At 37.4% G+C, this 72,089-nt stretch overlaps 1 protein-coding gene and 1 long non-coding RNA gene across 2 annotated transcripts; one reads left to right on the top strand and one right to left on the bottom strand.

The window, feature by feature from the left end:
• Window positions 1–11,652: 11,652 nt before the first annotated feature.
• Window positions 11,653–71,608, top strand: LOC113092635 (serine/threonine-protein kinase pim-2-like). The gene is made up of 8 exons (XM_026258301.1): window positions 11,653–12,182; window positions 12,473–12,685; window positions 12,951–13,045; window positions 13,183–13,233; window positions 13,314–13,695; window positions 13,773–13,952; window positions 14,082–14,229; window positions 71,456–71,608. Exons 1-7 carry the CDS (start codon window positions 11,975–11,977, stop codon window positions 14,180–14,182), a joined length of 1,230 nt encoding a protein of 409 aa, XP_026114086.1. The 5' UTR covers window positions 11,653–11,974; the 3' UTR covers window positions 14,183–14,229; window positions 71,456–71,608.
• On the bottom strand, window positions 45,567–45,835 carry LOC113092636 (uncharacterized). Its single transcript, XR_003287613.1, has 2 exons — window positions 45,766–45,835; window positions 45,567–45,615 (listed from the first exon to the last, which is right to left on the bottom strand). It is a non-coding gene; the product is annotated as an uncharacterized LOC113092636 (long non-coding RNA).
• Window positions 71,609–72,089: the final 481 nt, after the last annotated feature.

Genomic DNA, 72,089 nt, shown 5'->3' with positions numbered 1-72,089 from the left:
TTTGACAAATTGCAAAGCTTTATTTATACATGTTAGTACTTCGTTCGTTGGTTTGGAGTGCACACTTACTGGCTTGCGTTGTACTATTTCTGTTTCCTTATCTTTGTTTCTATTTGAGTTTAAGTTACCGTGGCATGGAGGTTGGATGAATGGCATTGACTCAGGTGTGCGTCTTTCCGTCATCGCGGTCTTGACTGACAAAAGGCTGAGGCGCGTGCGGTAGTCAATATTTATGGCCTGAGCATTCCACTGGACGATACCAACTGGATGCTATGTCATGGGGGGGGTGAAGAAATGAAGTTATATTTCTGATTGGTTCCAATTTATTTTTATTATTAATATTTGTTGTTTTGTATTATTAGATTGTTTTGTTTGTTACTCTATTTACTTTGATTAGATAACTTGTAACTAATTTTTTGGTTTATAAAGTGTTGATTGTATGTTTTCCCCTGTCTTGTTTAAGTGAGCTCACCGTCTGTGATAAATACCTGTCTGTTGTCTCATTTAGGGGGTTAGTTTTGTTTTGTTCAGTTCTTCTTAAGTTTCGTTATATATTGAATTAAAAATTGTTTTGTTTACTTTATTAAAGTCTAGCTAGATTATTTGTTAGAACAAGTTGATTTATTTTGTAACTGAGACCTTTTTCTTATTTTTGGGTAAAATAAAACCTTTTTTTGTTGGCAATCCTGTGTCCTCGTGCCTTACTACTTGGCGATATCCGACAATCTGTTAGCTTAGTTTGCATTTTTTGTTGAATGTCAAGGGTTTGTAGAAGCACGTCCCTAGCCTCGGTACTCCACTCTTCCAAATCCGCAACTCTGTGTTCGGCTTCCTCCACTCTATTCACCGTGTCTTTCAAATCTTTGGCAATTTCGTCCAGTTTAAGATTAATGTCAGTTTTCAGGCTTCCCAAGTCAGTTTTCCAATCTCTGGTTAAAGTCTCTTGAAAGTTGTTTAGTTCTATCTTTACGTCAGATCGCATAACCTTAATTTCAGAATATATACAGTATTGTTCAAAATAATAGCAGTACAATGTGACTAACCAGAATAATCAAGGTTTTTCGTATATTTTTTTTATTGCTACGTGGCAAACAAGTTACCAGTAGGTTCAGTAGATTCTCAGAAAACAAATGAGACCCAGCATTCATGATATGCATGCTCTTAAGGCTGTGCAATTGGGCAATTAGTTGAATTAGTTGAAAGGGGTGTGTTCAAAAAAATAGCAGTGTGGCATTCAATCACTGAGGTCATCAATTTTGTGAAGAAACAGGTGTGAATCAGGTGGCCCCTATTTAAGGATGAAGCCAACACTTGTTGAACATGCATTTGAAAGCTGAGGAAAATGGGTCGTTCAAGACATTGTTCAGAAGAACAGCGTACTTTGATTAAAAAGTTGATTAGAGAGGGGAAAACCTATAAAGAGGTGCAAAAAATGATAGGCTGTTCAGCTAAAATGATCTCCAATGCCTTAAAATGGAGAGCAAAACCAGAGAGACGTGGAAGAAAACGGAAGACAACCATCAAAATGGATAGAAGAATAACCAGAATGGCAAAGGCTCAGCCAATGATCACCTCCAGGATGATCAAAGACAGTCTGGAGTTACCTGTAAGTACTGTGACAGTTAGAAGACGTCTGTGTGAAGCTAATCTATTTTCAAGAATCCCCCGCAAAGTCCCTCTGTTAAAAAAAAAGGCATGTGCAGAAGAGGTTACAATTTGCCAAAGAACACATCAACTGGCCTAAAGAGAAATGGAGGAAAATTTTGTGGACTGATGAGAGTAAAATTGTTCTTTTTGGGTCCAAGGGCCACAGGCAGTTTGTGAGACGACCCCCAAACTCTGAATTCAAGCCACAGTACACAGTGAAGACAGTGAAGCATGGAGGTGCAAGCATCATGATATGGGCATGTTTCTCCTACTATGGTGTTGGGCCTATTTATCGCATACCAGGGATCATGGATCAGTTTGCATATGTTAAAATACTTGAAGAGGTCATGTTGCCCTATGCTGAAGAGGACATGCCCTTGAAATGGTTGTTTCAACAAGACAATGACCCAAAACACACTAGTAAACGGGCAAAGTCTTGGTTCCAAACCAACAAAATTAATGTTATGGAGTGGCCAGCCCAATCTCCAGACCTTAATCCAATTGAGAACTTGTGGGGTGATATCAAAAATGCTGTTTCTGAAGCAAAACCAAGAAATGTGAATGAATTGTGGAATGTTGTTAAAGAATCATGGAGTGGAATAACAGCTGAGAGGTGCCACAAGTTGGTTGACTCCATGCCACACAGATATCAAGCAGTTTTAAAAAACTGTGGTCATACAACTAAATATTAGTTTAGTGATTCACAGGATTGCTAAATCCCAGAAAAAAAAAATGTTTGTACAAAATAGTTTTGAGTTTGTACAGTCAAAGGTAGACACTGCTATTTTTTTGAACACACCCCTTTCAACTAATTGCCCAATTGCACAGCCTTAAGAGCGTGCATATCATGAATGCTGGGTCTTGTTTGTTTTCTGAGAATCTACTGAACCTACTGGTAACTTGTTTGCCACGTAGCAATAAAAAATATACTAAAAACCTTGATTATTCTGGTTAGTCACATTGTACTGCTATTATTTTGAACAATACTGTAGCACTGACGCAAACTTGTATTTTATCTGCGGCCTCTTGTTCGCCAGCATTGCACTCGTCGTCATTTTCCGTAATTTGTCTCTCATTTTTCTCAGGTCTTTGGGATGATTTGATGATTCCAGCTTTTCGTTGTTTCTCCCCCTCCATCTTTGTTAATCAATTACACAGTGTAAAATTAATTTAAACTGGGGAGTATAACCGACTTGTCTGGGAGCTCTCAATTTACGCTGCCACTCTCCACGACGCCATACCGGAAGTCAAGTGTTTATTCTTTAACAAAATAAGGGGAAAAATAAGGGACGATCAAAATATTTGTTTCGCTTCACCTATTTATGTAGGCTACAATTATTCAAAAATAAATAAATTAACAAATAAAGAATAAAATGTCATTAAAAAATACCATTGGCCTGAGTAAATTTGAACACTATAGAATTGTTACTTTACAGGTTAGTGATATAGGTCGTGAAAATACTGTGAAATTACAAATGGCATTGGATTTTCGAGCAGTGGTTCCCAACCTTTTTTAATTTGTGGCCCACTGCAAAAAAATTCAACTGATCCTGCTATTGTTGGGTTAATAACTCAGAAACTAGATTGTAAACTGTATTTATTGATTGAACTAGGGCTGAAAAAAATAAAAAACTTGCGATTTCTTTGATCAATTTTGCTATTTCGATTTTAATCACAATTTTTAAACACACCGATATGCTTTACAGTCATAAATCCATTCAGGATGAATTTGAAACATATTTCCAAAAGAAAACCAATTACAGCCTTATCAAAAAGTTGAAAAGTCTTTAAAACAGACATAAGTCAAAATAATCACTATAGTAAAAGTGTAACAACATTTCTAGACCCAAAAAATATCAATAAATAAATTATTGTGTCCAGGGACTTTTTTTTTCCTTTTTTGTCCTGCATTTTTCATAGAGCTCATTAATTGTAGCAGTGCCTCAGGTGTTGAAATAAATTTGTTATACATTACACAGGTTCACATGTACTCCGTTTGCAGTGTGTATACAGTATGTGTGAGCGGTGCAGAAGTAGCAGCGAGAGTGCGTTATTGTAACATTAAAGCACATTAAAATAATGCACGAGCGCGAATCTCTCTGTTCTCACGCAGATTTCCTTCACTCTGTCACAAAACCAGACGTGCTTCCTCAGATACACGCTGCTCTCGCCCGGAGATTGTACACACTTAAAACGTGTATCCTCTCACTTAAACTGCGTCCTGTGCACTCAACTCTCTCTATGCTCATGTGCTAGATATTTATTTCTAGCCTTTTACCGCATGCAGTGTGAACGCTCTGATCTGTTAACATGGGCTCAGGAAAAAGGCGCATCACAGACAGTGTGTGAACCTGGAGTTAGGCATATGCACAGTCTGTTCTGTTCTCACGCTATGTTGCATTCTGTTTGAATTGGATAGCATACTACAGGAGATCAGGGCCGCAGAAAATCGTGCACACACAAATCGTGATTTTATGGCGATTTATATTAATCGCACAGCCCTAGAATGAACTGGCAATGAACAGAAAGTAACTTGGTCTGGCACCCCTCAGAACTTCGCAGTGGGTAGACAGTCAGCGGAGCAAGCAGTCAGGAGGGAACTTGTTGACAGCCATTTATGCATGTTTGAATTTGTTGTTCTGTAGCATATGAAGCAAAAATATAAATTGGTGGTTTATTCTTAAACCAATCAGCGAGCTCGAATTGTGGAATCATAGTTAGAGTTTAATATTTATTTTTTGTTATTTAATTATATATATAAAATGATGTTATTATGTTATGACTTAGAAATTTTTACATAGCTATATTAACAATATTATTCTTTCTTTTAATAGTAATTGGCGGCCCACCTGCAATACCACAGGTTGAAAACCACTGTTTTAGAGCATAACAACTGAAGGTTTATGAAACATTAGCCAATAAAGCATTTTTTAAACAATGGAACTTAAAGTTGTGAAGTAAAATATAATTTCAACCATACAGCATGTGAATAAATAAAATGCATACTTTTCATGACATTATATTATTCATAAAATGCATAATGTTTCTGGTGTTTGGATTTGTACTTCAATATAATGAGCTCCAAGTTTAAGATTAGACCTAGACTGGTTCTCTCTCTCTCTCTCTCTCTCTGTTTTCCTGCCTTGCTAAATGTTGAGCTCATGATCAAGTTGTATTCGCCTCAATCTGATTTAGTAAAGTCAAACCGCAGACAGTGAAGCTGCATCACTGAGCGGCAGAGGTGGGTAGAGTACCCAAAAACTGTACTCAAGTAAAAGTACTTCTAGAAATATTTACTCAAGTAAAAGTTAAAAGTACTAGTCTGAGTAGTTACTTGAGTAAGAGTAAAAAAGTATTGGATAAAAAAATCTATTCAAGTAGTACTAGTTACTTTCGGTCATATATACACTGAGTCTATTTTTATTTAGATATATAGATAAAATGTATGTTATGTGTGTGTGTATAAATATATATATATTTCATCAGCCTTTACTCCAGTCTTCAGTGTCACATAAACCTTCATAAGTCATTCCAATATGTTGATTTACTATCAGTGGTGTTCTTTTTATCTTTCTATACATCAAATAATCTTAAACAAAATGTCACAGGTTCCAAAAACATATTAAGCAGCAAAACGGTTTCCAGCACTGGTAATAAATCAATATATTAGAATTATATTTTGAAGTATCATAACTCTGAAAACTGGAGTAACAGCGGGTTAAAATTCGGATTGGAATCACAAAGTAAACTATATTTTAAAGTATGTATTATATATGTATAAATAACCTCTGACACAGAGAAGAGTGAAAACTCCTCACATGACCGCTAAGTTACTGAACTTCTGAACATAACAAACCAAATGCACATTGACAGATCTTCTTCTGTCTGCACGCAGAAGTATATTTCTGCAAGCGTAAATATTGTGGAAATATCATAATTAATTGTGTCTAGGCATATGGCCCAGATAGCATACATATCCGGGCCTCATCTGGGCCAACTATGGCACATCTGGCTCAGTTCTGGCAGCGGCAGAGGTTATATGGGCCATCTCTGGCCCACACACATCAAGCCGGTTTTAGTTTGAGTTGTGGCATGCTGTTTATGGGCCAGATCTGGCCCATGTGCAACAAACCGGCTTTAGTTTGAGTCGTAGCTTGCTGTGTGTGGGCCAGATCTGGCCCGTGTGCAACAAACCGGCTTTAATTTGAGTCGTGGCTTGCTGTGTGTGGGCCAGATCTGGCCCGTGTGCAACAAACCAGCTTTAGTTTGAGTCGTGGCTTGCTGTGTGTGGGCCAGATCTGGCCCGTGTGTGACAAACCGGCTTTAATTTGAGTCCTGGCTTGCTGTGTGTGGGCCAGATCTGGCCCGTGTGTGACAAACCGGTTTTAGCTTGAGTTCTGGCTTGTTGTATGTGGGCCAGATCTGGCCCGTGTGTGACAAACCGGTTTTAGCTTGAGTTCTGGCTTGTTGTATGTGGGCCAGATATGGCCTATACCAGGTGACCAGATGTGCCATTTTCTGAAGACACGTCCTGGCAGATCACCTTACTTTACCAGTCAGTGGTTCTAAAACTATTTTGAGTACTGGACGCCCATAATATTTCAGGACACGTAATATAAATACATACACACATTTATTTGACCTACACGGACCTGTTATGAAGCTGCAATGTTATTCGATTTTTTTTACATTTTTGTACCATGTCCTCTGGTGTGACACCATGTCCTTTGAACTTTTTCGGAACCACTACAAATTTTTTATGCTTTGTTGTGCATTAATATGACACCCCTAAATTATATATTTTTTTTTATTATTAAAAAGTGCATTTTAAGCTACATAATCCAAGAAAATTTTGCAAATGTGTCTTGCTTGCCACTAATGACAGGTTAGCTTGGAATAGCAAGGTCATTAATTGACAGAAAAGGCTGAAACGTCCTTAGGTGTGATAAAAATAAAAAAAAGTCCTCCATTGTGACACCTGTACTGTCACACCACAGGACAAAGTTTCTTTAAAAATCATTTTAAATAATTAAATAATATTTGTTTAACTCCTTTTTATACTTTTAAATGCAATAATTACATTCATTAAATTAAGCTCTAATCATCATCATCAAAAAAAAAAAATTAATCTTTAGAATATATGAAACTTTCACTTTTTAATAAAAGAAGTTACAAAAAATGAACTTTTTTAATGATATTCACCTTTTTTCAAGATGCACCTTACACACACACACACACACACATATATATATATATATATATATATATATATATATATATATATATATATATATATATATATATATATGAGTGTTCGTAAAAGCAACAATACAAAATCTTCAACTATAAAAGTGCCACTTTGTCCCACTATTATGTGCAGGCCTGGCATTTTGCACTGGGCTATAGAATTACAAAATGAATTTTAAATTAGCAATATCATAACTGAATGACATTTTGAATTATGTAGTGATCTAATTCTATCCACCAAACAATTGTATGTGAATGTGTGAGACTTATGGTCATGGTTATAGGGAAATAACAAGAAGAACAGAGTGCAGTAAACGGTAAAACTGTTTGCACTACAAACCAGTACGTTCATAATTAAGACAATACATTAAAAATAACATGGTAATACAGCAGTTTGCAACAGTAAACAGCAAAACAAGCTGTTTGTACAGCTAATATAGCTGGAATGACACCAAAAGACAGACACATTAAATTTACAAAAATAAGGGGCATATGTTTATTCATATATTTATTTATGTAACGTATGCGTGTGACTTTTAATTCGTGACGTGCTTTCATGGGCGTGCGCGCCGACCGGATGGAGTTGCCATGGAAACGGAGCACAACACTGCAAATGTCCCGAGAAAACACCCTGTTTCTCGCTGATTTCACTGTTTTCAGGTGAGTTAAGTCCATAAAATCACACAAATATTACTTATAACTGTTGTTGACACTTCTCTTACTTGTATTTGACTCGCTTCTGTTGTTTATTGACTTTATAGGAATGGTTTACTGTCTTCGAAAAAGTCCGTTAGCATTTCTACCGTTTTCAGACGACGTATCGTCGGGTATGATAACTCTATTGTGCTCTTATTTATGAAAGTTTGTGCTTTTAATCAAATCTTCATCTGTAGATGATAGCTTTTGACTGTTTTGTTGGTAATCTTTCAATGGATGATTGGAAATTGCTTAATTTATTTAACCTTAACATTTACACTTTACTGTTTATCGATGACGTCACGTTATCAAGGAGCGCTAAAATTGGCAGAAAACTAAAGTTGTTTTGATCTTTTATGGTAAACATAAAACTGTTCTGTGATTTCAAGAATAACAAAATAATCCTTCTACAACAGAAGGGAGTTTTCAAGATTTCAATATTTCTGAAGGGAGCTGCTGACAGAGATGTAGGAAGCGCTGAAAAGGTTAAGTAACATAATATGCATTTTTTTCACAACATATATCGCAATGAATCTGTTATTTTATTTATTTATTTTTTGCATTTCACCTGCTCTAGCTGTTTCCATCTAATAAACCTGGAACTGCAGACTAAATATCGTTGGCTCTGTGTCAAATAGCTTGTTTTGTTCCTAGATTCTTCAGTGCTGATGGCCTGCTGCATCCAGCAGAGTCGGAGTGAACCTACTGTAAGACAACATCTCCAAGATGCTATTGACCACAAGACTAGTACAGTAAGTCAAACCTCAAATATACTGTACACTAGTGTTCAAAAGCTTGAAGTTGATACAATTTGTAATGATCTTCTGCTCACCTCTGTAGTAATTATTTGATTAAAATATGTAAAAAGAGTAATATTGTGAAATAATATTACAATTTAAAATAACTCTTTTCTATGTGAATACATTATAAACTAATTTATTCCTGTGATGTGCGGCTGTATTTTCAGCATCATTCCTCCAGTCTTCAGTGTCACATGGATCCCTCAGAAATGCTGATTTGCTGCTCAAGAAACTTATTATCAGCGTTGAAACAGTTGTGCTGCTTCATTTTTTTTGTGGAAACCGTGATGCATTTTATTTTTCAGGATTCACAGATGAATACAAAGTTCAAAAGACCTGCATTTATTTATGCATTTATCAGACGCTTTTATCCAAAGCGACTTACAGTGCATTCAGGCTATCAATTTTTACATATCATGTGTTCCCAGGGAATCGAACCCCCAACCTTGCGCTTGCTTGCTAGTGCAGTGCTCTACCAGTTGAGCTACAGGAACACTATTTGAAAAAGATGATTTTGAACAATTTGATACATGTAACACTAACATTAAAATGTTTAGAGTCTATGTAACAATGAATCCAACAAAAAACAATTTCAGCACATCTGTATTTTAACATTGATCATAATCAGAAATGTTTCTTGAGCAGTAAATCATCATATTAGAATGATTTCTGAAGATTTGTCACTGAAGACTGGAGTAATGATGCTGAAAATTCAGCTTTGATCAAAGGAATAAATGACATTTTAACATAATATTCACATAGAAAAGAGTTGTTTTGAATTGTAATAGTCACAGTGTTACTATTTTACTGTAATTTGATTCAATAAATGGAGCCGTGGTGAGCATAAGAGATTTTTTATAAAAGCATAAGATATCTTACAGACCCCAAACTCTTGAATGGTTGTGTAAATTACAGTTATAATGTTCCTCCCAGTTAAATTTTATTAAAATGTATTAAATGTTACTTTGGCATATGCAGTCCATTCTATAGAGACTGTGTCTGTTCCCCAAAAACAGACAACAAATAATATGTTTATTAAGGGATCTAGAAAAATTATTTCAGTTTAAAACTACTAGATTAAAAATAGTACTCAATGTACTCCATTGATGAAATAGTAAAAAGTGCACATTGCCTGAAATGATATGAACAGCAGCTATGCTAATCTGTCTCCCTTTGCCTTCCTGTTTCTGCAAATGTCCATCCCAAGGTTATTAGAAACTGCACAGCACAGGACTTGCAGGACTTGTGAGGACTTCAGATGATACCAGTACTCAAAAGACCTTAGATGATGGCAACTATAGATGGACATACAAACTACCGCCACTGCAAAAAAGGTAATGTTAATTTGAAAGAGCTGTGTCACAGTATCAAGGGCTCCCTTATCAGTTCTGCTTTCAGTACTGGAGAGTAAAAGATACATTTTTTTTTGTTTGACGTTTTTTTTGTTTGATGTTTTTATTAGTACATATACGTTATCTTGCACATTTTATCTCCCCAACAGATTCTAATTTGAAAGAAGTTTATAATGCATGTTCACTACTCCCAATTCAGAAGACTGAATCAGCCTGTGTATATGAATGTTTCTCATACTCACTCCTCTCTGCCGCGTCTGAATTTGGGATTTTCCTTAGCTGTCAGTTATAAACGTCAAAATTAAAAGAAATAAACATTTGAAATATATCAGTGTGTGTGTAAAGAATAAATATAATATACAAGTTTCACTTTTTGAATGGAATTAGTGAAATAAATCAACTTTTTGATGATATTCTAATTATATGACCAGCACCTGTATATCATTGCTCTTTTGTTGATTTTGATTGCTTCCATTGTCCTCATTTGTAAGTTGCTTTGGATAAAAGTGTCTGCTAAATGTAAATTTAATGTTAATGTGTATTTAACTATATTTATAAATATTTATCTGTATTTTTTATTTTGTAATAATGTAAATGTATTTGTTTTATATCTATACATGCAGTTGTATTCATGTATGTATATTTATTTGTCTAATTTTTATTTGTCTAATTTTTATATTTTAATAAAGCAGTTTAGACTACATGAGTGTTTTCTTTATTCTGGATTAATTACATATTCTTTTGTGTCTAGAAAGGGTAAATATGGGCCATATCTAACCCAGAAGTCAGCCACAACTGGGACGGATCTGGGCCACATGTCAGAAATGGCGTGGTTGACATCTGGGCCAGGTGTCACCCATGCCATTTGTGAGATTCGGCATGGATCTGGTACAGTTGTGGCTGACTTCTGTCAGACAAAACTGGGCCAGATCTGGCCCAGATGTCACCCACACCATTTCTGAGATGTGGCCCAGATCTGGTTCAGTTGTGGCTGACATATGTCAGCCAGACTCAGGTTGAGTCATCGCCGTCATTCCGCACGGTATGTGGGCCAGAAGAATATGGGAGATGTGGGCCAGAACTGGGCCACATGTCATTTGCTATCTGGGTCCTCTGTTGTTGTCTGGACAGGCTTTATCTCAGCGGTCAGCTCTGCAGATGTGAAGCTGATCTCCTGCAGACTATCCTCCTCTGTCAGACATCTGGGTCGAGCATTTTAGAAATGTGGCCTCACCTGTGTGTGCTGCGTTTAGGTCTCTATATCCAGGCTGCGATTTGCCTCTGCCTCTGCTGAAAAATCCCGCGAACCCGCTCTGACGTCCCGAGCTGAATCAAATGATTCGTGATTCGCGATCCGATTGGAGCGCTTCGAAACTGTGAATCATTTTGCGACGCAATGGTTTCACTGATAGCCTACTCGGAGTTTCAAAAAGCTTGTTGTGTTCTTTGCTCGCTTTCTCTATACTCTATATGTTTACTCTGTGCAAAGATCGGAAATTGCAGAGCATCTACGGAAATACACAAGACGTTCTCCATTAACTTTAACCAATTATAAATTCTAATTAAAATATTCTGCATCGTGTCACACCGTAATACACACAAATCCCATCTGAATCCATCTTATGTGTGGATTGGTTTTATTTAAAAAAAAAACTGAAGCTTGTTGAATGAACTTTCAACAGATCTGAAAAAACAACAAATGCTTCTGCCAATTGTTAACGTTATTATAAGATGCACACACACAACAGGTAAAATACACCGCTAGTTTCTGAAGGACGACCTTTACACATTTTATGGATGGAATTTAATTAATTAATTAATTGTATTAATTTTTATGACTGCGGATGTCCAACAACTTGACTACACACCTTATAAATAGACCACTCATATATTAATCTCTTACATTCTGGCCTTGAATAAACAAGCATATGTTTAGGTTTGAGTTGTACGATTTTTAAGTTGTTGAAAAACTTGCTCACGTTTTTAAAAAATGCGCTCGAGACTCGCGCTCTGCTGCGTTCTATTTTGGAACGTTTGTGCATTGTGACATCACTCGACAGTCCCTTATAACCGCGCGCTCGCAGACTGTCTTCAGTCAGAGACAGTGAGAATCTGAGCGAGTTTGAGTGCTAGAGAAGATCTACATACGAAAGTCTGCACACAACACACACAGTGTACAGACTAAAGTCTACTAAACACTCAAGAGTTTGTCCACTCACTCTCAGCGTCACGATGTGTCCAGCATCTGAGTCCGTGTCTAATGAGACAGAAGCGGCTGCGTGGCTGGATAACATCAGCTTCTGCAGCGGCTTCTGTCAGTGGATCGACGAAAAGTTGATCGATTCACTGCCAGCTGACTCCCAGCAGCCTGTCGAGTCAACAAGGGCTTCAGAAGCAGAAGCAGTGAGTGCACAGCCTTCTGCTGAGAAAAGCCCCACAGGTCAGATTATGAAAAAATAAACCCTTTCATCTCATTATATAATAACACACTTCATATAGTCAACAAATACTTGCATAACTTTTTTTTGTGAGAAATATTGTAGTAAAAAATATAGCCTCAGTTTTTATTAGTGGTTTTTGTAAGAGGTCGTTCACACAGAAATAGATTTAGAAATCCACTGCTCTACTTGTTCATTGTTTTCTAAGCAAGACATCTTTAATAATCACTGATGTTTAATTTGTGGTCAGACATGTTTCTAATGTTTCTTGTTGTTTTTCTTCAATGAAAAGAGATTCGTGCTGGAGGCAACAGGAGGAGCAGAATCCATGCGTTCTTCAAGAGAGCCTGGAAGGCCGTGAAGAAGCCGTTCCTCCGCTGCAGACGGTCACGAGTGGAGTCTGATCCCGAGCCGGTGTCTGTCCCGGGACCCTCTGAGCTCCAGAACGAGCCTGACACCGAGCCCACATCTGCTCCAGATCTCCCCGACTGGAGGCCAACTACCAGTGAGTCTGCTGTCAGATGCACACTTACTTTATCAGTTTTGAAGTGCTCTTACTTTGTCATCCTAGTATCACCTACTTTAACACACTTATAAACCTTTGCTTGTTTAACAAATATTAATAACACATTTCATTTTTAAAGAAACATTTGTCACATGGATCTTATTTCGTCTGTTTTTGATACAGACAGCAGTAGCTACTATTATATCAAACATGTAATGTAATATAAAATAACTAAACATATTCAACAACCTCTTGTGTTTTTCAGAATCTTTGCACAAATTGTACACAATGCAAGATTTGATAGGAACAGGAAGCTTCGGCAAGGTGTATAAGGCAATCCGAAAATTCGACGGTCGAGAGGTAACACACTTTTACTGAACATTTGGCTCCTTGTGTAGAAATCCATGTCCACTTGATCTGAACGTGTTTAAAATAAAAGACAGATTGGAGAATGTGAGAAATATTAATAATATATGTGTTTTTGTCTCTCTTTGCAGGTTGCCATCAAAACAACACGGAAATGGAACAACAGCTGTTCTCTTCAAATAGTGAGTTGTCAAAGAGTAAAGAACACATGTTTAGTTGTTGAAAGCTGTCTAACGGTTGTTGGTCTTGTGCTGTTCTCTAGCCTCGTTGTTCCAGACGTCTGGCTACAGAAGTGGGGCTGATGCTGATGTTGAGACGTCCTCCAGTGTGCCCCTACATCATAGAAATGTACGAGTGGTTCGATCGGCCCCTGGTCTTCTCGCTCGTTCTGGAGTTCCCTCAACCCTGCGTGACCTTGCGAGAGTTCATCATGGATTCGTCAGGACTGAGTAAACCGGTCGCGCGTGGCTTCATGCGTCAGTTAGTCCTGGCGGTGCAGCACTGCATAAACCACGGCGTGTTTCATAATGACGTCCATGCTGACAACGTCCTGGTGAACACCGACACTCTGGAGCTGAAGCTGATTGACTTCGGCTCCGGTCACCTGCTTGACAGCGCTGGCTATGACAGCGTCAAATATATAGGTGAACTGCCTTTTCTATTGCACTGTGATTTATTTTGTTTTCTGAAAAATATTAATTTTACAATATCTTTCTTAAAGGAGCATTCCTGTTCTGCCCACCAGAGGTCTTCTCCAAACCCAAATACTACGCCGTCCCAACAAACGTCTGGACTCTAGGTGTGACGCTGTACATGATGGTCAACATAAAACTGCCTTTTTCAAGTGTCAAGCAAATATTGAAAGCCTGTCCTTTCCCTTGGAAAGCTGAGCTATCCAGCGGTGAGAAACTGATAAACATTTATCTCTCACTCTAGCTTTTATCAGATATTTGAGAAGGTGTTTACACACGTCAGCTCTGGTGTGTTACGTGCTCTTGACTGACCGTCTCTCTCCTCCAAACTTTTACAGCATGCAGTGATCTGATCCACCAGTGTCTGGAGCGCAGTCCAGCGAAGCGGCCCACGTTAGAGCAGATCTTACAGCACCAATGGTTTGAAAGTCAGCTCTAGGATGAAGGCAGGCGTGGGATCCTTCTGTCCTCTGGGTCAGACGAAGGGTAGATCTTTTTTTTTTCAGTTTGGCACTAGAGCTCCATACTGCCTGCTGAACCAACAAGTGCCTGTCCTCAGGTTGTACCTGGATGGGAGAAGGGACCTGAGGCCAGACTTTCGGCTTAACAGGCAAACACTGACCTACCTCATTAACATCCTCCGTGAGGATCGTGAACATGGTTGGCAAGTGCTACTTCTTACCGGGTTGTTTGCAGAGCATTTGATATGCACCGTTCAACAGTCCACATGATTGTCTACAAAGTCTCGAAAATGCTTCTCTGTATCAAACGCAAAGTGATCCACTTCCCATCTTTGCAAGAGCTTGAGGAAATCTGCACAGGCTTTTCAAACCTGGCTGGCAATCCTGTCTTTAATTCAATTTCTGGTAGCATTGATGGCTGTCACAATAGAATCAAGCCTCCATCTGCTGATTCTATGTGCTACTTAAATAGAAAGTTATTTCATTCCATCCAGCTACAAGCACTCTGTGACCACCAAGGTTAACACCTGGACATTTTTTTCCAGAGTGCTCAGGAACAGCCCAATCTACCTGAAAGCACTGTACCCACCAGACCGATACCACATTTTAGGAGATGGAGGTTTCCCCTGTCTTAGCCACCCAGTCTCTCTTATCATTCATATAGTTTACCAATGTATGGTTAGTATGTAGTTAAAATTAAATAAAAGTGTAATTATTTTAGGTTGAACTTGACATTTTGTCCTGTTACTCACCTTCATGTTATTCAAACCTGTATGACTATTTCCCATACATTAAAAGTGAATGGTGACTAAATCTGTCAGTCCTTAAAATTCTAGCTTATGATATTGGTTTGAGATTGAGAGTATTTTATTTAGTGGAGAACTTTGCAGCAGTATTTTATGTCTTAGTCTATTTTCTTATTTTATATATATATATATATATATATATATATATATATATATATATATATATATATATATGTTATTAAAAAGTATTTTTTTTAAGTGTATAGTAATAAAAAACCTGCAGTTTAATGTTTGCATTTCTTTCCCTTACTGTACTGAAAATGAACTGAACCGTGACTTTAAAACCGAGGTACATACCGAACCGTGATTTTTGCGTACCATTACACCCCTAATGTATACACAATCACACAAATTAAACCTCAACTGTATTAATTTACAAGAAAAAATATACTTGAAACTCACTCCCATCCATGCTTAGCAGCATTTCTCCGGCCAGAAAAGAGATGGCCGTGAACGTTTCTTTTTAGTTAAAGACTGCTAACATCCTCATCTGTCCCTAAAGCAAATACAAATTAATTAATAATTTTTTTTAAAGACGTAACGTTAGATGAAAACTGTACATATATACATTCACTTTCATAACTGAAAAATTTACCAAATTAACATCTGTTGTATAAAGTGTTGTAAATTTAAAAGTTACCACACTAAAAATGTATTACTTTGACAACAAATCACCCCCGTCTAATTTCAATTCAGAATCTCTTTATAAAGACTTATTTTAAACAATAAAAAGTTGCTTACATTTTTAAAAGTTGCCGCCTCCAGCATTGCCGTCCGCCATTTTCCTTTTTCTATCACCACCTCGCATTGGATTGTGGGAAATAGTGCTTCAGCGAGTGTACATCGGTTGTACACCTTAAAATCAGAATGCATTGTGGGTAAAAAGTAGTGGACGAATGTAGGGAATGAAGTCGTTCACTCAGAATTCGGACAGCACTTCTAAATGGCTGACACCCAATATAGTGCACTATATAGTGGATAGGGAGCGGTTTCGGACACAGCATGTGTATGCTCTCCTGTATCAGCCGTGCCACAAGGATGCGCTGTTTTCTTTCAAATCAAAGCTAAATACATGTAGAAACAGCACAGTTTTGTGGCGTGGATGACACAGAAGAACATACACAGCAAAGATGACCTACGCAAAACCTTGTGTAAAACATGAATGAAAGTTATTCATGCTTAAATTGTTTTAACTATAAGTAAATAATGAAATAAATTAAAGTCTTCTACAGTGTTGCCAGATCCATCGATTATAGGCATTTTTGGACTTGTCTTTTCCGCTTAATTTGACACTTCAGAAAATTAAAGACTGGGAATTTGCAATTTAGTGTCAGCGATATCGCTTTATATATATATATATATATATATATATATATATATATATATATATATATATATATATATCTGTTTTATTTTTTTTTAATAGCAATATCTTGTAACACTGCATCGCCGGCACTTAAACTGACATTTATTAAAAGAGCTCATGGACATGTCATTACTGACAGAATAGCACATTCTGTAAGGGAAACACAAATAATATCATGATATTATCTATTAGAAACGTTATCAAAAATGGTAGCGTTTAACACTAGTACACAGATATGTACAACAAGTAGGTTACAGAACGAAATACACAAACACTAGCCATGAAATAGCCATTTTATTCAGTAGTCATTACATTTTCATAAAGTAATGCTAAAAACATCCATAAGAGCACTAGACAGTTATCAAAGAGCAATGATTATTGATGAAAACTATAGTAACATGGATAATTGCATCCATAACTGGTAAAATTATCCACCCCTAATCTATAGTTAAAATTAACAATGCTATAAACAGATTAAGGTGTAATTTTACAGTGTTTTATCCTTTTAAAACAGAAAACATCTTTCACAAACATCTTCATCTCTGTCTCAACTCACTAATTTTCAAACCCTGGCTACGGCCATGATAGTAAGTTTTGAATTGCAACCAAATGAGCATCCTCTGATGATTGGTCCCATGTGTGCTAAGCAGAGCTGGGTAGATTACTTATGAATTGTAATCAGTTACTGATTACAGATTACATGAAAAAAATTGTAATCAGTAATATAATCTCTTAGATTACACATTTTTGGTAACCTAATCTGATTACTTTTGGATTACATTTAGATTACATTTGTGCTTACCCTTATTTGATATCACATATATTCAGTTAGCCTAATCTTGTACTTAAAAAAAAAAAGAAAGAATTGTGTATATGTATGTATGTATGTATATATATATATATATATATATATATGTATATATATATATATACATATATATATATATACACGTATATATACATACATACACACAAACACACATATATATATATATATATATATATATATATATATATATATATATATATATATATATATATATATAAAATTCAGCAAAAAGATCCACAATAGCTTCTTTTTCAAGTGCAATATATTGACAGTTAATACTTACAAAATAGTAATTTATAATTAAGTAAATTTAGAAAACCAATATTGAAAAACATGAAATTCACAGCAATATCACTACAAGGTAAAATATTTCATCTAAAAAAAAACACTAGAAGTGAATAAGACTGTATCAATGAAAAACATCAAACAATAGCTACATTGCGAACATGAATTTTGAAAAAGACTAAAGTCACACAGTGATGACATTTCTATCCATCTCAAACCATTTTAAGTGCAAAGTAACAATGAGGAAAAAACAAACAATAACAACATAACAAAAAAGAATATTAAAGAGGATGGAACTCACAGCAATAACATTGCTAATACAAGGCTCGACATTAAGCTTTTACATGAGCTTGTCGTTCTGAGAAGTAAATCAATCATTCATTTGTCAGAGTAAAAAAGTTACTTGTCCGGGGGACATTTTTTTTTTTTGGCACAAATGTAATTTATTCTGAAGCTGTCTAATCAGTGCTCTATCAGGTATTACTTAAATCAGTATATTTTTATATTACCCTTAAATTGATTGCTGTTACACTTTTTAACGTGATAAAGGAACATATTTTGTAGATGTCTACATTTAAGTTGAATTCTTACATGTTATCCTTATATTAAATTAGAAAAATAAGACATTATGGTTGTTATTATTATTAAACTGAAATCAGTATCAACAAACTCCATCTGTCCAAATGAATAAATTATGTTATTAGATTAATGTTTTACTTTTTTGACATACCAAATATGAAATGTTGGAAAAATGCAATGATACTTTTAAATATGATATTAAATGTCTTAATGAGTGAACCATTGAGTCAACCGATTCGTTCAAACGGCTGATTCAGTCAATAAGTGAAGCAAGTAACTGTTTTTATAAATGGCTCACTGAAGAATTGACTTATTTAAAAATGAATCATTCAGTAACTGTTGCTCGCAGATGGCGACTGTTCTGCTGTGACTTTTCGCTTTTGTTTGAAATGGAACAAAAGCGACATATAATGTGTCTAAAATGTAAGTCAGTAAATATTGTTTATTTAACTGAAGATGTATAAAATCAAGATTACATTTGCAATCGAGCTGAAATTCAGAAAAACATCACTCCTGGTCGTGTGATGTTGCAAATATTATACAGAATATTTATATTTTTTTCTACCGCAATATGTTTGTTTCTTTGTGTATTTCATCTTTAAACACTTGAAGTGCATAAGGTAGTAACAATGAAAAAAAAATCTACATTACAAAAATATATTAAAGGACATGAAATTCCCAGTAATAACGTTGCTAGGTCAAAGCATTCCATTGACAGCAAATTGATCCGTGGTAGACAGAGTTTACACTGAATAGTGACATTTTCCCATGTCTTTCTTTTAAATTGAAATTATGTCTGTACATCCAGTGATTACAGGCCGCATTATTTTGTTGATGATTTCTTCTGTTCGCGATTCTTACACCCCTCCCCCTCTCCGCTAGAAAAACTCAAAGAATGACGAATGTATATAAGTGGCATGTTTAATAGGAAAAAATATAAACGTAAAAAAAAAGAAACTTAGGAGAATCAATGAATTGTGAACAACCATTGTGTAAATAATATGTAATCATGTAATCCATAAAAAAGTAACAGTAGTCTGATTACGAGTATTTTAAAAAGTAGTTTACTCTAATTACAAGTACTTGCGTTTTGGAATCTGATTACGTAATCCAGATTACATGTAATCCGTTACTACCCAGCTCTGGTGCTAAGTAGACCAAACAGTTATCTCTTATTTCATGCTAAATAAAGTCATTGACACAGACTGCTATGATGTTGAGCCACCCAATAAAACACTCAAATCTGCAAAGCAAGCCACATCACAGGACAGTGAATGCTGTTGAGCACTGTTGGGGATGGCACTACCTCACTGAAATTAGTTTTTGAAGGGTGGGATGTCTGAGTTTATTATAGTAAAAAATAGAAAAGAAAGGTCTCATTACAATACAGTCATCTATGCAACACAAGTCTATCTAAATTACCAGTTTAACAAACTCTTCAGATTGCAATGCAATTTTCTAGTGCTGCTTAATATTTGACACTTCATAAGCTCTAACATCCTTTTCTTTAATAATACATTTGATGTAAAAGCTTAGCTCCACTGGTCATAATCAGACATAAACCTTTTCTCCATCATATGATTAATTACTGATAGTACACAAAGATGGCAGAATCAGAAACACAAAATAGGCTTTTCTTGTTCTTTCTTCTTAATAAAATTCTGTTTACTAACTGTTTTTGAAATAAATAAACCTCAATTTGTCTTAAAATGAAGAGTGTTTGCGATGTAAGATGGACCTTTACTTTGTTTAAATAGACTGTAGTGCAGTGCTCTTCATTTAGCAGCGGGTTAAACTGAGCTGCAGGTGTACATTGAATGAGATTCAGGCTTTTGAGCTGAAATACAGCACTCTACAGTAATGCAGCTGTTGTGTGGATTCACTAGTGTTCATCTTGATTGTGTTTCGAACTCTGACATCTACAACAGCAGTGAACAGACTTCATTAAATCACCAACATCAGGCCTCATCAACAGTCAGCAAGAGGATTCACCAAAACGAACAATACTGCCAAGTTTGACAATTTCCAAGGTGAATGAATGGAATCGGGAAAAAAAGCATAAATAAATTGCATAATCCCAAAAGGGAGAATGAGAAATGTGTAAGTCAACAGCACCAGAAACAAACTGCCCAAAATTAATTTGCGTTTGAGAGCAGTCAGTGATATTGAGTGAGAAAGACCTCGCCAAGTGCCAACAAAACAGAGAATGATTATGGGGTAGGGAATTAAACATGCTATTGATCGTGGAAGAGGGTTAAAATTAATATGAGGGGGCTTTATTTCTGCAAAGATCAGAGGCACAAACCAGATGATCACAGAAATAAAACAGGAGAGTTTGAGTGAATGGTGAGATTTGTACCAGATAGGATGAGAAACCAGAAGATATCGTTGACAAGCTACACATGCCATAAAATACAGACCCACAATCAGAGAATAGTGATATGCACTAACCAGACCACTTGTCCATGAGTTTGCTGTTATTGTTAACATAAAAATAACCTGTAAGAGATCTGAGAGTATCAACTGACTAACAAAAACTGAAGCAGCAGGTCGAGATTTGACGAGGAAACACAAGGCAATCAGAGTTAAGATCATGATTGGGATCTGAACGACTGAAAGGACAATGACAAATACTAAGTATGCATAATCATAATCTTCTTCATTAGAGAATACATCAGAATCTGCTCCAGTTGAGTTATTGATGCTGATGTTATGTTGTTCCATTGTTTCTCAAATTCCTGAGAGGAAGCACTAAATAACAAACAAGTCATTGGTTTTATGTAAGAAATACTTCAAATTCTCAATGTAAAAAGTTTGTATTTGTAAAAACAGATATCCAGACATGTTTCTTCTGTCTAAATGTTTCCATTCAATGGTTGATGTTTAATGTTACTGGGATAGTTCACCCAAAAATGAATGTTGTGCCATTTCCTCACTCTCATGTCTTCCAAACCTGAAAATCATTAATCTTCTGAACACAAATGCAGATATTTTAATGAATTCTGAGATATTTCTGTCCCTCCACTAACACTGAGTGTTTCACTAGTTCACGCTTACATATAATTAGCTGAGGTATGGTATGCGTATTTGCCGTGCTGTCCGGGGAAGGGCTCCGAGCTCGGGAATGGCCGGAACCTAGAGTACCCCCCCTTCCCCGTATATTGTAAAGTGAACTTGAAGTGAGGAGATGGGGTGGAGGAGGGATGCTGATAAACTGTCAATGGATAGAGGTAAGTCAGAGATATTTATACTGTGTGATTTATTACTTGATTGTGGTCCACCTGTGTTGATTAGGCTAAGTATCTGACGCGCTCCTCCCGAATCTTATTGATAATTACATTTCACTAGTTCACGCTTACATATAATTAGCTGAGGTTTGATATGCGTATTTAACGTGCTGTCCGGGGAAGGGCTCCGAGCTCGGGAATGGCCCGAACCTAGAGTACCCCCCAAAAAGGCAAATGTACAAGAGGACAGCCGCCAGTTTAAAGAATGCCCCCCCAAAAGCAGAGTACTGGCGGGGGCTGATTTGGTTTCTGAGAAGTCATCTCGTTGGCAGGCTGGAAGGGCCTACGTACTCCGGAGGGAGCGACTTGGGCGTTGGGAGAGTAGGCCCTACCGGCTGCAGCTAGTGAACTACGTGGTTGTTGGCGCCCATTCGGTAGGGCTCGAGCCGATGCTCAACTGGAGCTTTTTGGCGTTGGAACGGTGAGCCCTACCGGCAGATGAGGAGTAGCAGCGTGGTTGTGGTGCCCGACCGGGAGGACCCGAGTTGCCTCGACCGAAATAGGTCACGGTGTCGGCGTACGGGCCCTACTGGCTGATAGCCCCTGCTATTCAGTGGGTGAAGGGCCTAACGCTGACCGAGAGGGCCCACGAAGCCTCCGACAGGAGATTGAGACTCAGGATAACGGACGTCTGGGTCCTCTCGGTTTGGCAGATAAAAAGCTTTTGGGCTGGCCGACAAGGAAGACTCTGGCAACATCCGAAGGGAGATCCCGACTCACAGCATCAGATGGATGAGACTCGCTTGCGTCCGGCAAGCATAGGCCCGTCCGGGAGACTCTCGCCAGACGTCTGAAGGGAGCACACGTGACAGACGGGTAAGCCTCGGCGGGCGGGGAGGGTTGGAAAGGAAAACCCGACTGGGAGGACTCTCGCAGCATCCGATGGGGCCTCTAACTCAGAACATCGAATGGGTAAGCCTCGCCAGACGGGGTTAAAAGATGTGAGAGTAGCTGAGGGTAGCTTTTTTTTTTTTTTTTTGCAGGATTTGGCGAGAGGACGAGACTCGTAGCGTCGGACAGTTAAGCCTCGCCTACCGTCAAATGGAAAGGTAAGTTACGTGACTGAGAGACTGTTACCGACGTCTGAAGGGAGCACACACATCAAACGGGTAAGCCTCGCCGACTGTAGAGTGGAAACGTAAAGCAAGTCTGTCCAGGAGGCTCTCGCCAGCGTCCGAAGGGAGCACACACATCGAACGGGTAAGCCTCGCTGACCATAGAAAAGGAAAAGGTAAGGTTGTCTAACCATGAGGCTCTCGCCGGCGTCCGAAGGGAGCACACGCATCGAACGGGTAAGCCTCTCCGGATGGCGGACAGAAAAGGTAACGATAGGTGGCCAGGAGGCTCTTGCCAGCGTCCAGCGGGGACAAAACTGGGTTAGCCTCGCGTTTTATGGGAGTTTGCTAGTCCCGGCAAGAGACAGGTAAGCTTTGGTGACCGTAGGAAGGAAGGAGGGTTAATTTGTGTGTTTGGTACTTGCAGCATTGAACAGCTTGCTTGTAGGTTTGTAACCTGAACCACGTGGTAAGGTCGTGGTTGGCTGGCTAGGAGGCTCTCGCCAGCATCCGATGGGAGCACTCACATCGAACGGGTGAGCCTCGCTGGCCAAGGGTGGGAAAGGTCAGGTTGTCTAGCCGGGAGGCTCGGACCGACGTCCGATAGGAGCTTAGCTCCAGGAATCGAACGGGTAAACCTCTCTGGCTGAAGGACGGAAAAGGTTGTCCGGCCGGGAGGCTCTTACCTTCAATCCAATGAAGAAAAAGAATAACCTGTTTTTAGCGTCTTCGCCTGGAAATGTATTGGTCTGCGCTGCTAGAGGAAGCGGCCTCAAACTGCCACTCGGCCGAAACGCCGTGGTGAAAGACTAAATAAAATAAAAAGAAAATAGAATAAAAGAAAATAAGAGCAAGCTAGTGTTGGAGGCCGTTTTTTGCTTTTGTTAATTGTATAATAAATAAAAGGGGGTTGCCGAACCAAATTTAATATTAACAGTAATAGTATTAGTTAGATGCCACATATATAAGAATATATATATATTTTTATATATATATATATATATATATATATATATATATATATATATATATATATATATATATATATATAAAGGCTATGATTGTCCCATGATTCTGAAAACAAAGGGGATGAGTAGAAGCGGCTCATACGCAGAAGAGTATTTTCTTCAAGTATGTAGGAGTGAAGATTTATTTAAGATCGTTTTCAAAAAATCTCAACTAAATACATGATTTAGTTTCAGTGATTCTTAGGGCTGTAGTACTCGAGTCCGGTCTTGGACTCGAGTCTGGACTCGAGACATTTTTCTGTCGTCTCGGACTTGTCTCAGACTCGTTGCATTTGCACTCGGACTTGTCTTGGACTTGGCCATTGGACTCACCGAGTCTTCTAGTTGGTCTCGACCGAGCCTAGCAAAAAAAAATTTAATAAAAAATGTCTCCTTCATAACAAAACCACATTTGCATGTTGTCGCGACTGAAAATGTGTGGAAAACGTTAGGTGCGCCACTCTCCTGATTTCCAAAGCACTCTGTATCCTGCGCTCTATGCTAGCGCTCCAGTGGTGTTTGCTGTTGCTAGGCAACCATGACCCGCGATCCATGAAGACGCAGAAGTTTTAGCAAAGAATAAATGGATTTCCAGCACTAAACATCCCTTGTAGTAGCTCTGCTAATTTCTCCATCTTAGCTTTAAGTAGCTGCATTTCCCCTGTCGGGCCAGTCCGAGCCAAGGCTTAAAGCGGGCCGGGCGGGGCTTATAGCCCCGGGCCAGTAGCACCGAGGCCAGAATAGCGCAGGGTTTCCACAGTGGAGCTTGAAGCACCACTGCACGTCACTAAAAGATGCCTTTTAGACACCTCTCAGAACAACGTCATGCAACCTCAAAATTTCACCATCAAGGAAAAGTTATCAGAAAACTACGAAATAAGTCACTGGAGCATGTGTGATCACAAAGCGAACATGATAAAAGCGGCAGTTTGTTTGCATGCTTTATATATTCAAATTCAAAAGCATTGATGTTTTAACTATAGAATAAGTGATACATTGATCATATTGATTTAAATTATCAGAACTCAAAATTAATCAAACATAAATACACTTATTTCTATTTTATTTATTTATTTTTAACGCTCATGAAAATAGCCTGCTTATTCAGTCGAGTCTGTTTCTGTTTATTAGCCACAGTAGCCGTCACATTTAGAATGAATGATAATATCTCTATTTTTGTAAGCTCCCAAACAAAAAACATTATTAGGCTATATTCTTTTATGATAGACAATGTGAGATAAACTCTCGAGACAAGGCTTGTGACAGATAATACAAGTTAATTAATAAATACACGTGATAGAGAATAAGAACCTGACGTCTCATTTCTTCAAGCGGTCATATTTTACCATGTTTACTATGGTAACATGTTTAGCGTGCATATGTTTTTCATCACTTATAAATATTTCTGCCTTGTATGGTGATTATAATCCACATTGGATCAAGTTATTTCAAACACTCGCTGCTGACTGAAAGACAGTTTTGAGCTCAACTTATTTTAAAACGTCTTTAATACTGGTGTTAAAGCTGTTATCTTTCTGAAATGATACGCGCTGATGCTGTCTAGACGCTGAGAAACTCTGCCTTTTTATTCATGACCCCTCCTCTAGCACCAGCTTACCCGCTTTGGCCCAAGGTTTTTGTCGGGCCAAAAAACCCTGGCCGTTGGCCCCGAGGAAGCCCCGGCGAGGCACGATCAAGCCCCGGAAGTGACAGTGGAAACGCGACTGGCCCTGGCACGCACTAGCACGCCCGGTCTTAGCTCAATAGTGGAAATATGGCTAGTATTGTTCCTGGAAAGTATGTGCATGACCAGCGGTGCACTTACTGCGATCTGAAAAGTTTAGATGTTTCTAATTTAATTTTTTAACTTTATCTGTTAGATTGTGTTTTTTTTACGTCTACACGTAGATAGCCTTAAACATACCCTTTACAATAATGAAATACTAATTATTGTTGTACACATTAGAGGTTGCAAGACTACTGATTACTAATCGATTTTTTTTTTTATAAAAATGCTTGAGTTACTCGACTACTCGTGGTTCATGCTATTAATGAAAACACAATAAATAGTTTTTTTTATATCAGTAAACACTTATTAATGTATAGCCATACATTTTTTAAACTTTATAATTATGACATTACATATTTAATATTTCATGTAACAGCCAGTATTTGTATCCGCATTCGGATACAACGTTGTACAGTTACTTAAGACCGTTATGACTTTTATATATTTTTTAAAAAATATATTAATTTCTAATAATAATAACAACATTTATCATGCAAGCAGAGAGATGTCATTTAGTGATCATCTGAACACCACTGAATCAATTCAATGCGCACATTTTCATTACGCAGAACACTTTAAGCGAGTCCTTAGTTTTAATAAACTTCACTAAACAGATGTGTGTGTGCCGTGCAAACCAGCAAAAGGTAAAGATGCAAACATGTAGGACAAGTAGACAATGTATCCGTATCTAAGCTGATTATTAGCCTACTCTTGAGAGAGAACTGGTTTGCCTTTGCCTTTTAAATATATACAAATACTATAACGTGTACGATGTATTATTATAGGTAAAATTACTCTTGCAACGCTCTGATTTCTGAGAGATGCACAGAGAGGAGACAACAGTGCGGTGTTTGATTTGCGCTCTTTTCACTCATAAAGTTTACATTCATTCACTTCTGGCACTGATCCCCTGGCTCACCTGTTATCTAGCAAACACCAGACTGTGTCAGCTTTAGCTGAGTATTCAGGCAGACAGGACATGTTGTAGAGTAGGGTACGCTGACGTGTTCTGGCTGCCGCTCCTCTCTCTCTCTCTCTCCATTGTGATGCAGCGTGCTTTCTTCATGTTTGCCAGGAAATTGTTTTTCTTGGTGTTGGCCTGGTTGCTTTCTATCGGCTCTGTGGACTCACAGATAGGCTTATTGGGAGCTGGTGCAGACGAGGCTTTAATGAACATGGCCTTACAGAACACCTCTTGCCAGCTCTTATCCCTGAAGCGGAATTACTACCTGTCGGGGGACACCTATGACCGCTGTGGCAGGGCTGGATTCCTGCGGCCCAAGCGGTATATTCATCGGAGCACAGGACGAAGCTACATCTCTTCCCCGTCATCCTCCATCCCAGTTTTGAAATGCCGACGACGATGGACTACAAGACTGTCATCCTCCAGGGCTGATCTTACTAACTTTTCTGCTCTGCCGTATGAGCGGCAGTTCTGTGATGCGGCGTCTACAAGCCCTTTAAAAGAGAATTTTGATTCTGGGTGATTTTAACTTGCATGTAGATCAGAAAGCCTGTCTCTTGGCCAAGGATTTTCTATCACTCTTGGACTGTTTTAATTTTTCTCAGTTTGTAAATGTCCCCACTCACTGTAAAGGACACACGTTAGATTTAATTATTGCAAATGAATCATCTCTTTCTAATCTCTCTGTTGTGGATGCTGGATTTTCTGATCATCTAGCTATCTTTTTTAATATTGAGACATTTCATTCTAGCAGAAAGACTTCACTAATTATTTATTTCCGTTAATGGCAATCAATTGATCATGCTACCTTTGCAAACTCGATTGTCTCTTTAGTTGGTATGTCTTCTGCTCCTCTTGAGGATAAAATTTCAGCATTCAATAATGTCCTCATAGCCAACTTGGACATCTTTGCACCCATAAAAACATGTGATGTTTCATTTGCACAGTCAGCCCCCTGGTATAATGGTGACTTGCGTAGACAGAAGGCTGTGTGTAGGAAATTAGAGCAAAAATGGCATAACTCTGGTTTAAATGTATTCCACCAGGCATGGAAAGATTGCTTGTCAAACTACAGAGTAGCCATTGAAACTGCAAGATCTGCCTATTTCTCAAACATTGAAACTGCAAGATCTGCCTATTTCTCAAACATTATTGATAATAATCAAAGCAATCCCAGGAAGCTCTTTCATACAATTAACAGTCTGCTTAAAGCAGATGGGGTCAGTTCTCTGACTATCTGACGGGCTGTGTAATGAGTTTCTCAAATCTTTCAGTGAAAAAAAATTAACATATTCGCACAAATATATTTGCAGTCTGCAGATCTAGCAGTTAATACTTCTCTGGCATTCCTTTATCCAAATTTACTTTATTACAACCTGAGATGCTCTGCAACCAGGTTTCTGGTATGAAAGCTACCACTTGCATACTTGATCCCATACCTGGTAGCCTGTTTAAATCCTGTTTTGGTCCTTTATGTCCCACAGTTCTTGCTATAATAAATGACTCTTTGTCAACTGGGGAGGTGCCAGCAGCACTTAAAACTGCTGCGGTTACTCCCGTTTAAAAAAAGCAAAATTTCTGATGTGAAAAATCTGTCAAATTATCGTCCAATCTCAAATCTATCATTTCTGTCTAAAATCTTGGAGGGTGTGGTTGCAGCTCAATTAAACAAACACTTAATTGAAAATAAACTATTTGAGCCACATCAATCAGGATTTTGAAAATTACACGGCACTGAGACTGCGTTGGTTAAAGTCGCTAATGACTTACTAATTGCCTCCGACTCAACGTCCATTCTCATTCTCTTGGATCGCAGTTCAGCCTTCGATACTATTGACCATGCCCTACTACTTAATCACCTCGAACATGTATTTGGCTTGTCAGAGACTGTTCTTGACTGGTTCAAGTCCTATTTCACTGACCGTAGTCAATTTGTTTTTATGGGTGGTTATAGGTCCAAGGTTGGTTCTGTTCATACGGTTGTTCCACAAGGGTCAGTCTTGGGTCCTCTACTCTTTAGTATGTACATCTTTCCACTTGGTCAATTACTACAATCTCTAAACCTTAACTATCACTTTTATGCTGGTGATACACAGATTTATATCCATACTAGACCGGGTCAGCAAGTGAACGTTGGGCATCTTTCTAACTGTATTGCTGAGATAAAGATTTGGATGTCCAATAACTTTCTCTCTCTAAACGGCTCAAAAACAGAAGTCATGCTCCTTGGATCTTCACATCAACTGCGAAAGGTTGGGTCTCCTAGTCTGTCTGTTGATGGCGTTGCACTGGAGTTTAAGTCATATTTGACGCCACACTGTCATTTGAGCCTTTTATCCAGAATACAGTTAAGACATCATTTTATCACCTCAGAAATATAGCCCGGCTACATCCTATGTTATCCTTTTCGGTAGCTGAAAAGTTGATTAACTCTTTTGTCTTTTCGCGCATTGACTACTGCAATGGTCTTCTAGCTGGGGTATCTAAATCATCACTGGATAAATTGCAATATCTTCAAAATTCAGCTGCTAGAGTACTATCTGGGGTCATGGCCAGGGACCATATAACTCTGGTCTTGGAGTACCGTATTGATTTTAAAATCCTTATGCTGGCCTATTAATCTCTACACAATCTGGCCCCTGAGTATTTAACTGATTTATTAATCCCCTACACACCACGTCGCAATCTGCGCTCCTCTCAGAGTGGTCTTTTGGTTGTTCCAAAGACACGGCTTCATACGTGGGGTGACCGAGCATTTTTTGTCTATGCTCCTAAGCTCTGGAATTCTCTCCCGGCCGACATCAGGGAAGCAAATTCATTAGTGACTTTTAAATTTCTTCTTAAAACATTTTATTTTAGTATTGCTTTTACATGAACTTGATTTTATGCGTTTTTCTTGTGCTTACATTGTGTTTATTCATTTGCTGTTATTCTTGTCTGTAAAGTGCTTTGAGAAAGCTGCTTTTATAGGCGCTATACAAAATAAATATATTATTGTTCTTATTATTATTATTCCTTGTCCGTTATTCATTTTTAAGCCATTATCCTTGCCATTCCGAATAAGGTATTCGGCTTCACCCACAACCCAATATTTTTACATGCAACATAGATAAATAATAATAATAATAATAATAATAATAGATAAAGTCATAGAAAGTAACAGCTCCACACTTAATATTGTAATTCTAAAATTCACGTCGTACTTGCAAACACTTTGTATGCATTATGGTTAATGCATGCTGGAGTAGTTGATTGTTTCCGACAGCGCCGAGTAGTCTATGGAAGCACTAGTACAGTATGACAATTGCGTGTCTGTGAACTGTGCGAAGGCATCAGTCATATGATTTTTGACCACAGACATAATGTCAGCAAAAGCAGCATTATTAAGTAAATAAAATGAAAATAAAGTACATGAAAATATTTTGACCTTACAGCTCCAAACTCTGTTCTAGAGGGCCAGTGTCCTTTATAGTTTAGCTCCCAGGGTTGGACTGGGGGTAAAACCAGTACTGATTACCAGGCCCCAGAGGAAGAGAGGGCCCTTGAAAAGTATGAATCTGAAATATATTTTATTTTACCTGGATATTTTCATGGGTGGGGGGCATGGGGGCCCATCAGGACTGCCTATGCATAGGGCCCGGGATCTTGTGTAACGCCCCTCTGTTAGCTTCAACCCTAATTATACACACTTGAACCAGCTAATCAAGCTCTTACTAGACACACTAATCTTCCAGGTGTGTTAAGGCCAGTTGGAGCTAAACTTTTCAGGACATTGGCCATCCAGGATGTAGTTTGGAGATCCCTGTCCTACAGAGTTTTTACTTTGCACATGCTTTTTGATATTTACAAATAATAATGTAAAATTATTTTCTTAGAATAGGATATGCTGTCTCTCACATACATTATCAGTAGTGAAGTATGGATTTGGACTTGACTTGGACTCGACAAAGCTGGACTTGACTACAGCTCTAATGATTTTTATGAGAATGTACTGCAGACGTATATGCATCAGTATGTCTGAGATCATCAGCAAGATCTCTGTTTGGCTTTTACAGCTGCTAAATGTAAGCAGACTGTACATGTACAGATGTTCATTCCTGCCAAAATACATGTGACTACAACACAAACACAGCATCACAGTTTGTTCACTGTAACAGATATGCAGGTCATCGATTCATGGGTTGAATTCAGGTATATAAAATGAAATCATTTTACACTAAATGCCTTTTCAAGCCATAAGAGCTGACCCAGGAAGTTCCTCCCTCTTACACTTAGACTTACACTTATAAAAGGAGCCTTTTATTCAATCTATTTGTTCAAAATGCTTCATTCTTTAATTCAGGAATAAAATCAAGTGGCTGTCTATAGTAATTGGTAATTGAATTGTTGTCTATAATAATGGGTCTTTTAAAGACTGATTCTTTAAGGAATCATAGACCACTCTTTGCTCTTACTGTGAGTCACACAAAGGTTCTGTGACATTTGTTTGGTTTTTATATTTTTTAGCTGGCCATTGACAGATATCACCAACCCCTTTGAAGAATTTTTACTACATTACTTATTTTATTCATTTTATTTGTTCAATCATTTAATTTAGATGTATTTCTATTTTTCTGCCCTATTTAATTATTTCATTTATATATAAACATTATATTATAATCTCTTTGCACTTTAATCAAGTTAGAGGTGTAATCTGCAAATTGTCCTGCAGGTGAAAGTAATTTCACCACTATATGGCGGGATTTTATTGCATTAATAAAAGAGCCTTTTATTCAATCTATTCTTTCCAATACTCCAGAGCACCCATAGATATACGATGATCTTCACTTCCACGCTTCGGACCCTGCTCGTCCTTCTTCGCGGCCTCGGTCCACTCTCCTATCGCCGCCCGTCTTAGTAAGGACAATAAACAAAACAACGGAAAAGGAAGCTCCCGAAGGAGCCATGACAGCCGTTCTCATGGCTCCTTCGGGAGCTTCCTTTTCCGTTGTTTTGTTTATTTTCCTTACTAATTTAATTCAACTATTCGCCTCTCCACACAAGGAAGACGAATTCTGAAACATTGTTTTGTTGGACCTTTCAAATATCGCACGATTCCGCAGCAACCCCCGGATTCCACAAAGACCCCGCTCACGCCGCTCCAGCACACAAAGAGACACAGAGACACTTGCAAGTATCATTTTCTATGGAAATTTAAATGCTGCTTAAAGTTTATCTATGATTTGATTCGTAGTTGCTCATTCTGTGATCACGCTCTCTCTCTCACCTCCCTCTCGCCCTTTCTCTCTAATTCATTCTCTCTCTCTCCCTCATTTGAATTCCGTTATGTCTTGTACAACGTTTACTGTCTGTATTGTCGTACGCGTATTTACTCTGTGTGATTTGTAGTTTGATGTATTATTAGTTCAATTATTAAAGACCATATATATTCATGATTGCCTCTGAACCACTCACATTACGAGTCAATGAGATGCCTGATCTAGCTACAAGCTTTAGTTTTAGTAAATAAATTTATCATAATTATAGGATAATGTTTTCATGGCCAGAGAATATTTTTCCTTGAATTATAAGAAGTGATAACTTTATTGAAAATTTATAAGTTAATCTTACGGCCGTTTGCTGGACAAACCACTGTTTGATTTGCAGTAATTTACAGTAGGAGATATCACTATAATTGATATGAAGAATGGAATATTGAATATATATGAGTAAATTACAGTGCCCTGTAATGAGTTATTGATATATGCAATTGAACTATTTTTCATCTTCAATAATTTTAATGTAACTGTCATGAGATATATGTATTAATCATATTCCTGAATAATTACCCAAATTCCCTATATATCATTTGAGTTAATTATTATGTACAACCCAGTGCGGCTACATCACCCACAACAATAAAGCGACATTCACTTGCAGAACGCAAGCTTCTAAAGGTACATAAGTCTGAGGTAATGAATTAAGGTGGTCCATGTACCTTCGCATAATTCGTTTTCTGATTTAATATTAAATGAAAATATTTTAGATTTTCATTTGTTCAGATAAAACTAAAAATCAAGAATTTGGCTTTCATTTTAATGTTCAGGGACAGAAAACAAATAAACAACTTGAATGTTCGATCTCTACATGTGGGCGGGAATGAAATGCCCCTCTCTGCTGATTGGTCAACCAAACATTACAACATAATAGTCCTAAAAAACATAATAAGAGTCATCCGCTTCTACGGAATCTTAGCATGTTTTTTTTCTACTATATTTTATCTCTTCATCAAACAGCCAAAAGTAGTCATAACTTTTATTTTAGACATTTGCTGTGTTTTGGACTATGGAGTAACTTAAAATTACAGATATGAAAAGAAATTAGCACATCTATTTTGTTTTTGTTTTTTATTCATAGAGCACTTCATGGGACTATTTGTCGGAGTAATTGTTTCAGTGATTGAATGTAGTCAAATGTGAAATCAATGTCATAATTTGAAGGTAAGAACATATCCAAACCTTGAAATAACACTTTGAACAATAAACCAGAGACCAGTGTCAGAAATAAATTTTCCCATAAGGGGCACCTGATTTCATTTTCTTTATTATTGTTTTTTTTTTTTTTTTTTTTTACCTTACCTTTTACCTTTTATATGTCATCTTTAATGTTAAATTCTCACATCTAAAAAATGTGAATAATATGACAATAGGCTGTTACCAATCAGTATTGTCACAACAGTATTCAGAGATATAGAACCTGTGCCTAAAGAAGCTTTTAGATGTATTTACAGTTTAATGCCGATCAGACGGCTGTACGTGCATTTACATAGCAATCACAAATGTATGATGAAATACAATTCATGTTATACAACATTTTTAATACAGAAATATGAACAAAATGAAATGATTTGAAATTAAATTAAATCAAATAAAAATGAAAATGTAATTATGAAAGTAATTTCACCACTAGGTGGCGGTATTTTATTGCATTAATAAAGGAGCCTTTTATTCAATCTATTTGTTCAAAAAGCTTAATTATTTACTTCAGGAATAAAATCAAGTGGCTGTCTATAGTAATTGGTCATTGAATTGTTGTCTATAATAATGGGTCTTTTAAAGATTGATTCTTTAAGGAACAATACACCACTCTTTGCCCCTACTGTGAGTCACACAGCAGTTCTGTGACGTTTCCCTTCCTCCTTTTATTGCAAAAACACTTGAACGAGCTGTGTTCAAACAAGTCTCTACATTTCTCACACACAACAATCTGCTTGACAGCAACCAATCTGGCTTCAGAAGTGGACATTCAACTGAGACTGCCTTGCTCTCAGTTGTTGAAGCTCTAAGACTGGCAAGAGCAGAATCCAAATCTTCAGTACTTATCCTGCTTGATCTGTCCGCTGCTTTTGACACGGTTAACCACCAGATCCTCCTATCAACCCTACTGGCAAAGGGCATCTCAGGAACCACACTTCAATGGTTTGAGTCTTACCGATCAGATAGGTCCTTCAAAGTATCTTGGAGGGGTGAGGTGTCCAAGTCTCGACATCTAGCTACTGGGGTGCCTCAAGGCTCAGTTCTTGGACCACTTCTCTTCTCTGTCTACATGGCATCATTAGGTTCTGTCATTCAGAAACATGGCTTTTCATACCACTGCTATACTGATGACACTCAGCTCTACCTCTCATTCCATCCTGATGATCCGACGGTAGCTATTTGCTTCTCAGCTTGTCTATCAGACATTTCTTGCTGGATGAAGGACCATCCCCTTCAACTCAACCTTGCCAAGACAGAACTGCTTGTGATTCCAGCAAACCCATCGTTCCATCACAATTTCACTATCAAGTTAGGCACATCAACCATAACTCCTTCAAAAACAGCTAGAAGCCTTGGAGTTATGATTGATGATCAGCTGACTTTCTCAGACCATATTGCTAAAACTGTCCGATCCTGCAGATTTGCTTTATTCAACATCAAGAAGATCAAGCCCTTTCTTTCGGAACATGCTGCACAACTCCTTGTTCAAGCTCTTGTTTGGTCCAGGCTGGACTATTGCAATGCCCTCTTGGCAGGTCTTCCAGCCAATTCTATCAAACCTTTACAATTAATCCAGAACGCGGCAGCAAGATTTATTTTTAATGAGCCAAAAAGAATACATGTCACACCTCTGTTTATCAATTTGCACTGGCTTCCAATAGCTGCTCGCATAAAATTCAAGGCTTTGATGTTTGCTTACAAAACTACCACTGGCTCTGCACACATTTACCTAAATTTGTTACTTCAGACTTATGTGCCCTCTAGAAGCTTGTGTTCTGCAAGTGAACGTCGCTTGATTGTGCCTGTGCCCTCTAGAAGCTTGTGTTCTGCAAGTGAACGTCGCTTGATTGTGCCATCCAAAAGAAGCACAAAGTCACTTTTACGGACTTTTAAATTAAATGTTCCCTTCTGGTGGAATGACCTCCCCAACTCAATCCGAGTCCTTAGCCATCTTCAAGAATCGGCTTAAAACACATCTCTTCCATCTTTATTTGACCCTCTAACTTTAACACTCACTATTCTAAATCTATTCTTTAAAAAATCTAACTACCTTTCTAATCTTTTTGTATTCTATTTTCTTTTTCATTTATTATGCAATTGTATATGTATGTGTGTGTATGTGTAAAGACCTCTAACTAGCTTGCTCAATTCTTTTCTTTTTTCTTTTTATTTATTATATTATTTAAAATCCCATGCTACGTGTACTGTGTTAACCTAACTGAGACTTGTTATAGCACTTATATATCATTGCTCTTTTTGTTGTTTTTGACTGCTTCCACTGTCTTCATCTGTAAGTCGCTTTGGATAAAAGCGTCTGCTAAATGAATAAATGTAAATGTTTGGTTTTTATATTTTTTAGCTGGCCATTGACAGATACCACCCACCCCTTTGAAGAATATTTACTACATTACTTATTTTATTCATTTTATTTGCTCAATCATTTAATTTAGAGGTATTTTTATTTTTCTGAACCTATTTAATTATTTCATTTATATATAATCATTATATTATAATCTCTTTGCACTTTAAAGGGGGGGTGAAATGCTATTCCATGCATACTGAGTTTTTTACACTGTTAAAGAGTTGGATTCCCATGCTAAACATGGACAAAGTTTCAAAAATGAAGTTCTACGTTTGAAGGAGTATTTCTGTTCCAAAAATACTACTTCCGGTTTGTCACAAGTTTCGGAAAGTTTTTTTTCCGAGTATGGCTCTGCGTGACGTTAGATGGAGCGGAATTTCCTTATATGGGTCCTGAGTTGTACAAGTGTTTTTGTTTGTTCCCCTGCATATCGAAGATGCTTGTTTTACAAACAAGGTCCATTTATTTCTTAAAGATAATGCAGTCCCAACGAAAAGGGTCACGATCATGTGTTGGAACCGCATGCGGTGAGTAAAACTGCTTCAAATATCTCTGTGTTGTTAACTTAGCTATCGGCGCGTAAGCACATCAAGTAAACAACATGCGATGTTGTCATCAAACTGCACTTTCCACATGTACAGCTTAAAAAAAAAAAAAGACGACAAAGTGGAACTTAGTCATTTTCCAAAACCGCTAACCAAGTATATACAGTTTCAGTACATACCACATAGAGACTGATTGCTGATGCTGCTCTTGTTAAATTTCAGCCTCTGGATCTGATTCTGGATCATAAATACACGCTGAATCTGACTGTTAGCCATGGTTTGTTTTGGTTGGTTTTGTCCTCACTGTAATGTCACAGCTTCCAGACGCGCTCAACGCAAAAGCCTACTGGCGCTCGTGATTCTTTAGCTCCGCCCCCACATGTCACGCCTCCAGCCACTCGTGTTTTTCCGGGAAAAATCGGTACAGACTATCTTTCTCTTATGAATATAATAAAACTAAATACTTTTTGGAGTTATGAAGGATGCAGTACTACTCTATATGTACTCAAGATTAACAGGATATTGAGTGAAAACGAGCATTTCACCCCCCCTTTAATCAAGTTAGAGGTGTAATCTGCCAATTGTCCTGCAGGTGAAAGTAATTTCACCACTATATGGCAGGATTTTATTGCATTAATAAAAGAGCCTTTTATTCAATCTATTCGTTCCAATACTCCAGAGCACCCATAGATCTACGATGATTCTCAAGTGCTACTATGATACTTAAGTGATATGTAAGTTATGATACTTTTGGGAAACAGACCATAATATTAAAATCAGTCGTACGATCGGTTTTATGAACTTCTTAAGACATACGAAGCTTTTGGGAAATGCATCTCACTGCTTGATGAAGAGAAAGAGATAAAATATAGTAGAAATTAACTTAACTCAAGAACATCCTACATTGAAGCATAGGACTCTTATTATGTTTGGTTGACCAATCAGTGGAGAGGGGCGTTTAATTCCCGCCCACATGAAGAGATCGAATATTTAAAGGTGCTGTAGGGAACTTTTGTAAAAAAATATTTTTTACATATTTATTAAACCAAATTAAGGTCATTATGTCCTGACAGTAGAATATGAGACAGATAATCTGTGAAAAAAATCAAGCTCCTCTGGCTCCTCCCAGTGGTCCTATTGCCATTTGCAGAAAGTCATGCACTCCCGGTAAGAAACAACCAATCAGAGCTGCGGTCCGTAACTTTGTTTGTGTTCAAAATGTAGAAAAATGAACATAATAAGCTCGGGGGTACCACGGTGGAGTAACCCAGTACCTTTGTGATTCTTCATAGACATAAACAGAGAGAAGAAGTTCCAGCTACGATGTTCTTCTGCAAGACGCAAGCAGTTCTGTTTATTAACTGCTAGAGCATCAAAAGTTCCCTACCGCAGCTTTAAGTTGTTTATTTGTTTTCTGTCCCTGAACATAAAAACTAAAAAATTAAGCAGAATTCTAGATTTTTAGTTTTGTTTGAATAAATGAAAAATTTATTCAATTGAAAAATGAATTATACAAAGGAACACGGACCTTAGATTAAGCTTCTAGAGGGCACATAAGTCTGAAGTAACAAATTTAGGTAAATGGGTGCAGAGCCAGTGGTAGTTCTTTAGGTAAACATCAATGCCTTGAATTTTATGCGAGCAGCTATTGGAAGCCAGTGCAAATTGATAAACAGAGGTGTGACGTGTATTCTTTTTGGCTCATTAAAAATAAATCTTGCTGGCGCGTTCTGGATTAATTGTAAAGGTTTGATAGAATTGGCTGGAAGACCTGCCAAGAGAGCATTGCAATAGTCCAGCCTGAACAGAACAAGAGCTTGAACAAGGAGTTGTGCAGCATGTTCCGAAAGAAAGGGCTTGATCTTCTTGATGTTGAATAAAGCAAATCTGCAGGATCGGACAGTTTTAGCAATGTGGTCTGAGAAAGTCAGCTGTCATAGTAAGATCATCAATCATAACTCCTAGGCTTCTGGCTGTTTTTGAAGGAGTTATAATTCATCATATAAAGCAATCGAGTCTCTTCAGAAGATGCAGACTAAACCGCTCAATTCATCTGGGTTTTTTTATGACCTGTTAGTTGTGTTGACGGTCAGTGGAGGGACAGAAATTTCTCAGATTTCAACTTAAATTATCTTCATCTGTGTTCTGAATGTGAACCAAAGTCTTACAGGTTTGAAACAACATGAGCGTGAGTGTATGAAGAGAGAATTTACATTTTTAGGTGAAATATCCCTGTAAAACGCTTAAAGTATATTATACATTAAAAAGAATAAAGTTTAACTTTAAATAAACTTTAAAATCCCTCTGTCCTAAAAACAATATTTTTTTTAAACAATATTGTAAGAATGTTGTTCTGAATATTCAGTTTCACAGCTGCTAGTGTAATATTGCTTTAATAAAATAGTTCAATAAACAAGAAATATATATTGAACTACTTACATTTATGACAGAACTTGGCCAGTTCAGTGGGTTTGTGTTTATTCTTCCACAGAGAAGTCAAAGGAGAACTTTTAGCATCACATTTCCACTTCCATGTTGTTGGTCTGATGGAGAACATAGTTGAGATGCAAACAAAAGTGAATAAACTTTTAGTCCATGTAGGCAAGGTTAACTCTAACATTTCTAATTGAGATTGTGAGATCTTACTGTCAGGTAAAGATCAAGATGACCGGGGAAGCTGCAGTGAATGGTGTTTATTGAGCAACAGTTATAACATCTACTGAAATAAGACGAGAGAGTGGTGAACAGAACACAATAACATCAATGAGAAATAAAATAAACTGACTTTTCATGCAGGAATCCACACAAGCAGATGAAGAGATCATGTGATGTAATTAAACACGCTCAGTAAATGACTTATAATGACTGTTAAACTGTAATTAAAGCTGAAAAATGGTAGAGAAAATCTTTAAAATATATATTTAGCCTCAACTACCTGAGTACACTAAAAATGCTTTCTAGTTTACACTAAGAGAAAGCACAAATGCTCTGACGTCTCCTGCTGCTTTGTGAACTCAATGTTTTCTTCAGGAGACAGAAATATGTGTAGCTATTCCATTCTGTGCTGATAGTAAAACTGAAATCAGTGATACCAGAGACTGAAATACAAATATAGTTCTCATAAATGAGGAAACACAATCTGCAATCATAATATCAATTACAAGACAGACATGGTGTTTATGAGCTGATCGTCTCATTATTGAACACAACCCCTAAAATGAGAAGTGGCTCAGAAAAAGCTATATTAAACAACATTCAAGACAATATGAGACAATACTTGATCTTACCTGGATCAGACTGTGTCTTGAAGATGTTCATCAGTAGATGATGGTGTCTGTGAGCTGATGGTTGTTCTTTTATAGTCTGAATTCACTCCAGAAACAGCAGTAAATGGAGAGTGATTCTGTCAGATAATGAGCTGAAAGAAAGAGCAAATGAAGAAAGATGCATTAAACATAATGAATTCTTAATGCACATGCAACCACAACTTTAATAATGTAAAATCATTACATTTGTGACACAAAACCATTACATGAAAAAAAAACAAAAAAAAACAAAGCTATTTCATTGCAGACAGTGGTATTTGTGAACCTCAGTCTTTGAGTCTGCTTCAGCTTTAGCTTTGGTTTAGTCAGACTCTGATTAATCGTGCAGTCCTGCTCTTCAGTGATGTTACCTATTTAAGAAACTTATTTAAGAAACATGCAAAGTTCACATTAGGGCTGTAAAAGTTTGCAAAAATCATGGTCTGGTTTGATATGATACAAAGTATTCCAGCTGATGTAGCATACTGTCAAGTTTAAATTGATTTGAACCTTTTATTGGCACGTTTTACCTTTATAAAAACTTTTTTTGTGTGTGTGTGTGTGTGAATCACCCTTTGGGTCTTTTTTTTTTTTTTTTTACATTTAATCAGTCAATAAGACATTTGGGCTGTTACCAAGCAATTAGAGTCAAAATTCATATTTGCAATGCAGAGAAAACACAGAAGTTGCATCTGAACAGAATTTAGATGTCTTTACACACTGTTTAATGCTGCTCTGAAGGACATGTAATGCGTTAACCTGAAGTTACAAACGCATAAATAATGTTCTGATATTTCAAACATAAAACGTTGGCAACTAATGTCTGAAATTAATTAAAATATAAAAAAATACTTTAAATGTGAAATTAAAGTAGGTGCCAGTAGGTGGCAGCAAGTCTCTTGTTAATAAGAGAGTCACTGCGATTGAACCAACTTGATTAATTTGATAACAGTTTATTAATTCAGGAACGAAACACCATGTTGCTCAGAGAAATGCAAAAAAGTGCTGTGGCTGTGTTTTGATTTAGTTTTGTTTGCGAAATTGAGAAAAAAACTGGCAATATGCTATCTTAAACAGTTAACTTCTTGCTTGAGCTATTGTAAAAATAATTTGCAGAGGGGGTGCGCATGGATACCGACAAAATTCAGGCTGTGGTAAATTGGCCAACCCCAGAGTCTCGTAAGGCCCTGCAGAGGTTTTTGGGCTTTGCCAATTTCTATCGGCGGTTTTTCGCAATTTCAGCCAGCTAGCCGCCTCTTTGACTTCCTTAACCTTCATCAATACTGCCTTCGGGTGGTTTAGTGCAGCGGAAGCTGCATTTTCCAAACTGAAAAGCTGCTTCATTTCAGCTCCCATCCTCATTGCCCATGATCCTTCCCGGCAGTTCGTGGCAGACGTTGACGCGTCAGAGATGGGGCTTGGCGCGGTTCTATCCCAGCGTTCCCTCACGGACGGTAAGGTGCATCCTTGCACATATTTTTCTCACCGTTTGTCCCCGCCAAGCATAATTATGATATTAGTAACGGAGAGCTGTTGGCAGTCAAGCTAGCTTTGGAAAAGTGGCGTCATTGTTTAGAAGGTTGTTTGGACCGATCACAAGAGTCTTGAATACATCAAATCCGCTAAATGATTAAACTCTAGGCAGGCTTGGTGGGATCTTTTTTTCGGTTGTTTTGATTTACCTTTATCGGCTTTATCGTCCAGGTTCTATGAACAACAAACCGAACACGTTATCCCATATTTTTGATGTTTTGGATCGCCCATCTTTTTCCAAACCCATTGTACCGCAGAAAGTCTTTATTTCTGCAGTCACGTGGGACATCAAGTCGAAGGTTTGCACAGCCTCGCAAGGGGTAACGCCCCCGCCAGGATGCCCACCTGGTCGGTTGTTTGTGCCAGAGGCTTTAAGGTCCGAAGTTATCCGATGTGGTCATTATTCCAAGGTAGCTTGCCATCCTGGGGTTAATCATACCAAGTTTCTCATTAAACAGCGGTTTTGGTGGCCAGCCATGGCTCGTGACATTCGTCTTTTTGTTTTGGCTTGCTCTGTCTGTGCTGTTTTGTAATCTTCCAATCGACTCCCAGCCGCTCTCTTAGTTCCTTCGAGACCCTGGTCTCACATTTTGCTAGATTTCGGTTCGGGTCTCCCTCCCTCTGTGAGGACCGGTTCTCGAAGGCAACTCATTTCATTCCTCTGCCTAAATTACCTTGTGCCAGAGAAACAGCGGTTACTGTCATAGATCAAGTTTATGTCTCTGACAGGGGGCCTCAGTTTGTTTCCAAATTTTGGAGAGAATTTTGTAAATTATTGGGGACGGCTGTTAGTCTTTCTTCTGGATTACATCCTCATAGTTATGGTTAGATGGAGAGGGCCAACCAAGATCTAAAATGAGTGTTGCGATGTTTGGTTTCTCAGAACCCCTCCTCTTAGAGCCAGCAGCTCTCATGGGTTGAGTACGCACATAACTCGTTACCAGTTTCAGCTACGGGCCTATCGCCTTTTCAGTGTAGTTTAGGGTACCAGCCACCACTTTTTTCAGAATTGGAATCCGAAGTCGCGGTTCCCTCTGCCCACACATTTATCCAGAGCTGAATCTGACCAGGGCCAGATTAACCCTGATCCGGGTGGGGGCGCGCACCAAGGTTCAGGCCAATCGCCACCGGTCGAAACCTCCCATCTATGTCGTAGGTCAAAAAGTGGCCCAAATTTATTGGCCCATTTACTGTCACCAAGATTATTAGTCTGGTAGCAGTCTGCCTCAAACTCCCTCCGGCATACTGGAGAATTCATTCGGTGTTTCATGTATCCAAATTAAAGCCTGTTTTTCATTCACCCATTAATCCACCAGTCCTGGTCCTGTTTGTTGTGCTGCTGTTCCTCCAATTGGTATTCTCTGGACCTTATTCTTCGTGTGTCTGAGATTCCTGCACTGGGTTTTAGTTACTGCAGCTTGATTGATCTGGACCTTATTCCTCGCCCGCAGAGGATTCCTGCGCTGGGTTTGAGATTACTGCTGCTTGAGTGGTCTGGACGTGATTCATCTGGGATCCATCGTCTTCCTACATTCTCATTGCTGACTATCTGAGCTACAAATAAACAATTTTTTCCTCGCACCTGGATCTCGTGACTTGATCATTGTGACAGAACCCACTCTTTATGAGCACTCGCTATAGTCTAACCTAGTAGGATAATGTGCTGTAATAGCATAAGTCCAACGTTCAATTTGTAATGCATACCAAAGTGAAAGCCTGGTACACAACAGTTTAATATGAATACATGTATTGTTACTGTGAATGTGATTTCACCAAGTACAATATGTTCCCAGATCAGTATCCTTGTTGATCCTGGAAAAACATTCCAATCAACCAATCAGAATCAAGGAATTTTAAGAAGTCAATTTTAGCCTTACAATCAGGGTTAGGTGCTCCTACACCCTTGTTATATTCACCTATCATTTCTCTCTGATTTTAGGAATAAATTATGGGTAGGGTTTAGTTTAGGGGTAGGGATTGGATTGTCTATATTTTTAGACAGTAATGTTGATCCAGGAACATGTACATTGTAAAATCACAGCAACCGTATCATTACACTCCTGGTTAACATAATTGTTTATCTGAAAAAAAATGCCTGTTATTCTCCTTTGTAAACGCGTGCCATTTCGGAATGTCTGTCTTTGTTTTTGGTTTGTGTAACTCCACCCACTGACAATTTACCCAATTATATTTCAGCACCCTGGATTGCCAGTTGGTGAAAAACACAGCGTATTTCATTGCAGTCATGGAAACTGCCAAAAGAAAGGGGTTTTAGTCAGCAATCTGGCAGCCTGCATCATCAACTCTGAAGAGGAGGGGCCATGTGAAAAAAACCCTCTCCAATATTTTACATTTTACATTTGGACCTTTAAGAGTCAAAATATTATTTGTAAAAACTAAAGTAAAACCTTTTTAAGAGTTGGAAACTTTTATAAAGAAGACATCATCAATGGCTCCAGCCATTTGAGACTTTTTTCAAAAGTCCACTTACTGGTCAAACATTAATTTGTTTCCATGACTCTCCCGCTGATCTATATTTATATTGATCAGTGAACTTACCATTACGATGTTCTCTAGCAACATTTAGTGACTATTTTAGCTACTTTCAATTGAATGCAGGTGGCATCACTGGTCAGTGTTTTTTCACTTCATATTTTGATGATTTAAGTGAACGTAGTGGCTGTTTGCAGTGAAAATAGCATATTTTCTTAATGATATATTTTATTTACACTAAGTGAAAATAGCAATAGATTCTATTTACAGTGTGTAAAAATAGCAGGATTATCTGCTTTATATAAATAATATATATATATATATATATATATATATATATATATATATATATATATATATATATATTATTATATATTTCCCAAAACGCAACAAAATCAGTGAAACGCCGCACACAAATACTGCTTTTGTAAACAAATTTATTTAGCTAAAAAATAAATGTATTGTTTGGTAATCAATGCAGGGCTAGAATTGAGGGGGGATGCGGGATCCCCCCCGTTGAAAAAAAAATATTGACAAGAAGCATCCCCCCAACCATCCCCTTTAGATTAGTAATGTGTATTATAAAAAAAATTACTGTGCAGATTAGTTGTTAAAATTCTCTACTTATGATAATTCACAAACTAAATAACAATTTATTAGAATTTAAAGACATTCCCCTGACATAACGTCATTGTGCTGAATATGTGGCTGAGAGACCATAGAAGAGCTGACTGATGAGTGTCCAAAAAAAAGTCTTGAGAGTCCAGAAGCATTCACTGTGTGATGAAGCCCATTAGAATTCAGTTAGAAAGCCCTTATAGTTTATGCAATGAAAGACAAAATACCCATGTATGAGTTTTTATATTGTGATATTCATTGCACAACCAATGTACTTTTCTGAATATCAACACATGAATATGCTAATAATTGTATACAACTGTGTATAGCAACGCGGTGTAGATTCCTTGAATTAATCTGTTTTTGAACGAATCATGTGAGCCAGTGCATCCTGCTATAACAAGCTTGAGAATTTAAAGTAACATGCAGACGATATTGTCTCCTGGAGTGGGCATTAATTATCGTTATCTTTAAATTGATCATTCTTGGTGCGAATGCGTTTTTCCTCTCTCCCATGTGGTACAGATCGGATATGACCAATGATGTGTAAACAGGGAAAATCATGTGGATTATAATATTCTACTGTCTGTTTCAGGCCTCATACATATGTGGAAATAAATCTCATATGAATCAGATTTGTAAATATGTGGACAGATATTCCTCTGCGAGTCATGTGTAATTGAGAAAGCAATGATGGTGAATGATGTGAATTCAGCTGCACACCAACAAACAGTGACATGACTCTTTTCAGTTTTATGTGTGCATGTATGTGTTTCTTTAATGCTTAATACATAAATGTTTTTAACTTTAACCACAGAGTGTTACTCCACATTCATTGAGTATCATAATTGGTTTGGTTTCTGTCATTAGAAACCTCTTCCTCTGTTGTGTGGGTGTTTTTCCCCCTTAAGACATTGTCTGAAGCTGCATTTTTTAAAGCTTAATGGATTTAGAAGTGGTTGCATATCTCCTAATTTCTCATTAAAATCAATATATTATGCATGTTACAAACAACTTTGTACATAACATGGAGTTTAACTTACCTGGTTCTGTACTATATATTTTATCTGTGCTATATATTTTAGAGCAATTCAATTGGCAATTCTTTTGGCATTACTGGAATGTCAATGTCACAATCAAAATTGTATTTATCTGACCATTAGGCTATTACTGTAACAATAAATGAAGAAGTGTCAATGCAATAAGAATATCTTCCATGACGCTTATTGCATCACAAATTGAAAATGGTGTGCATTTCCAACCCAATGTCACTCCTGGAAAACATAACTATTTTATGAGGTGAAAATTCTGAATGAATTTCAAGTTCAACTTTTATTTATTCACAACTTTATTCACAGTTGCACATTTAACTGCAACTTTGTTGAATTTGCGGATATTTTTGACCAACCGGCAAACCAGAACAAAGCCACATAAATGAAGGCTTTAGGCTCAAACAGCATCCAGACACATGATCCACTTCGGCAAGTTACTTGAGTTCATTGAGCACAATTTGTCTTTGGCGGTATGGTTCCTTATGGGGGTTCTTGCTCCCAAATTAATTGAACATACAAGAGCTTAAACACCAACCCCCCAAACATAATGAGAGGTATTACTGTCTGAAGACAAACCCCCCAAAACCATCCTTGTTCCTTTTTTAATGCAGCATTCTGGCTAGGGGTATTCTCCCCTCAAAAAGGAGGGAGAAAATTGCAGGCCCCTCTTAATTTAAGTAGCAAGGGGTGTTTATCCCCTGCTGGGTGTTCATCCCCATTTTTGAGAGGTGTTTGTCTTAAACTTTAGTTTTATATGTATGTTAACTAATACGAATACATAAATATTTCAACATGAACATATATAAATAATTATTTTAAAAAATGCATTTTACGGTGAAGGTGTAACAGGTTTACTCTGGTTGTGTTTTGTTGTTCTCAATGAAGACAATGCGGCTGGAGGAGGTCTCAGGATGTTTTATTCTGCAAAAAGCAGGTCTGCAGAAACACACAGAGCACAATTAAACTTTTTTGGGGATACACCTTCTCTCCCCTTCAGTCTGCCCGTACAGCATGGAGGAAGCTAGTAAGCAAAACCAATCTCGGTAAAATGTTCAAAATGCAATTCATTGCATTAAATTTGATGACATCACAGTCTTACATTACACTTAAACATTATTTATTTCATGAAATTAATCGATGACATCATTTACACTTGGAGGAATGTCCTTACCAGCGCTCTCATTTGAAGAGCGAGAGACAGCACAACCGACCTCGTCAGCAGCATATGTGCTTCTAAAGATGGCGATGTAGGCCAATCGCACGAGGTATCATGTGCGTCACCAATATGTGCCCCATACAAGACAGTATTCTGCATGAACGGTTCCTACTATAATTAATTATGTACATTATGCCCCATAATAACTCCAAATAAAAATATGAAGCACAAAAACATAAGTTTTGATGAAGTTCATAACAATATTCATATTTGAACCAGCTACAAAGGCAGTAGACAGGTGACGCACACATGATGCACCTTTCATGCAGCCGCGCTCGTGCTCGCTTACCTCAATTTTGATTGAGGCTGTCTGCGAATGATCATAACTTATGGACAACTATGCCCAGGAAAACACAACAGTAGTCCGACATCGAGATAAGAAAAACAAAAACAAGAACTGGCCCGTGTGTAACTTTTAGGTACGCCGCTTCTGCCTTAATATTCTCCATCTTCCCTTTCAAAAATAAACCATAATTAAAAAAAAAAAAAAACATGGTTCTTGTAGAAATGGTTACTACAAATTAACCATGGCTTTGATACTTAAAATCACTTCAAATCCCTTATGAATAATACAAATTATAAATAATAATATATAATAATAATAATTTACAAAGTATACAGATAATATTTTTGTGATAAAAAATATAGACCTAAGCGGACAACAACCTTTTAAAATGCAGTAAAATGCATTACATAAAAACATCGAGGAAGTAATGATTGGTTAATAATAATTAAATAACACTGTTAAAATACATAATAATGTAATAAAAAAAATATATGTACATTACAGTATTGTTCAAAATAATAGCAGTACAATGTGACTAACCAGAATAATCAAGGTTTTTAGTATATTTTTTATTGCTACGTGGCAAACAAGTTACCAGTAGGTTCAGTAGATTGTCAGAAAACAAACAAGACCCAGCATTCATGATATGCACGCTCTTAAGGCTGTGCAATTGGGCAATTAGTTGAAAGGGGTGTGTTCAAAAAAATAGCAGTGTCTACCTTTGACTGTACAAACTCAAAACTATTTTGTACAAACATTTTTTTTTTCTGGGATTTAGCAATCCTGTGAATCACTAAACTAATATTTAGTTGTATGACCACAGTTTTTTAAAACTGCTTGACATCTGTGTGGCATGGAGTCAACCAACTTGTGGCACCTCTCAGCTGTTATTCCACTCCATGATTCTTTAACAACATTCCACAATTCATTCACATTTCTTGGTTTTGCTTCAGAAACAGCATTTTTGATATCACCCCACAAGTTCTCAATTGGATTAAGGTCTGGAGATTGGGCTGGCCACTCCATGACATTAATTTTGTTGGTTTGGAACCAAGACTTTGCCCGTTTACTAGTGTGTTTTGGGTCATTGTCTTGTTGAAACAACCATTTCAAGGGCATGTCCTCTTCAGCATAGGGCAACATGACCTCTTCAAGTATTTTAACATATGCAAACTGATCCATGATCCCTGGTATGCGATAAATAGGCCCAACACCATAGTAGGAGAAACATGCCCATATCATGATGCTTGCACCTCCATGCTTCACTGTCTTCACTGTGTACTGTGGCTTGAATTCAGAGTTTGGGGGTCGTCTCACAAACTGCCTGTGGCCCTTGGACCCAAAAAGAACAATTTTACTCTCATCAGTCCACAAAATGTTCCTCCATTTCTCTTTAGGCCAGTTGATGTGTTCTTTGGCAAATTGTAACCTCTTCTGCACATGCCTTTTTTTTTTCAGAGGGACTTTGCGGGGGATTCTTGAAAATAGATTAGCTTCACACAGACGTCTTCTAACTGTCACAGTACTTACAGGTAACTCCAGACTGTCTTTGATCATCCTGGAGGTGATCATTGGCTGAGCCTTTGCCATTCTGGTTATTCTTCTATCCATTTTGATGGTTGTCTTCCGTTTTCTTCCACGTCTCTCTGGTTTTGCTCTCCATTTTAAGGCATTGGAGATCATTTTAGCTGAACAGCCTATCATTTTTTGCACCTCTTTATAGGTTTTCCCCTCTCTAATCAACTTTTTAATCAAAGTACGCTGTTCTTCTGAACAATGTCTTGAACGACCCATTTTCCTCAGCTTTCAAATGCATGTTCAACAAGTGTTGGCTTCATCCTTAAATAGGGGCCACCTGATTCACACCTGTTTCTTCACAAAATTGATGACCTCAGTGATTGAATGCCACACTGCTATTTTTTTGAACACACCCCTTTCAACTAATTCAACTAATTGCCCAATTGCACAGCCTTAAGAGCGTGCATATCATGAATGCTGGGTCTCATTTGTTTTCTGAGAATCTACTGAACCTACTGGTAACTTGTTTGCCACGTAGCAATAAAAAAATATACGAAAAACCTTGATTATTCTGGTTAGTCACATTGTACTGCTATTATTTTGAACAATACTGTACATAGGCTATTATGACACATGCCTGCAAAGGGCGCCAAAAGCCTGATAACTGCTGTTGTAACACTTACAGGACGATCAAATCCTTGTTTAATATTGACCAAACATTTCATTAAAATATCCAATTATTCTTTCATTTTTGGTCACCGTTTTGTGATATAAATACGAGCCTCTATAATTTCTTCAGCAAAAACATGTGGACATCACAACCCTTACTAAAACTAATCCTTGGTTTTATTGAAATAATAAAAAAAATGTGTGTCATTTCTGAATGCTTAAGAGACTATAAAATCTAGAAGACAACTGAATTAATAAAATCATAGCCATAAGCAACTGTCTAGCTACAATTACAGGGAGTGCAGAATTATTAGGCAAGTTGTATTTTTGAGGAATAATTTTATTATTGAACAACAACCATGTTCTCAATGATTCCAAAAACTCATTAATATCAAAGCTGAATATTTTTGGAAGTAGTTTTTAGTTTTTAGTTTGTTTTTAGTTGTAGCTATTTTAGGAGGATATCTGTGTGTGCAGGTGACTATTACTGTGCATAATTATTAGGCAACTTAACAAAAAACAAATATATACCCATTTCAATTATTTATTTTCAGCAGTGAAACCAATATAACATCTCAACATTCACAAATATACATTTCTGACATTCAAAAACAAAACAAAAACAAATCAGTGACCAATATAGCCACCTTTCTTTGCAAGGACACTCAAAAACCTGCCATCCATGGATTCTGTCAGTGTTTTGATCTGTTCACCATCAACATTGCGTGCAGCAGCAACCACAGCCTCCCAGACACTGTTCAGAGAGGTGTACTGTTTTCCCTCCTTGTAAATCTCACATTTCATGATGGACCACAGGTTCTCTATGTGGTTCAGATCAGGTGAACAAGGAGGCCAAGTCATTAGTTTTTCTTCTTTTAGACCCTTTCTTGCCAGCCACGCTGTGGAGTACTTGGACGCGTGTGATGGAGCATTGTCCTGCATGAAAATCATGTTTTTCTTGAAGGATGCAGACTTCTTCCTGTACCACTGCTTGAAGAAGGTGTCTTCCAGAAACTGGCAGTAGGACTGGGAGTTGAGCTTGACTCCATCCTCAACCCGAAAAGGCCCCACAAGCTCATCTTTGATGATAGCAGCCCAAACCAGTACTCCACCTCCACCTTGCTGGCGTCTGAGTCGGACTGGAGCTCTCTGCCCTTTACCGATCCAGCCACGGGGCCATCAAGACTCACTCTCATTTCATCAGTCCATAAAACCTTAGAAAAATCAGTCTTGAGATATTTCTTTGCCCAGTCTTGACGTTTCAGCATGTGTGTCTTGTTCAGTGGTGGTCATTTTTTCAGCCTTTCTTACCTTGGCCATGTCTCTGAGTATTGCTCGCCTTGTGCTTTTGGGCACTCCAGTGATGTTGCAGCTCTGAAATATGGCAAAACTGGTGGCAAGTGGCATCTTGGCAGCTGTACGCTTGACTTTTCTCAGTTCACAGGCAGTTATTTTGCGCCTTGGTTTTTCCACACGCTTCTTGCGACCCTGTTGGATATTTTGAATGAAACGCTTGATTGTTCGATGATCACGCTTCAGAAGCTTGGCAATTTTAAGAGTGCTGCATCCCTCTGCAAGATATCTCACTATTTTTGACTTTTCGGAGCCTGTCAAGTCCTTCTTTTGACCCATTTTGCCAAAGGAAAGGAAGTTGCCTAATAATTATGCACACCTGATATAGGGTGTTGATGTCATTAAACCACACCCCTTCTCATTACTGAGATGCACATCACCTAATATGCTTAATTGGTAGTAGGCTTTCGAGCCTATACAGCTTGGAGTAAGACAACATGCATAAAGAGGATGATGTGGTCAAAATACTCATTTGCCTAATAATTCTGCACACAGTGTAATATGAAAGCATCTTCATATGTCTTATCGGTCATGTTTTTTTTTTTCTCCTTGATATTATAGTATTTTATGCACTGAATTCTAATGCATAATTATGTCATCTGTTTTGGATCAGTAAAGCAAATTAGTGAGAAAAAAAACAATATATGTTGCCTTTGGTTTTGCATGTAAATTTAAGTAAAAAAAAAAAGAGAGAGACAAAACAAACATTTATTTGATGTGGCAATATGTTGTGGTAAGTATAATCAGAGATGTATAGTAACGAAGTAGAACTACTTCACTACTGTACTTAAGTACTAAAAGGCGGTATCTGTACTTTACTGGAGTATTATTTTTTTCTCCTACTTCCACTTTTACTTCAGTACATATTTTCGCTGAGTTTAATACTTTTACTCCGATATTTTTTTTATGTGCTGCATCGTTACTCGTTACAATTATAATAATGTTACGAATCATTCCATTACAAACCACTGCCAGAACTGTAGATGGCAGGTTTGATGAAGCTGCCACATCATTGAGCGAATCAAGCTAGACTGCGCGTGCTGACTGAACTGCTGTGAAGAGAGAGATGAACACCGAGCCGAGCCAGATAATGACTCGTTCACGAGTCAAGAACCGGTTGCATCGGTTTTCGGATGACCAGTAACGTTAGTTCTTTCTGACAGTTCGATTCAATAAACCAGTTGAAGAAAACAGTTCACCGATTCTTTTGCGGTCGATGCAATGGCGTCATTGGCGTTGACTGCACCTGGGCTCATAACATTAACACAGAATCAGTTCAGAATCAATCACCAAAAGAATCAGTTCGTTTCAGACGCTCTGTGTGTCGGTTTGCTTCACGCTAAATCACACATGCCATCAGCTCATCGGTTCACGAAATCGGACGCGTCTGACAGAAACAGTTCTTGACTCGTGAACGAGTCATTATCTGGCTCGGCTCGGTGTTCATCTTCAGTTCTCTCTTCACATCAGTTCAGTCAGTCTACTGTTTGAGTCAATGAATTACTCCGGGATATTGGTTTGTTTTAACTCAGAGGGAGTGTCAGACACATTAAACAAGTTAACAGCTTAATTCATCTGTGGATTAATGCTTATTGGAGACGCGAACCGTTTAAAACGATTCAGTTCGATTTGGTGAACTGTTTCAAAAAGATCCGGTTACATCGAATGATTCGTTCGCGAACCAGATATCACAAACTGCTTTGTTTTTAACTGTCTTACAACAGACACGGAAGAGAAGACAATGCTGAATAAAGTCATAGTTTTTGCTATTTTTGGACCAAAATGTATTTTCGTTGCTTCAAAAAATTCTAAATGACCCTCTGATGTCTTATGGGTTTGAAACAACATGAGGGTAAGTTATTAATGACATAATTTTGCAAATTGGGCTAACTAACCCTAGTAACCGTTTTTTGTTTACAAGAAGTTACAGTCAAAGGAATTGGGATTGCCCTTTAGGTTAATCATTTGAAATAGTAAAAACAATATGTTCAAACTTTTGACTACTTTCTTTAATGGCTACATAACACAATACTTCTACTTTTACTTTCAGTACTTGAGTAGTAAATTTTCAAATAGACTACTTGCAATACTTAAGTACAAAAAATGTTGAATACTTTAGTACTTCTACTTAAGTGTGGTGCTTAAAGAGCACTTCTACTTCTACTCAAGTCACTTTTTTGATAGAGCACTTGTACTTTTACTCAAGTATGGTTCTCTAGTACTTTATACATCTCTGAGTATAATTATGAATTCATTCACTTTTTTGAAGCTTTGACTGTGTTAACAGTGTGCAGTATAACACGTGTTCATGTTTCGCGTGTAAAAAACACAGTATTTTTCACACAATTCATCTATCTGTATACCGCTGTTTTCACTGTCACAAAAACGGGCTGATGACTTCTTCATTCTATGAAGTCCCTCCTTCAGAAATATGTAACGAGTTCTGATTGTGCCAGCGGTTCCTGTGCTGTGATTCGACAGCAGCTGAGTGCACGCTGCCAGTAGCGGCTCCAGACAATTTTGATTGGGGGGGGCAATGGAGGGTCCTGGTCATTTCAAAGGGGGTCTCATGAAAACCAACAAAAAATACAGTGGACACGGCTAATAACTGCATATTACTGCTACTAAACAACAAAAACAACACAGCATATCAACTACTTTGTTTTTAATTAATTAATCAATAGCAGTTTGCAAACAATATGCTCAAACTTTAAAAGGTTGGTGCTTTAAATGGTTCGCGTCACCAATAATCATTAATCCACAAATGATTAAAGCGGTTAACTTTTTTAACGTGGCTGACACTCCCTCTGAACGGGGCCGTGCAGAGACCTTTGGAGGGGCAGGTGCTCAAAGTATAAAAGGGGCACATGGAACAAGGCTTTAAATGGCGCTGTTCAAAATATCAATACAGCAATATATTGTGATGCATTCCTTGCTGATTCACGTATAGATATGAATGGTTATGTATTGATACAGCAGCAAATGCTTTGATGCAGTTTTGAAAAAGAAACAATACAGAAGACAATTTTAAGTTTAAAATAATAATCGCTCTGGGATTAGAAACTGAAATGTCTTAAATTGTCCCAGCCTGATGGCTTTTTCTTCTCTGTTCTACAGAATAATTAAGAACAGCTGTTATAGTAAAAACTATAGAAAACACCTGTGCCTCTACATTTTCCTCTTTCTCACCAGCCTCTGTCTCCTGGCTTGCTGTTCCCTGCTCTCTTTCTGTCACTTGTGCCTCTGCATTTCACTCTTTTTCTTCCTCTTTCTCCATCTCCTCATTTGATCTATTACTTTCCACTCTCTGTCCATCTAGGAACAAGGCTCAATTTACTATTTCAGCATTAATCTATTATTTTAACCATCACTACTACTCTTGCACCTAATCAATAAGTCCACCTTAAATATTGATACAAAACACACAAAAAATGATACACTGGAATACAGTGATTAATATTATTATTACTGTTGTAGTTGTTATTGTCAAAAATTGAACACCTTTGCAATGTAAACAATTGACAGGCTACATTTGTAATTCATGTCCTTCACACTGCACTTTGATGTCAGGTATATAATGCATTATTAATTGACATTCATATTCAGAGAGATATTATTGAGTTTACAGGCTAAAGTGGTCCTGCTGTTGTAAACACTGTTGCTATTGTAGAAAAAAAAAAAAAAAATTATATATATATATATATATATATATATATATGTATATATATATATATATGCGTCACATTTAAAATATAATTATATTCATTCATTTAATTCAAAAAGTTTTTATTTTTATAATGAGAATTCAGAGAATGAGAAAATCTGAATAAGCCTTACCAGTGTAGTGATAATTATTTTTAAGGCACTCTATGTGTTAAAAAATAAATAAGTACTGTAATATAATAATAGGTTAGTCAAATAACATAAAAAAGACCAGACCCCTCGATGCCTGTGAAACTTTTCTCCCTCAAACAGCACGCTAGCGTTACTTCTACACTACAGGCTACACACAGCAACATATCTGCATGTTCTCACATCACATCGTTCTTGTAAAATAATAATAAGTAAATAAACATCAAAATCACTTCACTGAGGATGAAACCCCACTTACCAGCTGCCACGGTGTTGAAAATATCCTTAAGCAATTAATAATGCGCGTGAGGAATCGTCCCGGTCGGATGAGGTCGTTGTCGTAAGGTGAAAGGTCATCATGTTGTCATTTTATTTACGGCTAAATTATTATTAATAAATTGTACTCATATTATGATTGGGCGTGGGCAGGCATTCACAAAAGGGAATGTTATTACAAAAAAAAAATCGAGGAAATTTTGCTTTGACAAAAGGGCCACTTAAGGGGCAAAGGAGCAGGTGCTCAAGTGAAGCGGTTCTTTCGGACAGTTCGATCAAATAAAACCAGTTTTAAAAAAAAAAACAGTTCACCGGTTCTTTTGCGCTCGATGTAATGTCATTCGCGATGACTGCCCTTTATTCAAGCCTTCGGTTTACCCGCGCTCATAACACTTGCACAGAATCAGTTTAGAATCAATCATCAAAAGAATCAGTTCGGTTCAGACGAGCTGTGAGTCAGTCTGCTTCACGCTGAATCACACATGCGCAGTTATCATCAGCTCCTCGGTTCTCAAATCGGACGCGTCCGACAGAAATGGTTCTCGTTCAGAGTACGAATAAATGTCGAAATAATAATTATTTATTATTGTTCTGCGTAGTTTGAAGATATATTTTTTTATATTTATCCCGTATATATATATATATATATATAAACATATATATATATATATATATATATATATATATATATATATATATATATATTTATATTTATATATATATATATATATATATATATATATATATATATATATATATATATATATAATTAGGAAGAGGGTGGGGGGTCAAATGGGGGGTCAAGGCATTTTTTGGCAGGGTCTTGAGACCCCCCAGGACCCCCCCTGGCACCGCCGGTGCACGCTGCCCTCCTGGAAACACGATTGGGCTAGTTTTGGAGTATTTTTGAGAAGCAAGTGGGCAGGATTTATTTTGAAAACCTGGCAATGCTGATCTGAACGCATGTGCTGGAGCGTTTTTACTGACGAGATGTAAATAATAAAATACACTTACCGGTTGTGGTCCATAAACAACGCCTTCTCCAGACAAAGAGGGAACTGCTCCATCTTTCAAGAATAATCTTGTGCTGCACATAGTTTTACATGTGGATTATCTTTTTCGGGAACCGAGTTAAACATAAATTGTAACCATTGATCTCTAAGTACAGCTTCCCTGGGAAGCCCAGATAAAGGTGATTGGACTCTGATATGAAAATAACAGCGTTTCGACGACATGGTGACAAACACAAACACAGCTCTTCCTCTTCTCTGTCAGAGCACAACAAGACCATGCCCCCTATGTTGTGTATTCATGTGGGCGGAAGTTAGTCAAAAAACGGTTTTAGTGACATCATTACTGCAGGAACTAGAGGGCTGTAGTCCAAACGGGTCGTTCGTTGTAGGCGAATTATGTTAAATAAAATATCTCGCTTGGCTAAACTTTGAGCTTTAGAATTTTACAGATATTATTTATACGCACTATTTATACAACAACATTACACACTAACTAAAGTTTAAAACATGGGATCACGAAGAACGGGACCTTTAGGTTTGTTAATATGATAAACGTTGCTATAGGCTATAGGCCTGTGCAAGCAGGATTAATATGTATTGATTCCTATAACCACTAAGGGAGCTGTAACGTGTTTGCAGACAACAAGTGTCTCGTTGAGATATATCCAGCCGCAGACCCGCAGCACCACCAGTGCTGCCAGGACCCCGCCATGAGGACCCTGCCGCCACGACCGGAAGTGAGGAGATATATCAAAGTCCTTTCAGGCAAGTTGTGCCACTCGGCCACCATCTTGGCAATGCCTCCAGGCAGCTATTTCAGAATAACAATGGGTTTTCCTTATATATTTGTATTGAGGATTGAGGAAGTGGCATGTCTCTTATAAACTGTCTCTGGATATATCCAGCTGCTATTGGTCTTGTTAGCAGGAAGCCAATTTGCTCCTATCTCGAAACGGTAAGAAACGGGTCTTCTTGTTTGGTCTACATAATCTTAATAATCAGTTTTTATTACTTATCATTCATAATATTGCTGATATAGTTTGAAGTATTTTGCATGTCAAACGATATGTTTGTATGGTTATTTTTGGCAAATGAGTGTGTAAGGGTGTTGTTTATTAGTGAGTGAGGCCTGTGTTCTGAAATATTCGGTTTCTGAGATTTTCGGTGATGCTGGGCGGAGCATACATGAATATTCATGAGTTTCCTGTTTCGCGTTACAGCGACTCTGAAAATATCAGTGCACTCTAGGATCATCACCCCACAGAAGTTTTACGTACGTGTGTTTCAGTGACAGCAGTGATTCAATTCTTTTCTTTTTTGTTTTGTTCATCCAAGCACAATAGTTTGAAGTTTGCATTATACGTTATGTTTTATTTCATAATTGCATCCATTGATTTGCCTTCCTATCATTAGGATACACTCCTGGTAAATGAGCCAACAGTCATTAAGTAGATATATCTGAATAAATAAGCTTTTATTAAAATATGACAATATTTGGCTGAGATACAACTATTTGAATATCTGGAATCTGAGGGTACAAAATAAAAAATACTGAGAAAATTGCCTTTAAAGTTGTCAAAATGAAGTTCTTAGCCATGTATATTGTGAATCAAATGTTAAGTTTTTATATTTATACATTTTATGGTAGTTATAAGTTATAAATTTATGGTAGGAAACTTACTAAATATCTTATGTAACATGATCTTTAATTTGCCACAATAATTTGCACAGTTACAACTGTAAAGAAATTGAGTATAATGTTGAATACATTAAAAAGACAAATTATTTGGTGTTAAGTTTTTATCTTACATAAGTGTATGTGGACAAGACGTATGGGGGGGGGGGGGGCATATAAAATGTAACTCCAAACTTGGCCTGCTTATGCAGTCCCAGTGGTACCAGCCATTGCAAGAGTCACATGCAACCTAAAAAAAAACAGATTTGAATGAATGAATGAATATGACATTACAACTTTAAAATACATATGTAGTGTTTTATACACAGACACATATACACACACACACACACACACACACACACATACACATATATACACATATATATATACACACACATATATAAACATAAATATATATACACATATTATATATATGTCTATATATATATATATATATATATATATATATATATATATATATATACATACACACACAAATTATATATATATATATATGCACACACACACACACATATATATATATATACACATATATATATATATATATATATATATATATATATATATATATATATATATACATACATATATATATATATACATATATATATATATATATATATATATATATATATATATATGTATATATATATATATATATACATATATATACTATGGCAAGCCGTTCAGGAAATAATTATATTTATAATATGAAGTCTGAATATATGGAATGAAATTCTGAATATATAAAACTAATGTTTGAATATATATGGAATGAAAGTCTGAATATATGGAATGAAAGTCTGAATATATGGAATGAAAGTATGGATATATAAAACAAATTTCTCAAAATATATGGAATGAAAGTCTGAATATATAGAATGAAAGTCTGAATATATAGAATGAAAGTCTGAATAATATAGAATGAAAGTCTGAATATATGGAATGAAAGTCTGAATATATGGAATGAAAGTCTGAATATATAAAACGAATGTCTGAAAATCAATGCAAAAGTAAAAGCAATGAGCGAGTCATAAAATTTACACAAAATTTAATAGCAGCAATTTTAAGTAACAATCATCTAATTAACACCCTGGCGAATGCGTGTCCGGGCCAAAATACTGGCAACCGTACTCAACATCGTTCTACTGATGAAGAAATGTATTCTCTATTTCACTGCGGAAGAGCGAATGTGATGAACTTCACAGCCCAGGAAGTTCCTGTTTATCAAGCAAACATTACAGAAAGAAACATGCCTTCTACCTCACAGGGATCACCCACAGCTATCTACAATCTTCGCCCATGAAACAGCGAATACATTTCTTCATCATTAGAATGATGTTGAGTACGGTTGCCAGTATTTTGGCCCGGACACGCATTCGCCAGGTTATTAATTAGACGATCGTTACTTAAAATTGCTGCTACAAAATTTCGTGTGGACTCGCTCATTGCTTTTGCTTTTGCAATGATTTTCAGACATTTATTTTATATATTCAGACTTTCATTCTATATATATTCAAACTTTCATTCTATATATGTTCAAACTTTCATTCTATATATTCAGACTTTCATTCTATATATATTCAAACTTTCATTCTATATATGTTCAAACTTTCATTCTATGTATTCAGACTTTCATTCTATATATATTCAAACTTTCATTCTATATATGTTCAAACTTTCATTCTATATATTCAGACTTTCATTCCATATATTCAGACTTTCATTCCATATATATTCAAACTTTTATTCCATATATATTCAGACATTCGTTTTATATATTAAGACTTTCATTCTATATATTCAGACATTTGTTTATATATTCATATTTTCATTCTATATATGTTCAAACTTTTATTCTATGTATTCAGACTTTCATTCTATATATATTCAAACTTTCATTCTATATATGTTCAAACTTTCATTCTACATATTCAAACTTTCATTCCATATATTCAGACTTTCATTCCATATATATTCAAACTTTTATTCCATATATATTCAGACATTCGTTTTATATATTCAGACTTTCATTCCATATATTCAGACATTTGTTTTATATATTCAGACTTTCATTCCATATATTCAGACATTTGTTTTATATATTCATATTTTCATTCCATATATTCAGACTTTCATTCTATATATTCAGACATTTGTTTTATATATTCAGACTTTCATTCCATATATTCAGACATTTGTTTTATATATTCATATTTTCATTCCATATATTCAGACTTTCATTCCATATATTCAGACATTTGTTTTATATATTCATATTTTCATTCCATATATTCAGACTTTCATTCTATATATTCAGACTTTCATTCCATATATTCAGACTTTCATTCTATATATATTCAAACTTTTATTCCATATATATTCAGACTTTCATTCCATATATTCAGACATTTGTTTTATATATTCAGACTTTCATTCCATATATTCAGACATTTGTTTTATATATTCATATTTTCATTCCATATATTCAGACTTTCATTCTATATATTCAGACTTTCATTCCATATATTCAGACTTTCATTCTATATATGTTCAAACTTTTATTCTATGTATTCAGACTTTCATTCTATATATATTCAAACTTTCATTCTATATGTTCAAACTTTCATTCTATATATTCAGACTTTCATTCCATATATTCAGACTTTCATTCCATATATATTCAAACTTTTATTCCATATATATTCAGACATTCGTTTTATATATTCAGACTTTCATTCCATATATTCAGACATTTGTTTTATATATTCAGACTTTCATTCCATATATTCAGACATTTGTTTTATATATTCATATTTTCATTCCATATATTCAGACTTTCATTCTATATATTCAGACTTTCATTCCATATATTCAGACTTTCATTCTATATATATTCAAACTTTTATTCCATATATATTCAGACATTCGTTTTATATATTCAGACTTTCATTCCATATATTCAGACATTTGTTTTATATATTCATATTTTCATTCCATATATTCAGACTTTCATTCTATATATTCAGACTTTCATTCCATATATTCAGACTTTCATTCTATATATATTCAAACTTTTATTCCATATATATTCAGACATTCGTTTTATATATTCAGACTTTCATTCCATATATTCAGACATTTGTTTTATATATTCATATTTTCATTCCATATATTCAGACTTTCATTCTATATATTCAGACATGCAAATGAGGCACACAGGTACAGCATTTCTAACAGGCACTATGAATACGTACTTATCAGTCCATTCTTCATTAAAACTGCGGTTTTCTGAATCAACTGTTCGCTTAAGGCTCTTTGAGAGTGCTATTTTTTCATTTAAATATATTTAGAAGGCCTTTCTTCTAGTGTTCTCCACAAACTACAACCTGCATGTGACAGTGGTGGACAGCTTGACAGCCTCACAAATATGAAGCATAAAATATCACTATCGCCCCCAGGTGGCTTGCTGCAGTACAGGTAATATGTAAAAAAATAACATAAATTTTGAACTAGAATTACTATATGAAATAATAACATATTAGGATTAGGGCTGTCAAATGATTAAAATTTTTAATCAAATTAATCAGAATTTTCAGTGGATTAATCAGGATTAATCACCATTTGCAATTACACCTGAATCGTAACCATTTTTTTTCTGAAATGCATACCAAAAGATAAATAACAGGACACAGATACATAATTTTCATGTATTGATTCATCAATATGTGGTTCTTTTTTTCTGAATTTCAAAAGTTTAACATTTACTTAGATCAATTTTACCTGAGCACTATATCAAACCATGCCATTTAACTACAGATAGTGTAAGAGTTTTAGGTGAACCAGTGGTTAAATATAGCTACATATCTATGAAATTATGCATAGAGAAACTCGAAAGAATAAACTCAGAAACACAAACATGTGCCACCATCACATAAGCAGCACTCTGGGCACTCTTGTTTTTGGGAGGTGTTCATTTGCTCTGCCACAATACTTTAGGATCGATATTTTCACGTTCTGAAGGCTTCAAGTGCCAGTAAAACCAAGTAAAAATGCATATGCTTTTCCAAACAGCTGTAATTTTCGCTGCATTGCATATAGGCGTTCTGTGCATGCGCAGTGTGAAACACAGGACGCTATAACAGGAAGAAGCTCCAGTGTATCAACTATCAAAGTCGTCTCTGTTTATCAAGCTTGGCATGAATGTATTTGAGAGTAACTGGGGTAAAACCTTAAGCTTCTTCGGTGTTTTCGTTGCGGCGCTCGCCGCTGTTTTTTATCTTGAGAATTCAGAGAGCGACGAGACTTTCCTGACCTGAATAATATGTCACACTGCGCATGCGTGAAATGCGTTAAAAAATTTGACGTAATTAAAAACAAACAACTAATTAACGTCGTTAACGCGCTATTTTTGACAGCCCTAATTAGGATACAATACGAATTTTATTTTATATTACGAGTATCTGGCCCTTACAGTGTCTGCAGAGAAAAATTCTGGCCCTTTGACAAATATAGTTGATGACCCCTGTTGTAGAGTATCCTCTGGCACAGCAACAAATTAACAGCTGTAATAATTGACTTAATAACACATGACAATCTACAAACTATTGTGCCCAAATGAATAGTAGCCTAAATAGCAGAATCTCATCACACTTTGAACCATAACGCTTATTCTGAAAACAGTGTGTGTGTGATCCGAAGATTCAATATTTTCAGTGGCACTTTAACGCGAAACAGGAAACTCATGAAAATTCATGTATGCTCCGCCCAGCATCACTGAAAATCTCAGAAACTGAATATTTCAGAACACCTGCGTTTACTCGTCCTGCCGTCATTGTAAACCGTAAAGGGGGGGTGAAATGCTATTTCATGCATACTGAGTTTTTTACACTGTTAAAGAGTTGGATTCCCATGCTAAACATGGACAAAGTTTCAAAAATTAAGTTGTCCGTTTGAAGGAGTATTTCTGTTCCAAAAATACTCCTTCCGGTTTGTCACAAGTTTCGGAAAGTTTTTTTCAAGTATGGCTCTGTGTGACGTTAGATGGAGCGGAATTTCCTTATATGGGTCCTGAGGGCACGTCTGCCGGAAGATAGTGCTCCTGTATAGCAGAGCACTGAGAGCACAACAGACTTCACTGATCAGAGCAAGAGCGTCGCGAAATGTCACAAAAGGAGTGTGTTTTTGGTTGCCAGGGCAAGACAACCCTGCACAGATTACCAAAAGAGAGACAGCATTAAGGGACCAGTGGATGGAGTTTATTTTTACAGAGCATCAACGGAGTTGTGCAAGTGTTTGTGTTTGTTCCCCTGCATTTCGAAGATGCTTGTTTTACAAACAAGGCCCAGTTTGACGCCGGATTTGCACATCGTTTATTTCTTAAGGATAATGCAGTCCCAACGAAAAAGGGTCACGATCGTGTGTTGGAACCGCATGCAGTGAGTAAAACTGCTTCAAATATCTCTGTGTTGTTAACTTAGCTATCGGCGTGTAAGCACATCAAGTAAACAACATGCGATGTTGTCATCAAACTGCACGAGTAAAACTGCTTCAAATATCTCTGTGTTGTTAACTTGGCTATCGGCGCGTAAGCACATCAAGTAAACAACATGCGATGTTGTCATCAAACTGCACTTTCCACATGTACAGCTTAAAAAAAAAAAAAAAGACGACATAAAGTGGAACTTAGTCATTTTCCAAAACGGCTAAGCAAATATATACAGTTTCAGTACATACCACATAGAGACGTTGTTGCTGATGCTGCTCTTGTTAAATTTCAGCCTCTGGATCTGATTCTGGATCATAAATATACGCTGAATCTGACTGTTAGCCATGGTTTGTTTTGGTTGGTTTTGTCCTCACGGTGTCACAGCTTCCAAACGCTCTCAACGCAAATGCGTACTGGCGCTTGTGATTCTTTAGCTCCGCCCACACGTCACGCCTCCAGTCTGTCGTGTTTTTCCGGGAAAAATCGGTACAGACTATTTTTCTCTTATGAATATAATAAAACGAAAGACTTTTTGGAGTTATGAAGGATGCAGTACTACTCTATAGGTACTCAAGATTAACAGGATATTGAGTGAAAACGAGCATTTCACCTCCCCTTTAACAAAAAGTATGGAAATACTCATAATAGTAGGCCCGTATGACTATTGCTGTATATTTTAAGTGTTGTTAGATTAAATTAAAGGGTTTGGTGAGAAATACATGCAAAAGGCTATTATTGATTATATTTATTCGTTTCTTATACAGAGCATTCCTTAAAGGTCTCATAATGTTAATTATTTGTAAATATTTATTTATTTTTAAATGTTTTTTAAATGTTTCCTGAGGTGTACTTATATTGTTAGTATGATTTTTATATTTAAAATTTAGAAATAAAATTAATTTTTATATCCTGATTTTAGTCCTCTGGCTTGATTGCTCTGCTTGAAAGGGGCGTGTCTGCTGTGAGACTCCGACTCTGATGCACACTTACTTTATTCCCCCACTGTACCCTAATGTATTTGATATTTATGCTGTGTAATGTGATTGGTTATCTGGGCCAGTCTTTGCTGTGATCAGTTAACTGGGCCAGTGTGTGCTGTGATTGGTTAACTGGGCCAGTGTGTGTTGTGATTGGTTAGCTGGGCCAGTGTGTGTTGTGATTAGTTGGCTGGACCAGTGTGTGCTGTGATTGGTTTGCTGGGCCATTCTGTGCTGTGATTGGTTACAGTGTGTGCTGTGATTGGTTAGATGGGCCAGTGTGTGCTGTGATTGGTTAGCTGGGCCAGTGTGTGTTGTGATTGGTTAGCTGGGCCAGTGTGTGTTGTGATTGGTTAGCTGGGCCAGTGTGTGCTGTGATTGGTTTGCTGGGCCAGTGTGTGCTGTGATTGGTTTGCTGGGCCATTCTTTGCAGTGATTGGTTACAGTGTGTGCTGTGATTGGTTAGCTGGGCCAGTGTGTGTTGTGATTGGTTAACTGGGCCAGTGTGTGTTGTGATTGGTTAGCTGGGCCAGTGTGTGTTGTGATTGGTTAACTGGGCCAGTGTGTGCTGTGATTGGTTAACTGGGCCAGTGTGTGTTGTGATTGGTTAGCTGGGCCAGTGTGTGTTGTGATTAGTTGGCTGGACCAGTGTGTGCTGTGATTGGTTTGCTGGGCCATTCTGTGCTGTGATTGGTTACAGTGTGTGCTGCGATTGGTTAGCTGGGCCAGTGTGTGCTGTGATTGGTTAACTGGGCCAGTGTGTGTTGTGATTGGTTAACTGGGCCAGTGTGTGCTGTGATTGGTTAACTGGGCCAGTGTGTGTTGTGATTGGTTAGCTGGGCCAGTGTGTGTTGTGATTAGTTGGCTGGACCAGTGTGTGCTGTGATTGGTTTGCTGGGCCATTCTGTGCTGTGATTGGTTACAGTGTGTGCTGTGATTGGTTAGGTGGGCCAGTGTGTGCTGTGATTGGTTACAGTGTGTGCTGTGATTGGTTAGATGGGCCAGTGTGTGCTGTGATTGGTTAGCTGGGCCAGTGTGTGTTGTGATTGGTTAGCTGGGCCAGTGTGTGTTGTGATTGGTTAGCTGGGCCAGTGTGTGCTGTGATTGGTTTGCTGGGCCATTCTTTGCAGTGATTGGTTACAGTGTGTGCTGTGATTGGTTAGCTGGGCCAGTGTGTGTTGTGATTGGTTAACTGGGCCAGTGTGTGTTGTGATTGGTTAGCTGGGCCAGTGTGTGCGTTGATTGGTTTGCTGGGACATTCTGTGCTGGGATTGGTTACAGTGTGTGCTGCGATTGGTTAGCTGGGCCAGTGTGTGCTGTGATTGGTTAACTGGGCCAGTGTGTGTTGTGATTGGTTAGCTGGGCCAGAGTGTGCATTGATTGGTTTGCTGGGACATTCTGTGCTGTGATTGGTTACAGTGTGTGCTGTGATTAGTTAGCTGGGCCAGTGTGTGCTGTGATAAGTTAGCTGGGCCATTCTGTGCTGTGATTGGTTAGCTGGGCCAGTGTGTGCTGTGATTGGTTAGTTGGGCCAGTGTGTGTTGTGATTGGTTAGCTGGGTAAATGTGTGTTGTGATTGGCAGCACTCGGTGCCTGGTCAGGAAATGTCATGCCTCTTACCACAGTCGCCGGCTACCAGCTTCAGTTTAAATATTGTTTCAAAATAGAATCATTTTGAGCGTGATTTAAACATGGATGATTGTAACAACTCTAAGTTTGTGTGCCTTGGGAACAGTAGCATGTCTCAGACACAGCGATAACACTCGTTGCCTTCTCTAGTGTGGCTCAACCAGGTCTCATCCCATTCGTTGATATTTGTGATATCACAAATCCTGGAAAATATGTTTTGAAGTCCAAACAATCATTCGTTGTAGTTTTTGAAAAGTGATTTTTGTTAAATAAAATATCTCCTTTTGAATCCGATTTTAATCTTTGTAACTATGCATATCTTTTTTATACTCAAACAGCAACATTACAGACTAACTAAAGTTTAAAAAGTGAAAAAGCGCTTTGTGTGTGATGTGCGCAGCACCGAATACAGTACAGAAATATTTTCTAGTTCATCTTCTTGCAGTTGAATCTTTTGAAATCACAATAAATGCTTATACAGGAACCGAGAAGCAGAATCGGAATTTAAATTGGTATAGTTTTCAGATTCCCAAACCTCTAAAATTATTTAATTCTTGCATGCAAAAAGACCTGCACGGTGACTATGGGGCTATGTAAAATATTATTTCAACTTACTAGGTTTGTCGATAATTATCTTTTATCTGTTGACATCCACATTGCGGTATTTACGAGACATTGTCAATATAAACGATAATATCATCATATCGTCCAGACCTAGTGTTATTAATTAATCCTGATTAAATATGCTCATTATTTATATACATGTATTTTACATGCATTTTCATTCAGGTTAAATGTTGCTCCACACAAAGTTTTCATTTACATGCGCTGAAACCGTCTCTATCTCCATCTCTGCATTTGCTGAGAGTCTGCACCAGAATAAAATACAAATCAATGAGTAAAAATAACTATGGCTTTTATTTGTTGAACTTGTCAAATAAGAAAAAAGTTGATACTCCTGAAATGCTGAGAGCTCTTTTCAAAATGAGGCCAAGGTTCAATCAAACACTAAGCCAAGAACGCTACAAAGAATACAGGGCTAGATAAAAGTCACATGATAACACTTTCTCCATAATAAATGCATTAATTTTATTTATTTTTAATGTCACTCTCATGCTGTCTGTAGGACAGGCCATGATTGTCTGAGCTAACTAACTCCTCTGTTGTTGTCTGGACAGGCTTTATCTCAGCGGTCAGCTCTGCAGATGTGAAGCTGATCTCCTGCAGACTATCCTCCTCTGTCAGACATCTGGGTCGAGCATTTTATAAACGTGGCCTCACCTGTGTGTGAAATTAGTGCTGCGTTTAGGTCTCTATATCCAGGGTGCGATTTGCCTCTGCCTCTGCTGAAAAATCCCGCGAACCCAATAGTATGTTCCTGCACAACCGGAGGCTGCAGATTCAGTACCGCAGATCTGGGCCGCAGTTCTAGGACCCTAGTTTTTCCTGACAGCGCCACCTATCGTACTGGCCAATATAGCGATGGCTGCAGTTTCAGGAACGCAGTTCTAGTATCCTGTTGGTTTAGTTTGCAGTCACGTTACTTTGTATATAGCATCAATATATTAATCTCAGTAGCATGTTTTTAAATGTGATTTTTGATTCAAAATGCAGCAGAGTTAAATTACTAAGTGTGCTTTGAGTCACAATTTTAAATTTAAACATGAATTTACACAAAATATAAATGAAATATCAATTTTGTAAAATTGATGTATATCAATGTTAAAACAATTGTAAAAAATGAAGAACCTTAAAAGTCTTGAATTGTCTCTTGAATTATACAGTATATTGATTCACTTCCTTAAGGTGAATTAGCTCATTATCAGGTAAGTTAAAGTTGGAATCAGCGTATGGAGTCACTAAATTACTGCCAATATTTTAAAAGTTGTTGAGAAGCAAGACAAGACACAAGAATGATTCAAGAATGTTTATTTATATACATATATACATATTACATATATATATATATATATATATATATATATATATATATATATATATATATATATATTATAGTTCAGACCAAAAGTTTGGCCACACCTTCTCATTCAAAGAGTTTTCTTTATTTTCCTGACTATGAAAATTGTAGATTCACACTGAAGGCATCAAGGGCTATTTGAGCAAGAAGGAGAGTGATGGGGTGCTGCTCCAGATGACCTGGCCTCCACAGTCACCAGACCTGAACCCAATCCAGATGGTTTAGGGGTAAGCTGGACCGCAGACAGAAGGCAAAAGGGCCAACAAGTGCTAAGCATCTCTCGAGGAACTCCTTCAAGACTGTGTGAAGACCATTTCAGGTGACTACCTCTTGAAGCTCATCAAGAGAACGCCAAGAGTGTGCAAAGCAGTCATCAAAGCAAAAGGTGACTACTTTGAAGAACCTACAATATGACATATTTTCAGTTGTTTCACACTTTTTTGTCATGTATATAATTCCATATATAATTCCACATGTGTTAATTCATAGTTTTGATGCCTTCAGTGTGACTCTACAATTTTCATAGTCATGAAAATAAAGAAAACTCTTTGAATTAGAAGGTGTGTCCAAACTCTTGGTCTGTACAGTATATACATGTCATTTTTGTGACAACATCACAACAGCACCAAAGTGAACCCCTTTTCCATCAGTTGCTGCATGGATAGAATGGCTGTAGGCTTCAACTCTAGAGAAAGAGAGAGCGAGAGACAGAGAGAGATAAATAAGAAACATTTGTTTAACATATTCAACTGGAATATATATATATATATATATATATATATATATATATATATATATATATATATATATATATATATATATATATGAAAAGTGAAAGTCCTTGCAGCATGTGGTGCATCTCTTCAATTCGGGCAGGGATTTCCCTTTTTGATTGTTATATGTATCTTGGAAAAGAGAGAGTGCACTTGTTAGAATATTTTGAGATCATGAAAATATCCCTAGTGCCTTTTTTAATCATCTGACCTACAATGAGCCTAATCGAATCCATAAAATCACTTCATATTGGCCATGCAGAACATAACACATAGAAACTAACACATGATAGCAATGTAAAACTGTATGTGGAATAGACCTGCAGATTAGCCCAAATTGTAACAAACTATTAAAATTGCCAAATGCCTAATTTATCATTGCAAAACAATGCCAAAACAACAGGCTAACACATACTGCAACTAGGCAGTCAGTGCAGTTTAATTATGAAATATATTTTATACCTAAATATGGTAAAACAACGACTATTAAGCCAGTATTCACATTAATACATTAAGCTGCAGGTAAATCTTACAAACCTTACAACAACCAGGCTCTTGTCATCTGATAAGTTTAATTAATGTGCAGGCTAGATTCACTTATAATACTTCGTCATTAAAACACAATTATAATTTATGAAATCATAGCCACGAATTAACGTCGTAGTAATTAATAAAACTAGCTCACAAATTCTTAATTTGGTGGGAATTAATTATTAATTAATAGTTAGCAGTTCTCACTATGTAAACCTTGCACCGTTTAAACGTTATAAAATAAAACTTAATTAAATATCGGTACTCACCGTCTGGTTGCTGTCCACGTCGTCCATCTTTAATTAGTGTTGATTCAGTACAGTAGGTGGCGCTGTCACAAAAATACTAGGGTCCTAAATCTGCGGTCACAGAATTGCGGTCCTGTAACTGTAGCCTCCGGTTGTGCAGGAATACCCTTCTCCGCGAACCCGCTCTGACGTCCCGAGCTGAAACAAATGATTCTTGATTCACGATCCGATTGGAGCGCTTCGAAACTGTGAATCATTTTGCTTGTTGTGTTCTTTGCTCGCTTTCTCTATACTCTATATGTTTACTCTGTGCAGAGATCAGAAATTGCCGAGAATGTACGGAAATACACGAGACGTTCTCTATTAACTTTAACCAATTAAAAAACTCGATTGAGATTCTGCTGGCAATTGTTAACGTTATTATAAGATGCACACAGACACACACACACAACATGTAATATACACCTCTAGTTTCTGAAAGACGACCTTTACACATTTTATGGATGAAATGTAATCAATTAATTAATTGTATTAATTTTTATGACTGCGGATGTCCTACAACTTGACTACACACCTCATAAATAGACCACTCATTTATGAATCTCTTACATTCTGGCCTTGAATAAACAAGCATATGTTTAGGTTTGAGTTGTAAGATTTTTAAGTTGTTAAAAAAAACTCGCTCACGTTTTTAAAAAATGCGCTCGAGACTCGCGCTCTGCTGCGTTCCATTTGGAACATTCGTGCATTGTGACATCACTTGACAGTCCCTTATAACCGCGCTCGCAGACTGTCTTCAATCAGAGACAGTGAGAATCTGAGCGAGTTTGAGTGCTAGAGAAGATCTACATACGAAAGTCTGCAGACACAACACACACAGTGTACAGACTAAAGTCTACTAAACACTCGAGAGTTTGTCCACTCACTCTCAGCGTCACGATGTGTCCAGCATCTGAGTCCGTGTCTAATGAGACAGAAGCGGCTGCGTGGCTGGATAACATCAGCTTCTGCAGCGGCTTCTGTCAGTGGATCGACGAAGAGTTGATCGATTCACTGCCAGCTGACTCCCAGCAGCCTGTCGAGTCAACAAGGGCTTCAGAAGCAGAAGCAGTGAGTGCACAGCCTTCTGCTGAGAAAAGCCCCACAGGTCAGATTATTCAAATAAATAAACCCTTTCATCTCATTATAAAATAACAGACATTATAATCAGCAAATACTTTCATAACTTTTATTTTTGTGAGAAATATTGTAGTAAAAAATTAGCCTCACACTTTTTATTAATGGTTTTTGTAAGAGGTCGTTCACAATAGTTTTAGAAATGCACTGCGCTACTTTTTCATTGTTTTCCAAGCAAACATGCACTACACAGACATCTTTAATAATCACTAATGTTTAATTTGTGGTCAGACATGTTTCTAATGTTTCTTGTTGTTTTTCTTCAATGAAGAGATTCGTGCTGGAGGCAACAGGAGGAGCAGAATCCATGCGTTCTTCAAGAGAGCCTGGAAGGCCGTGAAGAAACCGTTCCTCCGCTGCAGACGGTCACGAGTGGAGTCTGATCCCGAGCCGGTGTCTGTCCCGGGACCCTCTGAGCGCCAGAACGAGCCTGACACCGAGCCCACATCTGCTCCAGATCTCCCCGACTGGAGGCCAACTACCAGTGAGTCTGCTGTCAGATGCACACTTACTTTATCAGTTTTGAAGTGTTCTTACTTTGTCATCCTAGTGTCACCTACTTTAACACAGTTATAAAGCTTTGCTTGTCTAACAAATATTAATAACACATTTCATTTTTAAAGAAACATTTGTCACATGGATCTTATTTCGTCTGTTTTTGATACAGACAGCAGTAGCTACTATTATATCAAACATGTAATGTAATATAAAATAACTAAACATATTCAACAACCTCTTGTGTTTTTCAGAATCTTTGCACAAATTGTACACAATGCAAGATTTGATAGGAACAGGAAGCTTCGGCAAGGTGAATAAGGCAATCCGAAAATCCGATGGTCGAGAGGTAACACGCTTTTACTGAACATTTGGCTCCTTGTGTAGAGATCCATGTCCACTTGATCTGAACATGTGTTTAAAATAAAAGACAGATTGGAGAATGTGAGAAATATTATTAATATATGTGTTTTTGTCTCTCTTTGCAGGTTGCCATCAAAACAACGCGGAAATGGAACAACTGCTGTTCTCTTCAAATAGTGAGTTGTCAAAGAGTAAAGAACACATGTTTAGTTGTTGAAAGCTGTCTAACGGTTGTTGGTCTTGTGCTGTTCTCTAGCCTCGTTGTTCCAGACGTCTGGCTACAGAAGTGGGGCTGATGCTGATGTTGAGACGTCCTCCAGTGTGCCCCTACATCATAGAAATGTACGAGTGGTTCGATCGGCCCCTGGTCTTCTCGCTTGTTCTGGAGTTCCCTCAACCCTGCGTGACCTTGCGAGAGTTCATCATGGATTCGTCAGGACTGAGTGAAGCGGTCGCGCGTGGCTTCATGCGTCAGTTAGTCCTGGCGGTGCAGCACTGCATAAACCACGGCGTGTTTCATAATGACGTCCATGCTGACAACGTCCTGGTGAACACCGACACTCTGGAGCTGAAGCTGATTGACTTCGGCTCCGGTCACCTGCTTGACAGCGCTGGCTATGACAGCCTCAAATATATAGGTCAGCTGCCTTTTCTATTGCACTGTGATTTATTTTGTTTTCTGAAAAATATTAATCATACAATGTCTTTCTTCCAGGAGCATTCCTGTTCTGCCCACCAGAGGTCTTCTCCAAACCCAAATACTACGCCGTCCCAACAAACGTCTGGACTCTAGGTGTGACGCTGTACATGATGGTCAACATAAAACTGCCTTTTTCAAGCGTTAAGCAAATATTGAAAGCCTGTCCTTTCCCTTGGAAAGCTGAGCTATCCAGCGGTGAGAAACTGATAAACATTTACCTCTCACTCTAGCTTTTATCAGATATTTGAGAAGGTGTTTACACACGTCAGCTCTGGTGTGTTACGTGCTCTTGACTGACCGTCTCTCTCCTCCAAACTTTTACAGCATGCAGTGATCTGATCCACCAGTGTCTGGAGCGCAGTCCAGCGAAGCGGCCCACGTTAGAGCAGATCTTACAGCACCAATGGTTTGAAAGTCAGCTCTAGGATGAAGGCAGGCGTGGATCCTTCTGTCCTCTGGGTCAGACGAAGAGAAGATCTGCAATTGTTCTCATTAGAGGTCAAGTACTGTTGTATTTTTCATTTCTGAATTATGGTCAGAAAACGAAGCAGTTATTGAACAGTACTGAACTGACTGGAAGACATTTTAATGTTCTGGTCCTCTTCTAAATAATATGATCAGATGATGAAACAGAGACTGGATGAAGACAGGGTCAAGAATACAGTTCCTCAGAGGACACACAACATCCAGTCGGCTGAAGAACCCAGGACTAGACAGAAAACACAACGCAGAGACGGAAACAATGTCTCATTCTCTGGAGACCATGAGCCATAGACCTTTGATTTCACATGAATGCAGTGCTTCCCGGTGTTTTTGATGATACTCTTAACCAGCGCTGCAGCTCTAATGATCGGTTCAGCTTTATAAAATATAATGCGTAATAATTCATTATTATAGGTTTATTATTAACAATTTAAAATTAAATTTGTTAAATCAAAGTGATTTCTTTTGGAATAATTAAAAGTAGGCTCTTTTTAATCTTGTGACAAGTTGTTAAATACACAGTATTTAAAACAATGCTTCTAAATCCTGAATAAACAAAAACAAAAAAAACTGACTTTCAAAGTAAAAGTCAGCTCTAGGATGAAGGCAGGCGTGGCAACCTTCTGTCCTCTGGGTCAGACGAAGGGTAGATCTTTTTTTTTTCAGTTTGGCACTAGAGCTCCATACTGCCTGCTGAACCAACAAGTGCCTGTCCTCAGGTTGTACCTGGATGGGAGAAGGGACCTGAGGCCAGACTTTCGGCTTAACAGGC

Source organism: Carassius auratus, unplaced genomic scaffold (genome assembly GCF_003368295.1).
Source record: "Carassius auratus strain Wakin unplaced genomic scaffold, ASM336829v1 scaf_tig00214697, whole genome shotgun sequence".
NCBI lineage: Eukaryota > Metazoa > Chordata > Actinopteri > Cypriniformes > Cyprinidae > Carassius > Carassius auratus.
Note: the sequence above shows the minus strand (reverse complement) of the source record. Positions and strands in the feature narration are given on the sequence as shown.

Coding starts and splice junctions, on each gene's coding strand:
- LOC113092635 (XM_026258301.1), top strand. CDS start 11,975: ATGTGTCCAGCATCTGAGTCCGTGTCTAATGAGACAGAAGCGGCTGCG. Junction 13,046..13,182: donor GAAAATTCGACGGTCGAGAG/GTAACACACTTT, acceptor CTCTCTTTGCAG/GTTGCCATCAAAACAACACG. Junction 13,953..14,081: donor GAAAGCTGAGCTATCCAGCG/GTGAGAAACTGA, acceptor AAACTTTTACAG/CATGCAGTGATCTGATCCAC.